The sequence below is a fragment of the Prionailurus bengalensis genome, chromosome C2, assembly GCF_016509475.1.
Source record: "Prionailurus bengalensis isolate Pbe53 chromosome C2, Fcat_Pben_1.1_paternal_pri, whole genome shotgun sequence".
Lineage (NCBI taxonomy): Eukaryota > Metazoa > Chordata > Mammalia > Carnivora > Felidae > Prionailurus > Prionailurus bengalensis.
The window spans coordinates 145,413,643-145,485,731 of record NC_057350.1 but is presented as its reverse complement, the minus strand read 5'-3'; the positions used below and the strand labels follow the sequence as shown (position 1 = coordinate 145,485,731).

Genomic DNA, 72,089 nt, shown 5'->3' with positions numbered 1-72,089 from the left:
GCTTCATCCTGAGCCAATTCCTTCCCAGCTGTGAACCTGTGAAATCAAACACGTTATGTGCTTCCAAAATACAATGATAGGACAACATAAGATAGACATTCCAAATTCCAAAAGGGAGAAAGAAGAAAGAAAGTAATGACAGGTCCTGATCAAGTCTAAAACCTAAGGCTGGAGCAGAATCTTCTTTGTGTTTGTCCAAGCTGTGGTCCTCCTTCCCAGACCCACTGGGGTCCCACTCCCACAGTTTTGCCAGATAGGGGCTGGGTCCCAAAGGCTATCGATGGCTTTCCCCCCATGCCTCTGGGCAGCCCCCAACCCTATGACTGCTTGGAACAGACCACACCGTAGCTCTGAAAGGTTAAAGTCACATACCTTTCCTGGGCTGGAATCGCCTGCAGGTGGTCATGAGGGCAACCCCAGCCCCACAGCTCCACTGGAGCCTCTGCAGAGATTCTCTGCCTGGGTCATGCATCAGGAAATCTAGGTGGAAATAGCCTTGATCTCATAGCTTGTGCACTCTGCCCTGGCAGAGATGGTGCCACGGGACAGCGCCACATGGATGCAGCAAAATCTGCTGCCTGTGCCTTCTGGTGGGGTAACTACTGGGGCCTCCCACCACAAAGATTCACCGGAAATGCACCTGGGGCAATCACGGGGCTTGGTACAAATGCAGGGAGTGGAAATTCTCGAGGCAAGGCTAAGCACAGTCCCACAAGTGCCCTCAGCCCCTCCTTTGAAATCATTCAGCCTCCCAGACCTTTATGCTCTGGCTCTGTAATGGGGGTGGCAGAGCAGGATGATCACTAAATTGCCTTCTTCCATTGTCTTGAACAATAGCTCCTAAATTCAGTTTTGATGGCTCATTTCCTTATCAGATGGTTGTTTGGCCACATTCTTTGTATTCTCTCCCAAACAGTTCACCCACTCTTTTTAATATGGACAGGCTTAGAATTTTCCAAATCTTTTAAGTTCCTCTTCCTTTTTGATGAACAAGTCTGTCTTTTCTTTCTTCTTGCATTTTACTATAATAAAGAAAAGCTAAGCTGCAATTTCAATACTTTGCTTAGATATTTCTTCAGCCAAATATCCAGCCAAACATTTTCTTTGTATTTCTCTTTTCTTTCTGGGTTATCAACAGAATCATTCTTAACAGGCTGTTCATTGTAAGGTAGGCTTTTGCTAGTACAAACCTCAAAATTCTTCCAGCCTCTCTAATCATCTAATCTAATCTAATCTAATCTTAGTTGCAAACCCACTTTCACATTTTTAGAGAAGCACCCCATCTGGGCTGCTATAACAAAAGTACCATAGATTAGGTGACGTATAGATAACATACATTTATTTCTCATAATTCTGAAGGCTGGAAGTCCAAGATCAAGGTGCTGGCAGATTCACTGGTGAAAGCCCTTTTCCTTGTTCATAGATGGCTGCTTTTTTGCATAACCTCATATGGCAAAAAGGACAAGGTATCTCTCAGGGTCTCTGTTAAAAGGGCATTGATTCCATTTATGAGGGCAGAGCCCTCATGACTTACTCACATCTCAAAGGCTCCACCTCCTAACACCATCACATTTTGGGGGGACACAAATATTCAGTCTATAGCAATAATCAAATATATGTTGGTTTTGGAAGTGGAAGTCCTAATGATAAGAAAGGGAGGATAGTGGCAGATCAATCTGCAATTTCTGTTTGGGGCAAATGAACAGTGGAGTTAATAACTGAATAGGTTTAATAACCAAATAGTTTAAAATTCAAATAGTTTTTAAAAAAGAGAACATAAATACGGAGCAAGCTTGAGCTTTGGGGGATAACAATAATACAATCTTTTTGATCTTGAGTTTAAGATGCCCATGGGTCTGCTAGATAGACAATTTAAAGTTATGGGTCTGTTCCTTAGAGAAAAGTTCTAGAGCCACACAACAGAAAGTCAGGGTATCAACTAGTTGCCAGAAATCCTAGGCATCTACTTCAATAACTGACCATCTGGTTTTTATTATGTTCTTTTAAAAGAGACAAGAGATTTTCTAATCACCTAGTCATAAGGCTTGTTCTTAAAGGCTCGTCTAACCACTACTGATTCGTTTACTAGTTCTTTCCCCTCATAGTCCCTAAATGTAGGCCTTTCTCAAAGTTCTGTCTTCAAACTTACCTTTCTATTCTCATCTTTGGGAATTCACTCAAATAGCTTTGACACTCTTTCCTATGCAAATAGCTGCCAAATCTCCACCTCAAGTCTCAACTTCACACCTACATTCCAAGTAATTTTCACACTGTCACCTGGATGCTGCTCAGGCACCCTGTAACTTGGGCCAAATTGAGTTTTCTTTTCCTTCAGAAGTTTCTCTTCCCCATTATTGCTATTTCACTCACGCAGGGTCATCTTTGAAACTGCCTACCTCCTCACCACCTCCATTTAAATAGTTGTCATTCTTTGGGGTGCCTGGGTGGCTCAGTCGGTTAAGCGTCCAACTCTTGATTTCAGCTTGGGTCACGATCTCATGGTTCCTGAGATCAAGCCCCATGTGGGGCTATTTGCCATGCATTGAGCCTACTTAGGATTCTCTCTCTTCTTCTTTTTGCCCCTCCCCTGTGCATGTATGCTCACTCTCTCTCTCTCTCAAAATAAATAAATAAGCTTTAAAAATGGCTGTCAATGGGGCGCCTGGGTGGCTCAGTCGGTTGAGCGTCCGACTTCAGCTCAGATCACGATCTCGCGATCTCGCGGTCCGTGAGTTCGAGCCCCACGTCGGGCTCTGGGCTGATGGCTCAGAGCCTGGAGCCTGCTTCCGATTCTGTGTCTCCCTCTCTCTCTGCTCCTCCCCCGTTCATGCTCTGTCTCTCTCTCTGTCTCAAAAATAAATAAACGTTAAAAAAAATTTTTAAATAAAAAAAAATGGCTGTCATTTTATTATAACTTAAAAAAAATTAAGTTTCTGTGTGTTCCCACCTTTTCAATGCTACTAACCCACAAACCCACTCAGTTCATTGGCACACTCAGCTAGTCTACTAACCAGCTAGTCTACTTTCTCTCCCCAAATTTGTTCTTTCAACTCATTGATAATAGGTTAATCTTAGAAACTCTTAAAATTGGTCCTTTTGCACACACACACACACACACACACACACACACACACACGGTGTTCTATTGATAACATTACTGGAAATAAGATCCCCATTTTATATTTGAAATCTCCACAATATAACTTTATATTTTAGTGATTAGGAATTTGGGTCAGTCAGGCCTAGATTAAGATCCAAGAACATCAACTTAATAGTTGTATAACTTTGGGCAAATCATTTAATATCTTCTCATTTAAAAAGTGGGAATGATACTAGTACCTACCTCATGGCATGTTCTTAAAGTTCAATAAAATAATGCATATCGAGTAGGTAGCAAAAAGCAGAGCTCACAGTACATGCTCATTAAATGAGGGCTAGTATTACTTTCTTCTGTAAGTCTTTCAAACTACATCCACTCTTACATTATCTGATATTTTCCAAACATACCCAGTGCGTCTGTCTCTATACTTTTGCTCATGTTATTCTCCTTACTCTATCTTAACTTGTAAATTGCTGACTTTCAAGATCCACTTCAAATACCAGCTCTTTCAAGAAGTCTTTCTGATATCCCCAACCAGCTGCAATTTCTCCGTTTGCTTTCATGTTCTTTTAACTTCTGATATTTACAGCATTCTAGTTCATATTACAGTGTTATTGCATATTTCCCATCATTAGACTGTGAGCTCTCTGAGGACAGACACATTATTTTTATATCTCCAGCAGTTGATGATGGAAACATTGTTTTCTGATCCCCAAATGCCTAAATAATAATTTACTTGCAGACATTTTTCATATCATTTCCCTAATTTTGCTCAATTTCTTCTATATTTCTGTGGGGCATCTAGCTAACAGAGGGAAAAGAGGTCAGTGAGTAATGTTTTATTTGTAACAATACATTATAATGCATTACTAGTTAAATTACATTTCTTAAAAGAGACCACTAAGATCTGTAAAACCCCACTGAACAGTTTTAAACAACTTTATGAAGTATAATTACTATTATGGATATTTGTGGCATTAAAGTAAAATTTATAAGCTAAAGAAAATTAGAAAACTGCACATGGATTTGACATACATTCTCCAAAGATTTCTGTATTCCATGAATGTTACTTTAGAATGTTGTAGAGTTGGAAAAAATTACAAAATAAGATCATCTGTTCCTGAATTGAAATATTACACAGTCCATTGTTCAACAAAACAAAGGTCTTTAAGATGGACTATAGCCAATATGAATCCTTGTGAAGCATCCATTTTTATTACGATGTATATGTATCTTGTGACTGATGAATCCCAGATGGTAAAATTACAACATATCCAAGGAGTTCCGAACAATATGAGAATTTAATGAGACAGTGTGAAAAAATACATACAGAATAGGAATGAAGATAAATGACTGCTTGTAATAGAAATTGTTTTTATTGTTTGTATGTGAATGAGAAAAATAATGATTGTTCTTCCAAACAACAAAAAAAAAAGAGTTGTCATTATCTTTTGTTCTCCGACACTGCTGTTATAGGAAGTGTTTCCATTTTTAACCACAGGCTATTCCAGATGATGCAACTCTTTTGGGTTTGAGAAAAGTAATAGTATCTGTATCAAGGTCTTTAGGCTTCAGGCATTTTAGCAGCATAACTTCAATTTTCATCATTTCTATTTTCTAGATAATATCTCACTGTAACCACTGATCATAAGACTGCAATAATGAACCTATTTCCAAAGAGAATTTGAATAATTTTAATATTATGGATTATAATCTCATCATATTCAAGAGACAACAGAAAAAGATCAGGACTTGGTGTAAAACTGTAGTTTATAATCTTGGTTTTGTAACTTTCTAGCTCTGTAATTTCCAGAGGGCCTCAGCGTTCTCATCTGTAATGTAAGGAAAATAAAGCTAGATGATCTCTAAAAAGTTCTGCATTAATGTTTCTTGATTTCTCCATTCTGGCTGCTCTTCCTCAAAAATCCTCTACTCCCCCTGCTGGATTATCAGCTCTTGTGCTTTGTCCTTTTTAGCCATGTATCAGAGTCCAAATTTCATTAGCCACCAGTTCATCGCATCTGTGCTATTAAGTCTCATCAGCTCTGAAAACTTGCTAAACCTTATTTGCTTTGTCTGTGCTGGTTTTCACTGTTTATTCTGTCTTCAGTTCATACATAATCTCCCTTTACCTGGCAAGCATATTACACTAAAAGGTACATGTCTTGCCAATCATTAACATCTAGCACTCTTCATCACCTTTGATCCCCATCCAGAGTCTTCAGTCTGATACCTTCTATCGTCTCTCATGAAAGATGCTTTTATCACTACCTTCAAGACAATTAAATGAAGCAGATATGAATTCCCTTGGGCAAATGTTGATAGAGTTTTTCACTGTCCTTTCCACCTAACCAGCTCAATATGATATCAGCTCTGAAGTCAGAAAGTCTAAGAGGAGTTCAGAATCTACCAATTACTGGTGATAGAACTTTGGGAAAATCATTTAACCTCTCACAATTTTATCTCCAAAATTATTATTGCATAAAGAGGTTGTAAAGATGAATTAAAAAAATAAATGTATGTAATAGAGAACAAATAGAGTAACAAATAAAACGCTTTTGTATTAGGAACGGTCAAGTTTGGAAGTTCCCCCACCAACATTCCCAGAGTTGGAATTTTGTTTTGTATTTTTTCCTAAGGAAGATTCCATGAAGAAAAAGAAAAACCAAAATACAGAAGAGGGAGATGAGGTCTATATTTAAAAAAAAAAAAGAAGAAGAAAAAAGAAATAGGGGCTCTATTAGAATGAATGCTAGGTGGCCTATCAATTCAGCAACATAAATCTACAATTTTAAAATGGTAAAGAGGGGCACCTGCATGGCTCAGTTGGTTAAGCGTCTGACTTCAGCTCAGGTCATGATCTCATGGTTCATGAGTTCGAGCCCTGCGTCAGACTCTGTGCTGACAGCTCAGAGCCTGAAGCCTGCTTCGGATTCTGTGTCTCCCTCTATCTCTGCCCCTCTCCCACTCGTACTCTTTCTTTCAGAAATACATACATTAAAAAAATTTTTTTAAATAAAATAAAAGAAAAATGGTAAAGAATCACTGGAAATTGTCATACACTACTGACAAAAGTATAAATTGGTAGAAACTTTGGGAGGTAGATTTTGCAATATGTACCAAGGGCCTTTAAAATGTACCCATATAGCTGGGCGCCATATAGTGGTTCAGTTGGTTGAACATAGGACTTCGGCTTAGGTCATGATCTTGCCATTTGTGAGTCTGAGCCCCATATCAGGCTCTGTGCCAACAGATCAGAACCTGGAGTCTGCTTTGGATTCTGTGTCTCCCCCTCTCTCTGCCCCTCCCCTGTTTGCGCTCTGTCTCTCCATCCCTCTCAAAGATAAACATTAAAAAAAATTTTAATGTTTTTTAATGTTTATTTATTTTTGAGAGACAGAGCATGAGCAGGGGAGGGGCAGAGAGAGAGAGGGAGACACAGAATCTGAAGCAGGCTCCAGGCTCCGAGCTGTCAGCACAGAGTCGGACGCGGGGCTCCAACTCACGAACTGTGAGATCATGACCTGAGCCGAAGTAGGGCGCTTAACCGACTGAGCCACCCAGGCACCCCAACATTAAAAATTTTTTTAAATGTACCCATATAGTAATAGTATTTCATCAAAGCTAAGTTGCTGACTTTGATAACTACATTATGGTCATGTAATAATAAAAATAATTTGTTTTTGGAAATGCACACTGAAATATCAAGTGATAGAGAGGGATCATGTTTGCAACTTACTCTTTGAAATGCTGTACGCTGTATTCTTTGCTGTGTGTGGTCAACCCCTCTGGCACCAGCAAGCTGCACCAAGAATGCAAGCTGCCATCCCTACTGCCATCTGTGAGCTGAGGAATGGGGGACAGCAGGTGGGTCTGATGATTAGCTTTATGTATCAACTTGTCTGGGTCAGGGTACCCAGCTGTTTGGTCAAATATTATTCTGGATGTTTCTATGAAGATGTTTTTTGGATGAGATGGTCGAATAAAGCTGATTACTCTCCATAATGCAGGTGGGCTTCATCTAATCAGTTGAAGGCCCTAGTAAAACAAAAACGAACTTCCCCTAAGCAAGAAGGACTTTTTCCAGCAGACTTTGGACTTGAAATGCAACTCTTCTCTAAGTCTCCAGCTTTCTGGCCTACCCCATCAGATTTTGGACTCACAAGAATCCACATCACATGAGCCAGCTCCTTAAAATAATGATTTCTCTCTATATAAATATATCCTGTTGGTTCCACTTCTCTAGAGAACCCTGATAATACAGTGGGTAATTAAAAATGTCACATAGTTCACTTATTGAAATTTAGTAGCTTCTTTCTTTATTAAGCACTCTTCTAGGTATTGTTCACTTTTTATTAGATTGCAAAATTAGATTCCAGATTTCCAAAGATGCTAATTCTAACAGTATTTGTCGGTTTAAACATTGCTTTAGTGGAGGGACATATTTTTTAGAGTTCCTTATTTTACCATTTTTAGGAATATCACTACAACTTACTCTTAAATAATCCAATATGTATTTTCAAGCATATATTTGATATATCTACCAAATATATATACATATATATATGTATATATATATGACATATTTGATATGGAAAAGCTGAATATAAAATAAACCAAAATTCTTTTTTCTTCATAAAACTTTTCTGTAAGTCTGAAATTATATCAAAATACAGCAATTTTTAGAATGTAGTAGCTACCTCGGACACTGGTTCAAGAAGGAAGACTGAATATATGCCAAGCCTTTTCATCCGATCCCAAGTGGCAAAAAATTACAGAAGAGTATACTGTGCCATATTTCTTAAAATATAATAATAAAGAAAAGCAGTATTTATCTTTAGTCTTCAGACAGTATGAGGAATCCTTTCATGAAAAAAAAAAAAAAAAACAAACGTAGAGAAGGAAGCCACAGCCCAAAACATGCACAGAAGAAAATGCCTATAAAGGTGGAAGTTGGTCCAGGGATGTGCTAAGCCTACAACTGTCAGATGATGACTACAGGAGGGATCTGGACAACCAAGAGTGACTGGTTGGAATACTTAAGTGGAGCATTACAGCATCATCTTTCTTTGGGCCAGGCAGCAAGCAACAGAGATGTCTGTTGTCACATAGAGCAGAAATAGCTGATGCTGGGGGGAAAGAGGTAAAATGGGAACTTAAGGAGGCTAGCAACCACAATAAGAATGGAGAACTGTTACTACCCAGAAGCAGCTACTGAACCACTCCATCCAGAGGTTTTGTCCCTTCACTCCTCTTTCCATATACGGAGAAAAGCTAAAGTAAACAGAGACTTCATAAACCACCTTAAATACATAGTTAGGCACCCAATCACAATAATCAAAAAGAAGAGCCAATAATGAAAGAGCAGAAACAAGCCCAACAAAAGGAAGAACTCATTACCCATAAAATATAAGCTTAATAAATGTAAAAAGGATAGTATTTTAAAATACCTAGTAACTTCACAAAGATATAAAAGGATATGCATTTTTAATAAAAATAACAGAGGGGTGCCTGGTTGGCTCAGTCAGTTGAGCATCTGACTTTTGATTTCAGCTCAGGTCATGATCTCATGGTTCGTGGGTTTGAGTCCCACATCAGGCTCCACACTGAGAGTGTGGAGCCTCCTTGGTATTCTCTCTCCCTGCCACTCCCCTGTGCACACATGTGTGTGCACTCTCCCTCCCTCTCTCTCTCAAAAGGAATAAACTTAAGAAGAAATAACAGAATATCACAGAAATTTAAAATTTGACCACTGAAATTTAAAAACATCAACCAATATGCTGACTGTCAAGACAGTTAAAAAAAAATCAGTGAGCTACAAGACTGAACTAAGGGTTTTTCACAGAATGCAACCCAAACTTAAAAAAAAATGATGTATAAGGAAACAAGCAAGAAAAAAACACAAATAATAAAGAACCAATAGAATTGATCAATATAAACTTCCACTAAAAAAAAAATACCATAGACTAAGGTGGCTTAAATAACAGTCTTAAACAACAGAGAACAAATTTATTTCTCACAGTTTTGCAGACCTGAAGTCTTTGGTTTGTAGATGGCTTCCTCTTACTATGTCCTTTCTCTTGGGTAGCCTTTCCTCAGTGTATGTGCAAAGAGAGAGAGAGAGGATGGGCTTTGTGGTGTCTTTTCTTACATGGATATTAATTCTATTAGATCAGGTCCCCATTTTTAGGAACTCACCTAATCCTTATGACTTCCTTAGAGGCCCCATCTTTAAATACAGCTACAATGGGAATTGGGGCTTGAACATATGAATTTGGGGGACAAACTTTAGCTGATATCAATAAAACAAAAGTTGGTTCCTTAAAAAGAGAAAATTCAGGGGCACCTGGGTGGCTCCGTTGGTTAAGCATCCAACTTCAGTTCAGGTCATGATCTCATGGTTCATGGGTTCGAGCCCTGCGTTGGGCTCTGTGCTGACAACTCAGAGCCTGGAGCCTACTTCGGATTCTGTGTTTCCCTCTCTCTCTGCCCCTCCCCTGCTCATGCTCTTTCTTTCTCAAAAATGAATAAACATTGAAAAAAAAAGAATAAAAAGAGAAAATTCAGAAATAAACTATATTATAAATATAAATAGAGCATTAGAAAAATTTAAAAGCTCCTAGAAGATACCTTGCATATTTTTAACTCAAAAGGAAATTTAAAAAGACAGATAAGGAGAACATAAGAAAAGAAAAAAAAAAAAACTATGGCAATTTCATTTAGGAAAGATCTTAAAAATCTGAGCTAAAGCAGATCAGATTTGTAAAGTAAAGTGTATCTATTAGAATATTAAGGGAAAAAAGTGATCTTGGCCAAATAGGCAATGAAAAGTAAAAGTTAATTAGTTATAAGACTGGTCCTCTGCAAGATGGCCTGCCAAAAATGTGGCATCTGACAAAGCTCCACAGAAACAGGCTATGGCCAGAGCCTGATGTAATCAATACTGGTCGACCATAATGTTTCGACCCCGCTGCCACCTCCAACCATTTCTCATGTCAGGGAAGGGGCTGATGTTAACCCAATTAATCATGTATACTGATATGGCCTACTAGCATGGCAAATCTTGCTAACTTGAAGCATCTTGTGTCTATAACCAAAGGTCTTAGATTTCAGCTGGGCTGGGACTTCTCATCAACCCTGAATGCCATGCTGTCAGGACAGTGCTGAAATCAAAGTTGTACCACATCATATTACTACTGTATTGTGGTCCTTGATCATGCCAAGGGAGGAGCTGGTGTTTCTCCAATTACTCACTGAAAGTTTCATAGTTCAGTGGTCAAGGTCTGTCCAATGGAATTTGTCACATGGCCCAAATAGACTGCTGCTATGCTCTATTTCAGAGTGGAATAAGGCAATGGTGACTCACCACTGAGGTACTGACACCTACCTCGAAGCTTTCCCTTGCAAATACTGCCCCAGCAGGTTTGATATGTATGCTGTTTGGCCACTTGCAATAGTTTGCAATGACACGTCACATTAGAGATTACAGAAGGAAAACCATATAATAATCGTGTATTTACATGTGAGAAATTCAACATTCATTCATAATTTTTACAACTACAGTTAAATCTCAACCTAGCACCATTTATAAAAATTAATTCCAGAATTACTAAACACTAATGTAAAAAAGTGTAAAATAACATATATAATGTAGAAGTACCAATGTGTTTGTATGTATGACATAAAAGTCATAAAAGACTAATAAACTTGAACACACTGAGATTAAATCTTCTGTGGAACTAAAACTCAAAAAAATAAAATAAAACCATAAAAAAGTTGAAAGGCAAAAAAGAGACAAGGAAGAAATATTTTCAAAATATAGACATATGGACTGATTCAGAATGCATATTGTAAGGAGGGAATATACTTAGTAGAAGAACTTTAGGAAAGCAGGAAAGCCTCAAGGTTACTTTTCTGTGTATACTCTTTTTTGAATTTTGTAAAATACTAAATTTATTAACTATCCTAGTACAAGCCTGTACTGAACAACTTAAAAAGTACAAAACAGATTTTTGATTTCTAATATATTAATTCAAAGTATATGACTACATATAGTACATTCTATGAGCAAAGAGAGGTAAAAGGGAAAAAAAGAAGACTGGTTGCGTCTAGTAATAAATATAGTAATAGAGATAATCTATATTATGGTATATCCTCTACCACCGGTACCAGCCAAAATGCACAAAATAAAATTCAGATATGACTCAGGAGAGATGATAACGGGTAAGACCTCATAATATATCTCAAAGGCTATGGGAGAATCCATCCAACTCACTATGTAGTTTGTGTCTAGGATGGGACGAACTGTGTAGGCTTGTCCAAAAGAAAGAAGAACAGAACTTTACTTTTAGATTAATAATTATAAAATTATAGGATACCCATAAAAGTGGCTCACTGCTACTGTTATTTGTACTATCCAATTTTTAAAATCCAATGTTAAGGAATGACACTGAATCACATTTTTACAAGGTAGGCAAAATGTTCTTCCCTCATTATAAAAAGTGTGAATTGGTGGGTCCCCCACCCCCCACCTGAACTTTTAGAAAAGCAGCAATGAGAGCACTTTGGCTTGGGCTCAACTAAGAAAAGCTTTTAATGGTGATTTCAGAATTAAAGAGCTCCACATTCAGGATTCATTAATCACATAACATCTCATTGTACAGAAAGCCTGACTAAAATAAGACACCCAAAAAACCAATCCATTCAGCATTAATACACACGTATTTTCTTCTAGAAATTTTCCTTAATATTAAACAAGAAATCCTAATACATTACCACAAGTCAAATGCCTACCTACATAGGTAAATACAAAGGTCAACTGAACCCACAGCTAAAACTGAATTGTGCAGGTTTTTAGTGAAATCATTTGTCACATAATAAAAACAAAAGTCAACTGTTTACATATATGGTAAGCCTTCTAAGAAATGAAGCCCAAGAAGTGTCAGCCTTTGTTCTGTGCCATCTTGGAGATCCACATTTTATTTTTCAGAGAGTGTAACAGAGTGATAGAGTATATTAGCTACTATATGCAGTGTTTTGGTACTATTCATACGTTTTCCCAAAGAGGTGATTTGGTTATGCATTAGAAGTCTCATATAAATGAAACACCTTATCAAATATTAACACAGAGGGAAGTGACACAAGATACAACATAGACAGTCAAGTTACCTCTTTGTATATTTAGGAATTATTTTCTCCTTCAAGGTATTTACACTAGGAAGCATAGTGTGTCCTGATTAATATTTCAGTAGTAAAGATTTGAGTGATCAGAACCTTGGCAAAACCTTAATTCAAAATTGTTAACAAATACTTCCAGTGACAAGACTACGTGATTGAGTATTTATTATTATGAGGGAAAACAAGTACAGCCAGTCATCTTTGAACAATGCCTCAACCACCGCTTCTCAATATAGAAGGCTACAATTACATGTGGTCTATCATACAATTAATACTATCTCAGTCCTCTGAAATTCCCTTACTTTCTTTCATTAGAAGGGGATATAAAGACTTTATAGTGGCATTCAGGATTCCTATGAAATAGTATCTTAAATATTATGAAAATATTTTTTTTCTATAGTACTGGCTTCAGAGTTTGTGGAAATGGAGAAAAGAAGAACCAACTCAAATCATTCTAGAAATTGTCTTTAAGCATAATAATAAGTATCAAAGAGCTGGAAAGCCACTATTAAGGGCTGAATTGTATCTCCCCTTCCCCCCCACCCCCAACAAATTTATATGTTGAAGACCTAAATCTCAGTGCTGCAGAATATAACTGTATTTGGAGACAGGGTATTTAAAGAGCTTAAGTAAATTAAAATTAGGGTGGGCCCTAATCCAATCTGACTGGTGCTCTTATCAGAAGAGGAAATTTGGACAGACACCTGCAGAGGAAAAACAATGTGAAAACACAGAGAGAAGGTGACCATCTACAAGCCAAGAAGAAAGGCCTGGAACAGATCCTTACCTCAAGGACTTCAGAAGGAACCACCCTGCTGACACCTAGATTTCAAACTTCCGGCCTTCAGAACAAGGAGAAAATGAATTTCTGCCATTTAAGCCACTCAGTCTGTAATACTTTGTTATGGCAGCCCCAGCAAATTAAATTTGGATTTTTTGGTCCCCATCTACATAAACCACTCCTCAGTGGAAATGGCAGAGGCTCTGGCACTCTGATCCTCCAGCTTCTCAGAAACCCTTCTTGTTGCCGCAGCAAGGCTTCAATAAATGGGTGGTAAGGACTTCCCCAAAGTGCCTTTTTTAGAGTTAAACTCACAACATAGTTTATGCCTTTTCCAACAAGTCAGATTAAAAAGGAAAAGGGAAGTGTGCTGTTAGAACCAGAAGCCATCTCTGTATCAGAGCCGTCATCTGACAGGTAAGTGCAACAGGGAGACTGAGGTGGCCAAATTACTTGAGGGGTATGGTGGGTATCAGGACTGTGAGGCTGAAATTCTTCCTGCAGTTTACGGATCTGGTTGCTTCTTTATCCTGTTTCCAAGATACTTTCCACGTTCTTTGGCTTCGATATAGAGTTTAGACTGAGTCCTGCCCTTGTACCTACCACATGATTCCGTTTTTTTGTGTTTTTTTATCCTGCTGGCAACTTTTTCTATCTTTTCATAAGTAGTACTCGGCTATTTGCAAAAGTCTTCTGAAGTGTCAGGTAGCTGCGAACTGCAGCTCTGGAAGTCCTTTCGTTATTTACTGTAACTAAACTGAGAACTGCAGAACCTAGCTCTGCCAATCTAGCAGCCCTCTGTACTTCAGCACATCTTTGGCTTGTAAAAGTAAACATTTTGTCTTCTAGAAATAGTTTTCTAAAGGCAGCTATTCCATACTCAGTAACATTCCTGAGGTGCGGAGTATACACCAGGCCATCTTCCTACCCCACATCCAGTCCCTCACTTAACTGCCTTACCTAGAAAGACCGTCTCCCGCAGTTCTCCAATAGATTTTTTTGGTTTTGTTTTTAACAAAGAAGCGTCAAGCAACAAAGCTTCAACAACCTAAGTAGGAGCAGTATGCAAGGTGATGGATGAGGTAAATGGGCATTACAAGGTGCTGAAGACTGCTTAACATCTAAATGCATTATGTATACTTGAAGGGACATATAAGGTAGAGACAGAAGAGGTTAAAAATGTAGCTTCATCTTCCCCTCTTCAGTTCATATCTCTAAGAAAGAATTTTTATGTACTCCCAGGGACTTAGTTGGCTGATAGGTAAAAATGCAGACATGGAGGGGCTGAGAATGCTCTTTATAGAAGAAAAAATATGAAGATATTGTAAGACAAGATTTGGGAGAGTATAGGAGGCAGGAGGGAATTAAGTAAGAAAGTGAAAGGTCATTTTTTAAATGAGTTTTAAGGAAAAGAGGCAAGTAATTCCTGCATAGTTTGTTAACTTTGAAGAGGATAGATGGGTAAAGACAAATTTTACTTTACTTAGTATCAAACGAAGGACTTCCTCCTCTTCCACTGCTTCAAGAAACTTCATAAAGACTTGATTTTCAATGCTTTTAAAAATAGACTTTTTTTTTTTAATGTGACACTGAGCTGGCCTTATTAGGATGGGAACAAGAAAGTCTTAGATTTGAGGTATATTTGAAGGACTACCAGATGGGATTTTGGACGGATGGTAAAATTGTCCAACTCCACGTCAGATTAAAAATCATTACCCTAAAACAAAGCCACAAATTAACTTTTACCATAACCATTCAGGGGGTTGGGCACCAAACTTTTACTAGTTAGGAATTACTTTAAGGCATAAAGAAAGTGAATTCTAGCTGGGAATTAAAAACCAGATTAAAAACCAGATTTAGGCAGCATTTCATCATTTCACTAAAAAGGCATTTTCTTAGAGTTACAGGCTAAAAATTTATTTTAATCCAGCCTTCAAAGATACTAATTGTTAGAGATGGTGTCTTTCTTGGTCCATAAGAAGAGTCCAGTGGTAGAAATAGACTGATTCAGGGTTCATCTCTCTTTTTATTGGCTGTGATTGAAACCACTGGAGACTGGAACACTATGCTACAGTTATCCAGCTGACTTTGGGACCACTAGTAGAGGGTATTTACTACTATAAACTGGAAACATTAAGAAGGGACACCGCCAGGAATGGGAGAAAGGGCATTTGATTTACGGTTGGAATAAACCAAGTGCTCTAATAGTACTAGACTCCAGAGATTGAAAATATTGAAGATTAAGTAAGGATCTAGAAAGTCTTGAATTTGGAGTTGGTAGTGAACTCAAAGTCACAAAGAACTACTTCTGTGGCAGTATTCAATCTATCTCTTCCTTCCACTCACCAAAAAAGCAACTCTACACTTCAGGGTGAAGATTTGCTGGCATTCTTAAGTCAGGTTAACATTCACATAATAAAGTAAAGGGAAAATAATCTACCTATATATTCAGACTTTGAGATTCTTTTTAAAACTATCTATTTATTTATTTTGAGAGAGAGAGAGAGAGAGAGAGAGAGTTTGTGTGTGTGTGTGCATGCACAAGCAGGGGTAGATAGAGGCAGAGGGAGAAAAGAGAGACTCTCAAGCAAGCTCTGTGCTATCAGCATAGAGCCCAGTGTGGGGCTCCATCCCACAAACCATCAGATAATGACCTGAGGCAAAATCAAGAGTCAGATGCTCAACTGACTGAGCCACCCAGGCACACCCAGACTTTGAGACTGTTTAAATGGGTCCTCCAGCAGGTATGAAAGAATTAAAATAAAGAACTAGAAATGACAAGATCAGATTAGTGTAGGAGACATTTATATATCATATAGGTAAGGATTACTAAACAGATTTACACTTTACTACTAATAAGGAACAAATCTTAAAAGAAGGCAGTGATGAGTGTCAGGAAGAAGCTTGGGCTAGAGGTGATTCAGTCTCCTAAAACATGACCCCTAACTAACCAATCCCTGAGCTTCCTTTTGACCTTCCTTTAGTGAACTTAGTGATCTTCCCCCCCCCTCCTGTACCTGAGCAACTGAATGTTCTTAAATGTCATATGGAATGAATTCAGTTATTATTTTCATTCAGGACCAATCGTAAGTATACGTGCACACATATACACATGTGCATGCAGGTCTATACAAAACTGATAGCTTGTTCCATAATCTAATAATCTCCCTTCCGGGTATATATCAAAAAGAAATAAAATTATCTCAAAGAAATATCTGCACTCCCATGATCTCTGTGGCATTGTTCACATTATTCATACCCTTCCCACACTGGAATTTCATTCAGCCTTAAAAAAGAAGGAAATCTGTCATTTGTGACAACATGGATGAACCTGGAGGGCATCATGCTAAATGAAATAATTCAGGCACAGAAAAAAAAAATACTGTATGATTATCACTTAATTTGAAAAAAAGTCAAAATCATAGAAGCAGAGAAAATGGTGGTTACCAGGGATGATGGGGAGGAGATGGCAATATTTGTGAAAGGGTACAAAGTTTCTGTTATATGAGTCAAGGTCTAGAGACCTAATTGATGGTACGCTGGTCATAGTTAATAATACTAGGTTGTATAGGTTGTATATTTGAAATTCACTAAAAGAAATCTTAAGTGTTCTTACCATACAAACACAAAAGCAACTATGTGAGGTGATGGGTATCATAATTAGCTTGATTGTAGTAATCATTTCAACTATATATATATATATATATATATATATATATGTTAAAATACTATATCATACATCTTAAATATATACAATTTTATAAAAATAAATTAATTCAAGACCAATTAAATTATTTCGTTAGGATTTGGTTTTCCTTAGTCTCTCCAGTCTGCCTCCTTCTGCATTAGGTTCACTCTTAGGTTCCACATGAAAGACAGTGGCAGCAAAATTCAAGTCCAGTATAAAAGAGCAAATGTCTCCTCCAGAAATCCAGCAAAAATCTTACGGCACCACACTGGCTCTAAGTGAACATATGTCTATCCCAGTATCAATGACCGTAGCTGGTGAATATCACAATTTTTAGGCATAGGTCACATACCCATCTCTGGAGCATGGGGTAAAGAAAACTCCATCAAATATACATCAACGGGGGCACCTGGAGAGCTCATTTGGTTAAGCGTCCAACTCTCGGTTTCAGCTTAGGTCATGATCTTGCGGTTTTTGTGTGTTCAAGCTCTGCACTGGGCTCCACGCTGACAGTGCGGAGCCTGCTTAGGATTCTTTCTCTCTCCCTCTCTCTCTGCACCTCCCTTGTTTGTGCTCTCTCTGTCTCTAAATAAATAAGCCAATAAAAAAAAAAAAAAATCAATGGAGGAGGAGGGTTTTCCAGAGGCACACTGAGGTGTAAGACAAAAAATGTAGCTGTGCATGCAATATTTGAAAATATATATACCAGAGGCAAAAATTGGAAAAAGATGTAAAAATCTTACGGTGGTAAGATTATAAATTGTTTTCTGCTCTATTTTCCAAAGTTTTTATATTAGAAAATTTTAAATTGTATTGTTTTATATAACTATACATCAATCCTCATTGTTTGCAAATTCCATATTTGTAATTTTTCCCACTCATTATAAATTATTTATAACCTCAAATATCAATATTTGCTGCGCCTTCATAGGAAATTCTCTGCCTTCTTGTTTCAGAAGAGACATGGTCTAGTTAGTGCCACATTTTCCCAATTACTGTACTTTTGTTGGTGAGTTTATTGTTTAAAATGTCCCCCACACATACAGCTAGCATTCTTAAGTTCAAGAAGGCTGTGATGTACCTTAAGGAGAAAATCTGTGCTAGATAAGCTTTATTTAGGCAAGAGTTATAGTGCTGTTGGCCATGAGCTCAATGTTAATGAATCAACAGTATAGATTAAATAAGGTGTCTTTAAACAGAAACACACATAAAACAAGCTTCTGTAGTGATGATTAATGAAAATGTGGTGACCAGAGGCTTGCAGGAATTTAATTCTGCATTTCCTCTAGGAGCAATGATTCAGAATTTGCTAATTCAGTGTTCACAATGATGTAATAATAAAACATAATGACCATGAATGAGAATAGACTGAAGTATATATGTGTTTTAAATAAATATAATAAAATTACATTTTCAATATTATGAGTTTTATAAATGAATACAGGAAATAAATTCAAAGGACTAATATAAATGTAAAAAGACAAAATTAACAATATATAAAAGTTATTTCTCAAAGATATTTTAGTAACATAACATAATCTATCCTTGAAGTAAACATTCTAAAAAAATTTGATATTGATCTACATATATCAAAGTGGTGACTAGCTACAGAAAATTTTGAATAATATTAATTCATCAGATTTAATATTTTTCTTTGCATGTTGTTCATAATTATAGCTTATATATCAGATCTTCAATTAAAATCAATTATTGAAAATTCTGAAGAAATATTTTAATATGAAAACAAGTTTCCAAATAAACCATCAAAGTACAAATTTTCAATAAATTTCAACCTGCACTGTCTCTGCTAATTAAGTAGCCTTAAACACTTGTGTATCCAAAGTACTTGATTTAATTTATTTTGCTAAATTGTAACTTCTTGTTGCAAAAGTTAAATTGAAAAATGTTTCATGGATTTGTAAATTTTATAATTGCAAAGGTGAACAAGCAATGTACCAATAATGGCTACTTTTAGAGTTACCTTGGAAAATGAAGATCATTAGGGGTTAAATAATCTTACCAGGAATGTAATTATGATGCACATAAGAAATAATAAGCAATGGTCCTAGTTCAAGAACATTGCTTTCTATCCACAAAAACATATAGTCTTTTAGGGGAAAAATGGTATGTACTCTTCTGTAAATATATCAAAACGAACAGTACCTCAAATTTGGCATTAATTTGTTCCCTGATTCACTCATTCATTGATTTTTTTCAACAGGTATTTTAACCTCTCACATGCCACACAATAGTTCCAACTGCTGGGAAACAGCAGTGAATAAAAATAGACATAGTAAGCAGGAGTTAACATTCCAGTAAGAAGGGAAGTAGATAGTATATGCAAACAAAAAAATAAGATAATTTCAGATGTTGATAGATGCTGAAGGGAAAAAAGGTTGGTATGATAAATGTATATGCTGAGGGAGATGAGGAGATGGTCAAGGAAGGTTTTACATGAAAAATGACATTTGAGCTGAAACTTGAAAACTGAAGACACTGCCCATAAAGAGCCATGACAAGAAGAAAATTTGGGCCTATGTGAAGGACAAATACGACGCCAGTATGACTATAAGTGCAGGAAGATTTCCGGTACAAATCTATCAATTAGAAAAAAGTCAGAAAACCCAATAGAAAAATAGCCAAAACACATAAACAGGTTCTTCACAAGAGTCAATCCATGTAACCAATAAATATGGCAAGGCCTCAAACTTGACAATCATAAAGGAAATACAAAGCAAAAGTACAATGAGAGGGGCACCTGGGTGGCTCAGTCAGTTAAACGTCTGACTCTTGGTTTCAGCTTGAGTCATGATCTCACGGTCCATAGGTTCAAGTCCTGTATCGGGCTCTGCCCTGAGTGTGCAGAACCTGCTCAGGATTCTCTCTCTTTCTCTCTCTGTCCCTCCCCCAATTGAGTGCATGCACACGTTCTCTCTCTCTCTCAAAATAAATAAAATAAAATTTAAAAAAAGTACGAGATACCACTATAAACTTATCAGCAAAGTCACTGTTAAAAGGACCGACGATGCCAAATGTTAGCAAGGATATAAACAAACTTGAACTCTCATACACAGCTGGTTGCATTGCCAACTGGTATGTCCACTGGCAACTTGCTTTTTACTATCTAGTAAATTTGAACATATGTACTTCTAGGTATTTATATGACACAAATATCTATAGCTAACACACACACACACACACACACACATATATATATATATATATATATATATATATATATATATATATATATCTCAATAGATATGTTCAAGAGTATTTGTAGCCAAAAACAATAAACAACTAAAATATCTATAGGGGCGCCAGGGTGGCTCAGTTGGTTAAGTGTCCCACTTCGGTTCAGGTCACGATCTCAGTCTGTGGATTTGAGCCTGGCATCAGGCTCTGTGCTGACAGCTCAGAGCCTAGAGCCTGCTTTGGATTCTCCCTCTCTCTCTTCCCCCTGTCCCCCCGCCCCCCTGCTCGCACTCTGTCTCTCTCAAAAATAAACATTAACAAATTTTAAAATATCTTATGAAGTGTAGAAGAGAAAAATGAAATACAGTAAATTCACATTGTAGAATAGCATATAGCAATAAAAATGAACAAACTCCTGCTACACAAACCTGAGTGAATACCAAAAGAAGCCAGATAAAAAGATACATGTTACATGATTCCATTTAAATAAAGTTTTAAAACAAGCAGAACTAATGTGCAGTGTTAAAAGTTAAGATAGTAGTCAGCTTTGGATCAAAGGGATCTAGTGACTAAGAGTAGCCATTTGGTAGCTTCTTGGGGGCAAGCAATGTTCTTCAAGGGTCCTAACAACTGTGATAGATAATGAATGAGAGGAAGAGATTTCATCATTACCCAGAATATGGTTACTCAGGTGTACTTACTTTGTGAGCTATAGTTTTCACACTTTTTTGTATATATGGAACAATTCAACAAAGTATGTATTTTAAAAATACATATTACAGTATGAATGATTTGAGGATAGAAATAATGTTTTAGCCTTGTGTAGAAATATGGCTCTAAGAAGTAGACTTCTTCTAAAAGTAGACTGATTGCATATGTTTTAGAGGTGAACCAGGTAGAACTCACAGATATATTTTGTGTAGGGAATAAGGGAAAGGTAGTGATCAAGACTGACTACCAAGTTTTCAGCCTAAGTAACGGAATCAAAGTTGGTGACCCTCATTTTCCAGAAAGACAGAACACATGACTGTGTTAGATGTTGCTTAGGATTTCAGTAAGAAGAACAGAGATATATATACATTGGATTTAAACATGGAAGTCATCGATGATCTATAAACAACATTAGGTTAGTGGTAGACATGAAACCCTCATTGGAGCATGCTAAACTGTAATTATGAAGTGAGAAAATGGAGAAAACAATTTTAGCCAACTTTAAGTAGGTTTCTGTTTTATTTTTAATATTTATTTATTTATTTTGAGAGAGAAACAGAAAGAAGCACAACACAGTCTCTGGCTGTCAGCACAGAGCCCGACATAGGTCTCAATCTCACGAACCATGAGATCATAACCTGACCCAAAACCAAGAGTCAGACTCTTAATTGACTGAGACACCCAGGTGCCCCTGTTCTTGTATTTTGGTCTTTTTTTTTTTTCCTTCTGTGAATCAGGAGAACAGAAATGCAAAGAAAGAAACGAGCAAGCTGGGAAGCGTTGTGAGATTAGAGCAAGTTATGACATATATATTATACAAATGGTTGAGAAAAGAGAGTCTGGTATAAAAATATAAGCTTGACTTATTTAATAATTTTGGTAGATTAGGCCTCATCTACAATGATTCACCTTTCCCCACCACCCCAAAACCAGAAGCCACTTTTTAAGAAAGCTCTTGATACATTACTTGTACAACAAAGAGTTAATTTTTCTATTAAGTTTTGCTACATGTAGGGGAGGAAGTTCCCATTTTTTCTCTTCATTTCTTTAGCTTTAACAGCTTTACTGAGATATTACTCACATACCAAAAAATTCACCCATTTAAAATGTACAATCATTTCTTCTTATGTCCTGGGTTCCTTAATGATGCTCAAGTGTTATCTGGTACTAATAACATTCAGCATAAACTAAAAAATGTTTTGGAAACAAAACAGAGATACTTTCCTTCTAAACCTTTATTTCAATGATCAATTTTAATGTGAAACGTATTTATTGTACAAAACAGGAATTCAGAAAAAAAAACAGAAGAAAAGCCATTTCCAATTGATATGCAGGGAAGAATGCATGGTAACATTCTGAGAAGTAAAATTTTTTGTTCTTAACTTTAGGAATCTTACTGTCATTCTATATCTGTGTGTTCTTCTGGATACGTGAGAAAACCCCCCCTACATGTTTAAACTATTTATCTGTCCAACTACTTGAGGCCAAGAACATTCTTACCAAATATAGGCTTGATCCCTGATTTCTTGCACAGGAGCTGCTGATTCTTAGAGGAAATTATGTACTCATGTCTATTGGTACCACTCTAAATGAAAAGATTCCAGCTCAGAGGAGCTGTTAGCACACCTTCAAGGCTACCCTTTTTATGTATTCTTTCTCTTTCCTCCTGTATCCTCACTGCGATTATTCTAAACCTTTATAAATCTCACACCATCTTCCTCATTCTCGAAAAATAAACTTGTCTCCTACTTTACAAGGAAATCTCCATTACTTCTCAATACCTAAAATCTTATCTAAAACTCCTTACTTATTTGCTACAGTTTTAGATCCTGATTCTATTGTTGTTTGTTTTTGGTTCTGATACTTCTTGAGGGTTTGCTAAAGCCAGACTTAATGCTTAGGGAACGACAAAAATCCCTCTCCTCAAGTAATGTTAAGTATCAAGTATTATAAGACAAACACAGGATGCTATGGAAGCAGATGTGGCACACTAACACTTTCAGGTACAGGGTGTCAGGCCACTTAAGAGAGATGATACCTAAACCAATCCGAAAAATGGTAAGTAGGGGTCAATGCTCTTTCCATGTGCCCCTAGCAGTCTTACTTCCTTCACATACCACTTAACACACCGTATTATAATTTATTTGATAAAGTCCTCTACAAGCAAGTGAAAATCCACTTCGGGCAAGGTTCCTATCTATCTTGTTAACCACTGTATCCTGGCATCTAAAAAAGTTCCTGTCAAAGAAAAGCACTGAATATTTGTATCATAAAATATTGGAAATGACAGTAACTTCAGAGTTAGAGTGCCCCGCCAGTGTTGATACTCAAAATATTTAAAAACCAGGATGGCTGTATCACCTGGATATCTTCTGTAGCTCTAGATTTAAATTCTGGCTGCATTTCTCGACATTTTAAAATTAAGGCAAGTCAGTTAAATGATCTGAACATCACTTTATCATCTGTATGTGTTGAGGATAATAATGCTTAAGTCATAGGATGGTTTTAATGACAAAATGAAACGGCATATAAAAAAACCCATTTCAGTGCCTGGTACACTAAAAACAATATAATAAATGTTTGATTTCCTTTCTACACTGCTTTTAAGCGAGTTAAATGTGTAGTTAGATAAGAAAATTAAAATATACAGAAACCAATGCAAAATGAGTATACTTATTTCATCTTTCCTTAATGATTTTTGTCAAGTGCTCAATCAATTTAACAAATAATTATTTAGTTTGCCTCTAAACTCTAAAATGCATTTATCCTTAATTTTCTCTGTGATGTAAATTTAACATTCACTGTTCACTCATTTACCTAATTAATAAAGTTGTGCCTATATGTCAACCTTAGATTACACTTAATGACTCAACAGAAACTTATTAAGAGCCTATTATCTGTGCAAATTTGTAATTTAGCTTTACTGTTCATGAACTAGTTTATGCATATACTTCTGGATAGGTTATAGCTTAATAAATGCTCCTAGATGGGGTGCCTGAGTGGCTCAGTTAAGTGACCAAATCTTGATTTTGGCTCAGGTCACGATCTCATGGTTCATGAGACCAAGCCCCAAGTCAGGCTCTGTGCTGACAGTGTGGAGCCTGTTTGGGATGCTACCCCTCTGCCCCTCCCCAACTCATGCTATCCCTCTGCCCCTCCCCAACTCATGTGTGGTGTGTGTGTGGTGTGTGTGTGCATGTGTGTTCTGTCTCAAAATAAATACACTTAAAAAAAAATGCTCCAAGATGCTCAAAAGATATTTTCTTTACTTTTTCTTTCACTTTAATAGTGAAGATAACTGATGAATTTCATCTGAAATCAGAAATCAAAGTTGAATGGAAAGAAACAGCTTATTGGTATAATCAAAAATTGGTATCTTTTGCAGCAACTATAGTCTTCAGCTTTAAAATTTTTAAGGGAATAGTTCACAAATAGTAGAAATCTGATAAACTGTTCTAAATGTTAATTTCAAATGTTAGTAATCAATCTGTATACTTTAGATCTATATTGGTTACAAATACCGCAGTTTATTCAGTATATGGAGACTTAAAAATAAAACAACAGACCCAACAAGGATAATTAAAATTAAGTTCTTCAGACAATCTGTCAAATACAATAATGTTATAAATGGATTAGAATTATATCAGTAGATTGAACAAAGAGAGCATGAATTTCAGATTGGGAGCTATTTCTCCCTACATGTGCCCATTCTCAACTGACTTTTATCTAATCTATTTGCCATGGAAGTCACATAGTTGATTTGCTTAAAGGTAAAATTTTGTTCCACTAATGTTGTGGAATAACGATCTTCAATTAAGTTCGCCATTTCCTTTAAATCACAAGACACAAGAATAGAATCTCAAGATAGTCTAATTAGAGAATTTCAACTTGTCATTCGAAATGATTTATACACTGTCATTGATGTTTCTCATTTTAGAAATAAGTGTCATAATTCTAATAAAGAGTGATGACTTTCTTATCTTGGGTGCTAGTAACTACATAATTATTGTTTCAAGAATCACTACACAAATATTGAGAAAATGAATCACCAAAGAGTTTTAAAATGAGAATGTGAAAATGGAAGTAATTTTAAATTACATAATGTAAAACTGAGAGCATGCTTCTTCAACATATCACACCAAAATCTGCAAAGTAAACATGACACACTAGGAATAGGAATAAGTTGGAATTCTTACCCTGAAAGGGAACAAACTAAAGGTTTTTCTCTGTCCAATTCTCAATTTCTTTAGAGTGGGTGGGTCTTTTCTTCTTTTGGCCTCAGAGAAAACTTTGGGACACCTTTCTGCATGATGAAATGGAGAAGACAAGGAGGCACATTAGTTTCATAAAAGACTTGCAAAATTCCCATATTCATCCTCCACCTTACATTTAGGGCCCTCATAGCCTCGCCATTATCTTTCTGGGAAGATTAATTCCCATTTCCACTGTGGACTCTTCTCCAATATATTCTGTACTGAAGCTTCTTGGTGTTCATTCCTTTGGTAACATGTTCATACCTCATTTCTTTCAGAATATTTGTTGAAATCTTTTATCCATTGATGACTCCCCAACCCTTTCTTTTTCTGTTATGTGTATATTCTTATTTTTTTATTGTAATCTTAATGGAAGGAAAAGACGTAAATAAATCAGCCTGTAATCCTGAACAGAACTTGGCAATTTGCTTTCTTACCAATACATTTTGAACATTTCCCATGTCATTTACTGCCTACATTATTTAAGCATAGGTGTGATTTTAGTTTTGAAGCCAAAGTTACATTTTTTACTCCTCAGTTATGTATTTACACAGTTCTAATGAAATTCAAAGTAAATATCACAGTATTTTTCCAATATTGGAATCACTAGATGATTTTTTTGTGTTTTGTTAGTGATTTAGAGACCTTCACTATCTATTTTTTCTTTTGTTGCCTGTGCTTTTTGTGGTCATATAAAAAACTCATTGCCAAATCCAATGCCATGAAGGTTTCTCCTGTTTTTCTCTAAGACTGTATAGTGTTAGCTCTTGCATTTAAGTTTTCGATCCATTTTTACTTAATTTTTGTATATGGTGTGAGGTAAGGGTCCAACTTCATTGTTTTCAACACCAATGGCTGAAAAAACTGCCATTTCCACATTGAATGGTCTTGGCATCTTTCTTGAAAATCATCTGACCATTTATATGAGGGTTTTGGGGGGCTCTCTATTCCATTGATTTATATGTATGTCTTTAGGTCAGTGATATACTGTTTTGATTCTGTAGCTCTGTAACATGTTTTGAAACCAGCAATGTGAAACCTCTAGTTTGTTACACTTTCTCAAGATTGATTTGGCTATTCAAGGATTCCCTTGAATCCCTTGGATTCCATATTAATTTTAAGATGAATATTTTCCATTTGCTTGATAATAGTCATCCTAGTGGGTATGACAGTAATAATTTTAATTCCAATCATCTATTTCCTTAATATATATATTTTTTGATTCTATCAGTTAGTGAAGGAGTTAAGTTAAAACTCTTCCAGTATTGTGTGTTTATCTCTTAGTTCTGTCTAGCTATGCTTCATATATTGTGAAGGTGTTTTATTAGATACACACAAACCATTTATCTTCTGGTGGAAATAATACTTTTTTTTTTCCTGAAAGTCTGCTTTGTCTCACATTAATATATCAAGCTACTTTCTACTTCAGCTTACTCAAGATCAATATTTTTTCATCCTTTGCTATTTTCCACAGATCACTTATAATCAGCATTTTTCTTAATCCAATATGACAGTCTTTGTTCTGAGTACTCTACATACATTTAATATAATACTGATATATTTGGTTTTAAATATATCATCTTTCAGTGTGTAAAGCAGTAAAATGAATGTCGCCTAAGTCTATTTTTCCTAAATCTTTTCATTAAAATATCACTAGAAGTAATCAAAATTATTAACATTATGTATTACCAATATTTAAAATTTTTATTATTTTCTCAGCAAAAAATTTGAGACGGATATAATTTAGGTCATGTGGGGAAAAAGCATACTTTCTCTAACTCTTAACTAAAGGACCATTTCATAAACATAGTATGTATGCACATATGTGTGTGTGTGTGTGTGCATAGCATATACACATATACACACAGACACAAAAACATATCTGCCTTGATATTTTATAGTTGATCATTTCTTTATTGCTCTACATTTCTCTTCTGAAAAAAATGAATAAACCTGCCTCACAGTTTTGTAAAGATGAAAGATGGGGCGCCTAGGTGGATCCATTGGTTAAGCGTCCAACTTTAGCTCAGGTCATGATCTCACAGCTTGTGAGTTTGAGCTCCAAGTCGGGCTCTGTGGTGACAGCTCGCAGCCTGAAGCCTGATTCGGATTCTAGGTCTCCCCCTCTCTCTCTGCCCCTCCCCCACTCATGCTCTCTCTGTCTCTTTCAAAAATAAAACATTACAATAATTTTTTTAAAAGATGCAAGATAATTATGATCTTATAAAGATTTTTGTTGACTTTTAGAAACGATGGATCATGGAATATTCTGCTAATTCACTTAATATCAAGATACAAAGATTTTTTCCCTAGGCTTCTTCCTCTTTTCCTCAATCTAGGACATTATTTTCACCCTAAATCAAAGATATCCATACGCATATTTTTTAAAGTAAGTCTGCTCTATCTGGAAAGCTGTAGCTGTCTTCTGCCTAGCTGCATAGACAAAAAAAAAAACTTTTTTATTCTCTTAAGACTGTTTAGACTATGTTTGATAACTTAAAAAAATATATTGACAAAAATATTAAATATTCCAACTTAGTGAATGATATATTCAATGTCAAGAAATAATTACATTTTTCATGAATATAAATGTTACTGGTAATTTAAATCGTATTTCTGTTGCTAATAAATTCCCAAGTTAAAACACAAGATTTGGAGTAAATGTAGTCATTTCATTTCCATTTTCATCTAAACAGTATTAAAAATCAAAATCGAAAAATAGTAAAAGGATCATCTGGCTTCTAAAACTCTTCATTTTGAGCAATCACCTCAGTCACTAAGCTCAACATATCAATGATTTTCTCAACATATTTTCTCAATAAGTTATTTCCAGGTAGTTCTAGTACTGCCTTATCTCTGATCTTTAAACTTTTATATTAGCTAACAAAGGTATTTGAAACATATCAGTTCATTTGAAATAATAAATACATCAAACTGTCTTGTCAGAGAAAAAACAACCAAAAACTTCTTTAAGTTGAAAATTTGGATTATTCCAGAAAAAGTACTGGTAGGATGGGATAAGGCAAGAACTTTTCTTATCATGTCTGGAAATAATGTACAGCAATGCAATTCATTATAATTTAGAAGAATAATTAAGAATTTTGATATTAGTTTAGGATGATCTTTGGAGAAAAAAGTTTTTCGTTTTTTTTTTTTTTATTTCAGGCACAAAGAGCTTTGATTACTACTAAGGAACACTCGGTATCAAAATAATATCTTTCTGTCACATACTCTAAAAAAAATTACGATGCAATAATATAAAAAAAATTGTGACTCACTATGATGATATCCATTATCTGGACATACAGGATCCTCTTCTAAATGTGATTTCATTTTAAGACAAAATAATGTAAGAAGAGTCATAATTCTCAAACTGATGGAGAATCTTTCCAGGGTTCCCCAATTAAGTGAGAATTTTTAAATTAAAAAATATATCAATGATAAAATACAGAAGTATATATATAAGATCACAGTCAGGTGAACTCAATGAAAACTGTATATAAATGAACAAAGATACCAAATTTCATTGCCTGAGTTGGCAATGTTTATAGGAGCTGGTGGAAAAACAGGCTGGGCTAGTTTTAGAATGGCTTTTTAAAACATGCTAAGGAGTCATTTCAGGAGTTTGAGAAGAGAACTGTAATGGCAACATTTACATTTTTAAAAGATCATTTTAGATATCAATATAAAGAATAAGTTGGAAGCCGAAAGACAAAAACTAATTAGAAGAAACTATAATAGTTATATTAGTATAACTATTATAGTCATACTATATAGTATATTATATACTATAGTATAATATATATAGTATATTATATAACATACGATATAATACATAATAAATATTATATAGTAGAACAAATTATGTTATAAAGTATATATTATACATAAACTATGTAATATATATAGTACATATTACATATATTATATAATAGTTCTATTATAATAGAAAACTGTAGCACAGCAAGGATTATGAATTAGGATTTGAAAGATAGCTAAGAAGTAGGATCCATAAAACCAGGTGAACAGGTTGGCTATGGGATGAGAGGGAGGAGTTTTTTAAAGCCAGAGGGGATTATTATAAAATGACTGCAGAGGGGCGCCCAGGTGGCTCACTTGGCTGAGTGTCCAACTCTTGATTTTGGCTCGGGTCATAATTGCCTGATTCGTGGGATAGAGCTCAGCATCAGGCTCCAAGTGCAGAGCCTGCTTGGAATCCTCTCTCTCTGCCCCTTCTCTGTGTGTTCATGTGCTCTCTTGCTCTCTCTCTTGCTCTTGCTCTCTCTCTCCCTCTCAAAATAAATAAATAAACTTAAAAAAATATAGGGGCGCCTGGGTGGCTCAGTCAGTTGAGTGTCTGACTCTTGATTTCTGCTCAGGTCATGATCCCAGGATTGTGGGATTGAGCTCCACATCGAGCTCTGCACTGAGTGTGGATCCTGCTTGAGATTCTCTCTTTCTCCCTTGGCCCCTCCCCTGTTCACACTCTCTTTCTAAAATAAAAATTGTAAAAATAGAAAAAAAGTTAAAGACTGTAGAGAAAATGATTAATATTAGTAAATTAAAATCACATCTTTTTTTGTACTTTTAAGAATCAACTATACATAGGCAATTTAAAAATCTACACTAGGAAATTATGTCTTTAACTTTGCAACTACTATAAATTCAACAATTTTACTATATAATCTGAGTTGTGCAATGAGTTTGGAAAATTTTCCTCTCCTTTGCTATATAATCTTTTTAAACAATCTACCTTAATTTCTTTCTCCAGATCCTACAGAAGCTTAAAGTCATTCTTTCATTGTTGTTTATTTGGGAGCTTTATAAAATGTCTTTTCTCTGACAAACTGACTTTGTCTTCTTGGTTTTAACAGTGCAGATGTCAAAGTCTCAGAATTATTTCTTCTCTCCTCATTCTAAATAGGAAAAAAAGTTTTCATAGACACATATAGAAACTGTCACAAAAAATTAATGGGACTGAATTGCTGGTCTTAATCCACATGACTGATAGCCCTGTGATAGCTTTTACATCCTTACACATTTAAATAGTCATTTTGGGGGTGCCTGGGTGGCTCAGTAGGTTCAGCGTCTCACTCTTGATCTCATCTCAGGTCTTGATCTCAGGGTCATGAATTCAAGCCTTGCGTTGGGCTCTGTGCTAGGAAAAGGCATTTTGCCTGTTTGATCTCAGTATCTAAAACAATGGCTGGCACATGGTAGGTGCTAAATAAATATTTGTTAATTATGGAATTAATGAATTCATATCTCAAATAGCAAGAGTATAACTGTCAAGCCTCAGAGGAGAGTTGCTCTTACTTCATTTGATAAGAGTATAGGATTCCCTCTATTGGATGTTTTTTCTTTCTCTGCGCAATCCTACCACATTCTGGATTCTCTGTTGATGTCCTCATATTTATTCTCCCTACTTTAGGGCTGTTCGGGTTTATCAAATTTTTCTTCACCTACATGTTTCCAAAAGAAAATCACTGCACTTAGTTACTGTGCATATAATTATGACACTCACATTTTTATTTTTTTAAAAAACGAAAGCTCTGTCAGAAGCTAATTCCGATTGAATACAAAGCATTTCAAGTCAAAAAATTATGAAGCACAGATTGTATGTCCAGAGCAAGGTTAGCTGCTAGAGACAGTAGTATCTCTTTTATAAATGGAATGTAAATGGCATAGTTATCTGAAATCCACTAACATTCATCCCATTGAAAAGGACACAAACAAGCTCTCCTTTCACAGATGGGAACTTGATTATCATTCTTTCTCTCCTTGAATTCATATTTTTATCTCACTTCTCCCACATAACTTTATCCTAACATTTTAGTGTTTGAAAATATTTTAAACTGACCATCCTATTACATTTTCCTGTAACAACAGCAATATATATATATATATATATATATATATATATATATATATATATTTTTTTTTTTTTTAATCCTCAGAACATAAGTTCCAAAAATTTTCTTTAGTATTGTGTTATCATTAAATTATTAGACTACTAATGATCAAATAACATATTACAAATTATGATCATTATAAAATATCAAGTCAGTTCTTACTGGAAATGCATCTCATAAGGAAATAGATAGGGCCTTCTCTCTGATTAGATCATGTATCCAGGATTGATACTATTTATTGCTAAGAAAGTAATACTTTCTTCAATACTATTCATTGAAAGAAACAGTTTGCGTTAATTCTGTTCATCTATTTTGTATTCTTCTATACTAAGTATTTGGGAGTAGAAGGATTTCTGGTGATAACAACCATTCTTTTGAACCACTAAGCCACGTATCAAAAATCACATAGAGGTATCTCATCAAAAATTATTTCTAATAAGCCGACAATTCAATTGAGTCCTGCAATACTTTCCAAGGCCTCTGGAAATTGCCACTCTTGTAAAAGAATTAGTTACCCAGTCATTAGAATCACTCACTTTCTTAACAGATTTAGGTCAGATTAAAGGTATTGCTTTATTTGCAGAGTGGGAGAGGGACATGACCAAAGAAGAAGGGGGAAAGGTGTCAGATTTAGGCACACTCTAAGGCAAATCAATTTTAGAGAAGAAAACATACAAGTGGACAACCTGAGAATTAGTACCCTTGAACTATACTTTATGTGAAGGGTATGTATGGAAACCCTCCATGTACCTTGCAAAGTGAAAGGTTAGGGCTCTGAAGAGCTTGCTTCAGGATACACACACGTTTGGGTACAGTGTAACAAGTCATGACTTTAAGTAGTTCACATCCTTTTGTGTATGTTACCTGTTTTCCCCCCACCTTGGGTGTGTGTGTGATGATGTATGGGAGGAAATCATTTTAATATAAAAATAACTTTGTTAACAACAACCCATCTTTTTCATAATTATAGTAACAAGGTATGTATTTTAAATACAAATTGGCTCTCATCAAATTAACTTTAAAATAATTAACTAAGTCATTTTCTCTTTACTCAGAAAGGATAAAAATGCATTTCCTTTTTCAACAAGCCTCAAATTAGTCTAAATTGTGAATGAAAGTTGAAAAATAGAGATCATTGCCATATCTACAAATTAGAAACCAGATAATCACTTTATTTCTGATGATTTGGGGTGCCTCAGCCAATTTTATTAACATTCCTCAAAACTCTGCTATCCAAAACAAACTGTTTGGTGGTCTTTTAAGTTTGTAAAGACATTACCGAGGCAATCAAAAACTGAACGACTCATGTTCAAAATATTAAAAACACTGCTCTCTTCCAGACCGATAAATTGAAGCCAGTGGACTTTTTTTAAAATTACATTTAGATTTTAACCTATTTTAAAAATAGGATGTAATTTTAAGCTGCGTGTGGTGTTTATTCACAACAGCTGTTAATTTTCACTTAAATCAAAAAGAGAAGGTTATCAACAAAAACATATTTTAAAGCTAACCCTTGAGGGGCGCCTGGGTGGCTCAGTCGGTTGGGCTTCCGACTTAGGCTCGGGTCATGATCCCACGCTTCGTGGGTTCGAGCCCTGGGTTGGGCTCTGTGCTGACAACTCAGAGCCTGGAGCCTGCCTCGGATTCTGTGTCCTCCCTCTCTCTCTCTGCCCCTCTCCTGCATGTACTCTCTCTCTCTCTCTGTCTCCCCCCCCCAAAAAAAAACAAAGTTAACCCTTGAGTCGAACCCATCCTTTGATCAGAGATGACAGGCGGGGTGATGAATCAAAACGGTATGTAAAAAATATCTTCTAACCTTAACCAATATTTAAGCCTTCAGTTGACAAAATACTAAGTAAGAGGGTGGCGAAGGGAGTCATTGTTGATAATTGGCGGTTAATGAGGATAAATTGCCTACATTTACCGTTTTCTCCTTTATTTTTTTTTTTTAGGCAGAAATAGCCGCAGAGCTTGAGGGGATCCACCTGACTGCGACCTCCAAGGACAGTAACGAATTCAACAACTCGCGACTCCGCAGCTCAGGGATTATCATCTAGAAACGACCAAAGGCCGTAGCAACTCTAGGGCAGCCGGGTACAATTCCCAAATCCCAAAGCTTGGCACTAAACTCAAAAAATTATTATTTTTTTTTTAAGAGCCGTGTTCTGAATAACTATGGGACCATGAGTAATTCGCCGAGCTTGTGTTTCAAACGATAGCCTGAAAATTCGCAGCAGCGCCCAGGAAACGGAGATGGGGAGCTCTGCACAGCTTCCTGCCGCCCCCCTCCTCCCGAAAGCATCGTTACAGGTTTCTCAACTCCCAGCCACAGCGAGGCGAGAGCTTTATAAACCCTTAACGGCGCTGAGAGGAGCCAACACGCACCACAAACGCTCGGGGACCCCCAAGCGGTCGCTGAGTGAAAAGAAGTCGCTGGAGGACTGCTGAAAAACAAGCCACCGACTCGACCGCCACAGCGGCGGGTAACGGCCCTTACCCAACTCCGGCTCCGCCTTCACCTCCGCCTCCGCCTCCGCCTCCGCCTCCTAGCGCCGCCGCGGCCCCGCCCCGCCGCGGAGGCTCACGGGACACGTAGTACGCCGCGCCCACATCCTCCTTCCCCCACCCCTCAAAGCTGTGTCTTCTGGAATGCCCTGTCAGCTCCCTTCGGCCTGACTTCCGGTTTGCTCGCGCGGCCCCGGCGTCTAGCCTGGGAACAGCTGGGGCCCTACTTCCGGCGGTGCGCTGCTTCCAGCCCCCTATACAGCGCTTCCCCTTCGCGGAACGCGAGGCGGCTGTCGGTCGGCGGACGCTGACGAGGCGGGTGCCGGAGGGCCTGGGTCTCGCGCGCGTGTTGCTGGGTAACGGGCCTTCTGCCGGGCCGGCTCGGCCTCTTCTGCCTAGCGTTGGCCCTCCTTCCAGAACCTCCCCGGGCCCCAGCCGACGGGCCGGGCTGCGCCCACTGCGGGGCAGCCGAGGCTAAAGAAATGGGAATCCTTCCGCGGCGTTCCCGGAGCGGCTGCCTTCTCTGGGGAAGCGGCGGTGTCTTCGAGGAAACCGGAAGCCCGCGGTGACCTCTGGCGACCCGGTTTGTTTTCGGTCCGTTTCCAAACACTGGGGAATCGAAACTCGGCGGCCCTGGGGGCGGCCCTACGGAGCCTGTCTTCGGGGTGAGTGACTCGATTCGACCGGGCTAAGGGTGCGGGCCGTGTCGGGATCCACCTCCGCTGCTGTCGGTGCTCGGAAGAGACACGTCATTTTCTTCACAAACCCTTGCCCTCTCCTTTGACTAGGGAGCGGCCCGCCCCTGGGCATCCCTAACTCCTGTTTGATTTGCACGCTAGCTCTTCCAAGCCTTCCGTCCTCCTTCACTTTATTTCCCCCTTTGGCTTATTTTCTTTTCGTATTCTGAATTAGTGGAGCGCCTTTAGTTTCATTTCATTCATTGAAATTGCATTTCTGTCGGAAACGGAAGAAGGCTGTGTAGCTAGGACGCTACTGCCTGGGGCAACCAAGCAGTGGACTTCACGTCAACGAGGCTAACAGTAGGTAATTCGTCGTTTCTCCAGTGTCTGACCTGTGTGTTTGGCATGATTTTTCGATCATTTGTTGAGTTACTACTACATGCACGGTAGGTGGACTGTCGTTTGCTACAAACAAGGAACTTAGATACTCAAAAGCGAGGTGAAGTGTTAACTAAAACTGTAATACGAGTGTGTTGTTGGAGATACGCTAAGATGATCAAAGGTAGTGACGTTTTAGCGTGGAAATAGACCCGTGCCTCTCAAACACAGGAAACATTTTCTTTTTTACTATGGAGTTTTGAATTGGGTTGCTCGAGATCTCAGTATATAATTTAAATTCTAGTTTTCTAAACGTGCCATATCTAATTTCCCAACCTCTTGTGGTCGCTCCCTCCTTCATCTGTAAGTTAGGAATGATAATCCCTCACGGGGCCATTAGAAAATTTTAATGCGATATTATTTATTGAATGGGAAGTTGTTTACACATGTAAGGTTTTAGTATTAAAGAGAGAGTGTGGTGTAATGGGAAATGCACTGGATTAAGTCAGAACAGTAATTGAGGATCTGAGTGCTGAATTTCCCACGTAATCGCTTGACGCTGGTTGGGGGACCAAGTCTCTTCTTCATTTTTCCTGCCTCCCAAATGAGAGTTATGTGTACTTTTCACCGCACCGACGCACAGTTTCTGAGAGTTTTGCTGGCTCTGGAATCAGCTAGCCGGTTTTCATTCCTTGGCTTCCCCACTTTCTAACATTTGCCTCTTAGTCAGTCCACCTGTGATCACAGGAAATTCTTGCCCACATCAGAGGTCTTCCGCAGATTTAACGAATCGTCATGAAGAACAGAAAAGTAGTTCCCCTAAAAGCTGCCTGACCTACCGTAAACCATCGGTAACTATTGTCAACACAACATTTTCATGATTGTATGAAATGTGATGAGGTTTTTCTTAATCCATGAAGTAATAAAGCCAATGTAATTTACTTTTTTCTCTTGTGGTATTTATATTCTGGATTATAGTTCTGTTATCACTATTGGAGAGTAATTACTGCTATACTAATAACACTTGATGTATAGAAGTGCTCAATTCCATTGAGATGTGTTACTTTACGAAAAGAATAAAAAGTCGATTGCTTTTTGTACTTATGCTAACCCTGAGGAAGTCTTATGATTCCCTAGTCGTAAGTGTTACTTCTGGACTGTTGCAGTTTAGTGACACTCAGTGAGGGTTATAGAAACGAAAACGGAGCTGTTCATATTGTATATCCGATGCTGAGTATATTTGGGGCACTTACTGAGTTGTAGGACATTTGAGTGCTGAGACCCATAGAGTGACAGTCTCTTGAAAAGAGGCACTTGATTATCTCTTCTTTGTAAACTAGGTAGGCCATTCCTGCCCCTCATTATTTGATTAAAAATGGGGAACGAGGAGTAAGTGTTGGTCCGTTTGCCTCCATCAGACTTAATCTTTGCCCCATAGTGTCTTGACTGATCCTATGAAGCGGCTTAGGGATAACTTAGCTTTTCAGAAGTAGACGGATGGTGGAAATCTGAGGCTCAGTTCAGGAGGCAATATAGAAGAGAGGAAAAGAGGTGAACAGTTCTCGATTCCAACCCTAGCTTTGTCGCATACCACCAGTACGACTACGGGGAGATGAGCCTCACCTCTTTGGAGCTTAAGTTTCTTCATCTGTGGTGGTGATAACAACTTTCTAGCCAAGATTGGCGTGGATCTGAGGGAAGGTTTGTACTATACCTTTTAGTCAGTTTCTGGAAAAAATGTGAATTCTTTCGGTCTGTTGTTTAGGTTGCCGTTTTGTATCTGCATTAAATTTTGCCTTCACGATTTCGGAAGGTGGGATCTTAGTGATGTAGTTCAACCCTGTCATTTTATTGGTGGGAAAATTTAGATCGAGAGAGGTAAACCTGTCGGTAATCAAGGTGACAGACTGTAGACTAGAGTCTGGGTTTCTGAATCTCTGCTCAGTGTTCTTTCTACCACTGAGCTCTGCCTTTTCCAGATTCTTATTAGAAAAAATCCGAATCCATGTTGTATTGTCTCTCAGAATGTTGTATTAAGAGCACAGATTTAGCAGAAAGCTTATATGGGTTCACATCCCAGCTTTGCCACTGATTACTTATGTAGCTGTAGGTAAGGTATTTAATTTTTTTAAGACCTTGGCTATAAATTAGGATAAGAGTTCCTTCCTAAGAAGCTGGAAAATGCCTGTGGAAGCACTAGCGCCTGGCATATGGTAAGCGATGGATATGGTAAATACCATGATGATGAAATATGACAGGATAATCCTATGTTTTCCTAGTTTAAAAAAAAAAAAAAAAAAAGACCTGCCTGGTGTCAGAAGATACTTCTGTGTTTTCTAACATCTCACAACCCCGTATGTATAGCATGTCTCACCTTGGGCTCTTAATGTTGACTGTAGTGAAGATTGCAATTTAGGATTTTCTAGAATAATTCTTACAGTGTTTGAATGTTTTTTTCTTGGTCTCTCCCTTAGCCTCAGGAAGTACTCTTGCTACTTTTTACCCACCTTATGTGGCAAATACGTTGCTCTTTCTCCATTATCATTGCAATATTGTGATTTATAAGAAATGTATATTTGATCATTTAGATAGCCAAAATATGTTTCTCGTATGTATTTGGCTTTTGTCCACAGTTCTTGGCCCACAGCTCCCCAAACCCTTGGAATTTTCTGAGGGTAAGAGGTATGGGATCATCTTTTGTCCTATTTGGTCACTTAACAACCTCTTTTACTGAAGTTGCTTCAGAGCCATGAAGGTGAAATGGGTGTCTTCTCATTCATAACCAGTCCCTGTTTACTGAAACTATGTTTTATGGTAATGAGATGACTTTGGACAGCAACTAAGGATGGGGCTGATTGCCAAGGAAACCAACCATGTAATTAGAGGGTTGGAGCTTTCAGTCCCACCAAGGTTGGTAGAGGGAAGGAGCTGAAAGTTGGATCGATTGCCAATGGCTTAATCATTTCTGTGTAAGGAAGCCTTTGTGAAAACCTAAAGAGGAGAGGGTTCAGAGAGCTCCCAGAACTTTTTCACATGCCACTGTGCCTGCCTCAAACTCCAGGAGGACAGAGCTGCTTTGTTCAGGACCTATGTATCTGTGTGGTCGGAAGCACAGGTAACAACCTAGGCTTACAATTAGCGTCCAGAGTAGAGGGCAGTCTTGTGGGACCAAGCCCTTTACCTGTGGAATATGTTGCTGTCTCTGGGTAGATCATTTCAAAATGGAGTTGAATTGTAGAGAGCTTTGCTTATTGATAGTGTAGAATCATCTGCCCCTCATGTTGGGATTGGCTGACCAGAACACGTTTTAATCATTCTTGGGAATTTCATTGTTCTCAGCAATAACTGTCAACATCTTTCACCGTAACCCTTTTTAATTCTCTTTTAATTTGTACTTTTCTTATGTAAACATCTAAGAAGAGTCAGTTTAATTCCAAATATATAAGATATTTGCATTATATATTTCCTATAGGTAAATCTATCTGATTCTCCTATACTATTGTGACGAGAGAGATAATGAAGTTGCTTTCTATAATTTTAAAAACAAAATCTCCATGCAAAAGTTAGGTGTTGTTTACCAATTGATAATATAAAACTAACCATGCCCACCATTGTTTAATAATACTAGTTACAGTTGGAATTCTATAAATCGCATAATAGCCACTTTGTAGAGTAATGACTCTCAAATTGGATAGGGACTTAAAATCATATGGGATGATTATTGAAAGTTCAGTTTGACATTTTCATCCCAGATATATATCTATATCTATATGTAGATATACATATAGATATGTCTATAGATGTATATATATCTATATCTATATATACTGACTTGCATAGATCTGCAGTGCAGTCTAGCAGTCACTATTTTTGTTTATTGTTTGTTTTCCATTATCATTTTATTTATTTACTGAAATATAGTTAACATATAATGTTATATTAGTTTCAGGTGTAAAATATACTGATTTAACAACCATATGCATTATGCTATGCTCATCCCTACCCCTCTGGCAACCATTAGTTCTCTGTATTTATGGGTCCATTTCTGCTTTTGTTCTTTTGTTTTTTAGATTGTACATCTAAGTAAAATCATATAAGATTTGTCTTTGACTTAATTTCATTAGCATGATGCCCTGTAGGTCTATCCCTGTTGTCACAAATGGCAAGATCTCATTCTTTCTTATAGCTGAGTAATATTCCATTGTGTGTGTATGTGTGTACCGTATCTTCATTATCCATTTGTCTATCAATGGACACTTAGGTTGTCTCCATATCTTGGCTGTTGTAAATTCTACAGTAAACATAGGGGTGCATATATCATTTCAAATTAGTGTTTCCATTTTTGGGGGGAATTACGGAGTGATACGGTTTTTCTATTTATAAATGTTTTTTTTCTATTCCATTCTATTCCAGAATATGTGTTTTTCTATTCCATCATGTTTTCCACAGTGACTATACCAATTTACATTTCCACTAGGGAATGCACTAGGGCCTCTTTTTCTGTGCATCTTTGCCAACACTTAATATTTTTTGTGTTTTTGATAGTAGCTATTCTGACAGTTGTAAGGTTCTATATCCTTGTGGTTTTGATTTGCATTTCCCTGATGGTTAGTGATATTGAGCATCTTTTAATGTATCTGTTGGCCGTCTGTATGTCTTCTTTGAGTAGATGTCTATTCAGGTCCTCTCCCCATTTTTTGTTCATATTATTTGGGATTTTTTTAGTGTTATATAAGTTTTCATATTATCACTATTAACCCCTTATCAATACGCCATATGCAAATCTCTTCTCCCATTTGGTAGATTGCCCTTGTGTTTTGTTGATGGTTTCCTTTGCCATGTGAGTTTGTTTATTTTGGTGTAGCCCCAATAGTTTATTTTTGATTTTGTTTCCCTTTCCTGAGGAGACATGTCTAGAAAAATGTTGCTAAGTCTAATGACAAAGAGATTACTGCCTAGATTTTCGTCTAATTTTATGGTTTCAGGTCTCACATTTAGGTCTTTAATGCATTTTGAGTGTATTTTTGTATATGGTGTAAGAGTGTGGTGCAGTTTCATTCTTTTGCATATAGCTGTCTAATTTTCTCAATACCAGTTGTTGAGGAGACTTTTTCCCCGTTGCCTAGTCTTGTCTCCATTGTCATAGATTAATTGACCATGTCAGCATGGGTTTATTTCTGAGCTCTCTATTCTGTGTCTGTTTGTGTGCCACTACCATACTCTTTTGATTACTGTAGCTTTGTAGTATATCTTGAAATCTGGAATTGTAGTATGTCCAGCTTTGTTCTTCTTTCTCAAGACTGCTTTGGATATCCAGGGTCTTTTATGATTCCATACAAATTTTAGTATCATTTGTTCTAGTTCTGTGAAAAATGCTGTTGGTATTTTGACTGGGATTGTATTAAATCTGTAGATTGCTTTGTGTATAGGATGTACATTTTAACAGTACTCTTCTAACCCAAAAGTATGGGATATGTTTCATTTGTGTTGTCTTCAATTTCTTTCATTGTTTTATAGTTTTCACTGTACAGATCTTTCACTTCCTTGGTTAAGTTTATTGTTAGGTATTTTGTTCTTTTTGGTTCAATTGTAAATGGAACTGTTTTAATTTCTCTTTCTGCTACTTTTTTATTAGTGTATAAAAACAACAGATTTCTGTATATTAATTTTGTAAACTACAACTTTACTGAACTTGTTTATTCTAATTTTTGGTGGAGTCTTCAGGGTTTTTTTTTTTTTTTATGTCTAGTGCCATGTCATCTGTAAATAATGACAGTTTTACTTCTTACCAGTTTGGATGCCCTTTATTTCTTTTTCTTGTTTGTTTACTAGAACTTCCTAGGCTAGGACCTTCCAGTACTATGTTGATTAAAAGTGGTGAGAACAGACACTCTTGTCTTGTTCCTGATCTTGGAAGAAAAGCTCTCAGGTTTTCACTATTATGATGTTAGCTGTGGGGTTTTCATATATGACCTTAATTATCCTGAGGTATGTTCTCTCTAAACCCACTTTGTTGAGAGAGTTTTTATTATGAACAGCTGTTGAATTTTGTCCAGTGCTTTTTCTGGATCTATTGAGATGATCATCTTACTTTTATCCTTCATTTTGCTAATGTGGTAGGTCACATTAAGTTGATTTGTGGATATTGAACCATCCTTCATACCCAGAAGAAATCCCATATGATTGTGGTGAATGATCCTTTTCATATATTTTTGAATGCAGTTTGGTAAAATTTTGTTTGAGGATTTTTGCTAGTATTTGTTTGACTTCATCAGGGATATTGACCTGTAGTTTTCTTTTTTTTTTTTTTTTTTTTTTTTTTTGTAGTGTCTTTGGTTTTAGTATCAGGATACTGCTGGCTTCATAGAATGAATTTGGAAGTTTTCCTTCCTCTTCTGTTTTTGGAACGGTTTGAGAATAAGTATTAATTCTTTAAATCTTTGGTAGAATTCACCTGGTGAATCCATCTGGTCCAGGATTTTGTTTGTTCAGAGTGTTTTAAGTTAATGATTCAATTTTATTACTAGTAATTGCTTGTTCAGATTTTCTATTTTTCCTGACTCAGTGTTGGAAGATTGTGTTTCCAGTAGTTTATCCATTTCTTTTCAGTTGTTTGTCCAGTTTGTTGATAGATAGTTTTTCATAGTAGTCTCTTAAAATCTTTTTTGCCTTTGAGTGATATCAGTTGTTATTTCTCCTCTTTGATTTCTGACTTTTTTGGGGGCCTCTCTCCTTTTTTTCTCTTTATGAGTCTGGCCAGAGGTGTATCAATTTTGTTTGTCCCTTCAGACAACCAGTTCTTTACTTCATTAATCTTTTCTATTGTTATTTGGTCTCTATTTCGTTTATTTTGGTCTATTTCGTTTATTTCTGCTCTGATCTTTATTACTTTCTGCCTTCTAGTAACTGTGGACATTGTTCTTCTTCTGGTTCCTGTAGGTATATTGTTAGATTGTTTATTTGAAATTTTTCTTGGGGCTCCTGGGTGGCTCAGTTGGTTAAGCCTCCGACTTGAGTTCAGGTCATCATCTTGCAGTCTGTGAGTTCAAGCCCTGTGTCCAGCTCTGTGCTGACAGCTCAGAGCCTGAAGCCTGCTTCTGATTCTGTGTCTCCCTCACTCTCTACCTCTCCCTGCTTGTGCTTTCTCTCTGTCAAAAATAAACATTAAAAAAAATTTTTTTTAATTAAAGTTTTTTTCTTGATATAGGCCTGTATTGCATTAAATTTCCCTCTTAAAACTACTTTTGCTGTGTCCCAAAGATTTTGGACCATTGTGTGTTCATTTTCATTTTCTCAGTGTATTTTTTTTTAAGTTTCTCTTTGATGTCTTCATTGACCCATTGGTTGTTTAGTGCATGTTGTTGAGCCTTCACATGTTTGTGTTTTTCCAGTTTTTCTCTTGGGATTGATTTTTAGTTTCATATTGTGGTCAGAAAAGATACTTGGTATGATTATAATCTTAAATTTATTGAGACTTGTTTTGTGGCCTAACATGTGATCTATTCTGGAGAATGTTCTACGTGCACTTGAAAAGAATGTGTATTCTGTTGTTTTGGGTGGAATGTTCTATATATGTCTGTGTTAAGTCCATCTGGTCTAATGTGTCTTTCAGAAACACCATTTCCTTATTGATTCTCTGCCTGGATGACCTATCCATTGATGTAAGTAGGGTGTTAAAGTTTCTGACTGTTATTGTATTACTGTCAGTTTCTCCCTTCTTGTCTGCTAACTAATGTTTGCTTTATTTATTTAGGTGCTCCAATGTCAGATGCATAGATATTTATAATTGTTACCTTCTCTTGTTGGGTTGATCCCTTTATAGTTACATAATGCTCTTCTTTGTCTCTTATTACAGTCTGTGTTAACGTCTGTTTCATCTGATAAGTATTGGTGCTCCCAGGTTTTTTTTTTTTTTTTTTTTTTCCGTAATTGAGTTTTTATTGTTTGTTCTGGGGATCAGAACAGACATTTCAATTTGTACACACTTCTAGACATATGTACTGAACAATTTGAAAAATCATGTAGTTGTGATTTCTTTTTCTAAAGGTTATTTCAGTGACCTTTCAGCTTAAAATTTGGAGGCAAATTTTTCTTAACAGCAATATATTCAAATGTTGATATGCTGTTACCTTGTTAAGTCCCATTATTTCACAATTTAATATTATATACATTACATACTCAAATTTTCAGTCTGGCACAGCACATTAGCAAAGTTACTAGTAAAACCGGACCAAATCCAAGATGTTACAGAGGGCACAAAATTCTGACAGGGAGAGGCAAGATCAAGGAGTGGTCTTCTTTAGGAATCAATTCTGTCAAAAACAACATTGGAATAGAAGTAATTTAAGATGTTCAAGACCTAGTAAACTCATGACTGACTCCAAATTGCCATTTAGTATGCTTGGCATTATAGGATATAAAAACTACCCCATCTATGGAATGTTAAACTAACACCCAAGATAACCAAAGCATCCCATATTCAATATCCCACTATTTTCTGGTTGTACCAAAAAATAAAAATTAACAACTAGCAAATGATTTCACCTTTTTAAAAAAGCATTTACACTTAAATAATGGTATGAGGTGGGATTCCCTCCTTCCTAAAAATGTTTGTGGAGCTACTAAAGAACTTGGGTTCACAAAATAGTTAATAAAAATATTCCTCTGGATTGTATACGTAGGGAGACAGGGACCACTACTAATAAGACATGGTATATGATATTAATCAGACTTGGCTTCTTTCTCTCCTGCTTCATCAGAGGCTAGACTCCCCTCATTTTCAGTTTTTCCATTTTCTGTAGGTAAGTTTCCTTTTGTTTCTTGGTTAGCCATTTTAGCCTGTTTTCCCTTTGCTTTCCTTTTCCCCTTTACTTTTTTTTTGTCTGAAGATTTATCCTTTTCTTCCTCCTTTTTTGGCTTCTTTTCCACTTTTGTGGGTGCAGGTTTGGCTGACAGCCTCACCAGTTTCCTCTTGGGCTACTCCTTTACCACCCCCTCAGTGGAGCTGACCTTCCTCTTGGGCATTGTGGCAGTAGGGTAGGTGCATGCTGGGTGCCTGCACGTCACAGAGTGCTGAGAGCCTTTACAAAGTCGGGCTGCCTGGTTGCAGCCACTCCTCCCACACCCAAGCTGCTCCGACATACCCCAGATTTTTTTGCTTTAGTTTGCATGGAATATCGTTTTTCAGTCCTTCACTTCAATCTGAAGTGAGTCTCTTATAGGCAGCATATAGGTAGGTCTTGTTTTTTTAATCTATTCTTCACCCTATGTCGTTAGATTGGAACATTTAGACCACTCACGTTTAAAGTAATCCTCGATAGGGGTACCTGGGTGGCTCAGTTAGTTGCGCTTCTTCTGACTCTTGATTTCTGCTCAGGTCATGATCTTGAACCCCTTGTTGGGCCCTGCCCTGAGCATGGAGCCTGCTTGAGATTTTCTCTCTCCCTCTTTCTCTCTGCCCCTCTTGTGCATGCATGCGCTCTTTTGTTCACTGTCTCTGTCTCTCTCTCCAAATAAACATTAAAAAAAAAAATTGTTGCTAGGTATGTGCTTAGTGCCATTTTTTGTTAATTGTCTTCTGGTTATTTTGTAGTTTTTCTCAGTTCCTTTCTTGATCTCTTTCCCTGTGATTGAGAACTTTCTTTAGTGTTATGCTTGGCTTTCTTTCTCTTTTTTTGTGTATCTTTAAAGGTTTTTGGTTTGTGGCTACCATGAGTTTCATATTTGACATCCTAAGTGTAACAGTCTGTAGTAAGTTGATGGTCACTTAAGTTCAAACACATTTTGAGAGAACCTCATTTTTACTCCCACATTTTATGTATACGTTGCCATATTTTACATCTTTTTTATTTTGTTACTACTCTTAAGTAATTTTTTTAGGACATAATAGATTTTACTACTTGTGTTTTTTAACGTTCATACTAGCTTTATAAATGATTGCTGTACTAACTTTACTGTATGTTTGCTTCTATTTTTACTCTTGAAATTTTTTCCTTTTCTAATTATGGTCATTTCTTTTCCACTTAAAGTCCCTTCAACGTTTATTATAATACCAGTTTAGTGGTGGTGAACTCCTTTAACTTTTGCTTGTCTGGAAAACTATTATCTCTCCTTCAATTCTGAATGATAATGTTGTTGGGTAGAATATTCCTGGATGTAGGTTATTTACGTTTCAGCACTTTGTATATATCATGCCAGTCCCTTCTGGCCTGCAAAGTTGCTGCTTTTAAAATTCTTTATCTTTGATCTTTGATGATACTTTAATGTATGTCATGTTGTGGACCTCCTTTGGTCCATCTTGTTTGGGACTCTGGTTGCTTTCTGTACCTGGATGTCTGTTTCCTTCCCCAGGTTAGGGAAGTTTTCAGCTATTATTTTTGTCAAATAAGTTTTCTGCCCCTTTCTCTCCTTTCTTTCTGGGACCTCTGAAATGTGAATGTATGTTTGCTTGATATTGTTCAAGAGATCCCTTAGCCTACCCTCATTTTGTAAAATTCTTCCTCTTCCTTTTCTTCTTCCTCCTCCTCGTCCTCCTTTTTTATTGCTGTTCAGTTTAGGTCCTTTCTATTATCTTGTCTTCTAGTTTGCTGATTCATTCTTTTGCATCTTCTAATCTGTTGATTCCCTCTAGTGTATTTTTTATTTCAGTTGTTGTATTCTTTTTTTTAAGTTTACTTATTTATTTAGAAAGAGAAAGAGAAGAGAGAATCCCAACCCGGGTACATGCTGTCAGCACAGAGCCCCATGCAGGGCTGGATCCCATGAACCGTGAGATCATGACCTGAGCTGAAATCAAGAGTCAGATGCTTAACCCCAGTTTTTAAGTAATCTCAACACTCAACATGGGGCTCAAGCTTACAACCCCGAGGTCAAGAGTTGCATGCTCTACCAACTGAACTGGCCAGGCACCCCTTGGGTGTGTTTTAATCTATGGCTATTTCTCATATAATTTTTAGGACAATTAGATAAGCAATTTTCATGCTGCTTTCCAGTGCTTTCCAAGTCATGTTTATAGTACAATAAGTAAATATTTGGAATAATAGTATGAAACCTGAAAGAAGCATATAAATGCAAATAATACTTTCTCATATTTGGAGAGGACACCAAATGCACCTTTTTGGTGATTTAAAACCAAAATAGGAAATAAGATTTAAATATATAAAATAAGCCAATCGCATTACTGATTTTGTCCTAAAAAGGACCACTTATCATATTATACATGTGACATTGTTATATCATTATATCTCCTTCCATCTAAGATACTTAAAAGTCGTTCCATAAGATTCCTAGTTTTGTAGTTCTTAACAAATCTGAGTATGTGGAAAATTCGTTGGGTGTAAAATACTGATAGTTCAGGCTCTGAAATCCAAGTGCTTGTACTGTATGTCATCTCATCTTGGTTAAGCTTTGTAACCTTCCCAGGCCCCAGTTTTCTCATCCGTGAAATGAATACAGTAAAATTTTCTACCTCAGAGTGTAGTCATGAGAATTAAATGGGATAATGTTTTTAAAATACTTAGCACAATACTGAGTAGTTCATTTGGTTACAGATACATTTTATAAATATTGTGTAAGTATTCTTCACATTCTTGAATCCTATCCATTCTTGAATTCCATAGAATAAGGACCAAATTCTGTAGTCTCTGTTATAAAGAGAGTTTGTTTCTGTTAGGTTTTTTTATTTCACATTTTGCTGTTTATCTTTTCATACCTTCTCCCCACACTTTCAGGTCTTTGAACTTGTTTCTCCTTCCTAGAAGTTTTAAGTACAATGAAAATAACCATCCTCTTCACTTAAGAGTATGGGACTAAGAGTCATTTTTTGTGTGTGTGATACTTCTTTCAAAACCACTCTTCCTTCCCAACCCTCAATTTCCATAGCATTCTCTCTTGTTTCAAATATATTACTTATCTTTATGGTGTGGTAATTATTTTACTGCACAGCTGTTTTCCACACTGGGTTTTCCTTGCTGAATAAATGATTGTTTCGTGATAAAAATGAATAGGAAATCACACAGCTGAGCTAGCTAGAACTTTGTGTAAAGTAAAAGCATATATGCTCTGATCCTTAAAGTGCACAGTCTGTAGGACATCTGTGTTGATTGTGTAGAGCAGTTTATGCTTACTTCTTGTTTTTCAACTTTCTTTGGAGAAAAAATTATCCCAGTTGAATAACTCCTCATTTGGATATTAAGATATGAGAAATTATGTCTAAGATGGGCACAATTTTATCTCTCCTTAAACTATACTGCATGCTGCCACTTAACCAGCGAACTATTCTTGTTCTGCTTAGCAAGCTTTTCAGATATAACATGTAGCAGAAAGAATCTCATGTGGATATACATATGCATATTTGCAGTTTGCAATGTGGGAATAACCCATACTTTCCTTTTGGAGAGGAAATACCAACATTTCAGCTATCAGCAGCATGACTGGTATGATGTTTGCTGTTATTTTGGAAAAGGGTTGAATTCAGAGAGGAAAAAGTAAACCCCATTAAAGGAAGAAAACTTTTTCTTCATTACGAGAAGAAAGTATATCTTCCACCAGAAGCAGCAGAAATTAAGTATGGTTCTAAGGACCTGCCACCTTTTTGGGATATGTAGGTAGCATAGTCCTTTCTTATTTTTGGACTCTATTGACAGGCTGGGAAAGATTCTAACTTAAGAGTAGGAGTTGTCCTATATGGTTAGAAAAAAATTTTAAATATTTTTAATGTTTATTATTTTTGAGAGGAAGAGAGACAGAGCGTGATCAGGGGGAGGGGCAGAGAGAAAGGAAGACACAGAATCCAAAGCAGACTTGAGGCTTATGGGTGTCAGCACAGAGCCCGACGTGGGGCTCGAACTCATGAACTGTGAGATCATGACCTGAGCTGAAGTCGGATGCTTAACTGGCTGAGCCACCCAGGGGCCCTGCTTAGAAATTTTTAAGTTGGTATTGGTGAAAATTGTCTGATAGCTTTCACCTACTCAGATTGTAGTACACACATTCATTTTTGCCTACCTCTCCTATAATCCTAGATATAAAAAAATTGCTAGGCATACCAAATTCTAACATTAGTTGAGAACAATTGGAAGCTTTTCATTGTAAAACCAGTAAAGCAGAAATACAGTGATAGAAGACCAGAACCAGAAAAACACACACTTTTCCTTAATATTCATGTTGTCTGAAATACAGCAAAATGGACTTTATAGGCATTGATTGATACAGGGAGGGAGGCTAGAAGTTTTGGAGAAAAGCAGGCATAGTAAAACATGGATTCTGTGGTTTAATCACCTATGTTTACATCTCAATTCATTATTTACTATGTTACTTGGGAAAATTACTTAAATTCCTTCTACTTCAATTCCTCACCTATAATATTCTTGGAACAGTGACTGACACAGCAATAAAATATTATTCCAAGCAAGGAATAGTAAATAAAATTTTTTTCAGTAGTCCTTAATTATGTAAGATACATGAAATTCCATTACAGTCTTTATTTAGAATGCTGTATTTGGTGTTTTATTTCAAACTTAAAAATGTTTAAAAGGATTTTTTAGGTTCTCTTATGATATGCAGCCCCTCTTACCCCGTTTTTCCCATGAGGTCTTAAAAGGTTTCAGCCACAATTTCTCCTTCCACAGTGTTTTTCAGGAACATAACTCTCAGATGGGGAAGTAATGATGAACCTAACAGCAAAAGTAGATGTACAGAGCAAGTAAGTTCCCTAACTAATGGAGTAACTGGCTGCTTCTCTTAGGTGTTAGAGTTGGGGACACAATGATGAACAAAACAAACATAACTTGCACCCTCACAGAGCTAACTAACATCTACTAGCTTTTACTTGGACTGAGTACTTAACCTTTTTGATCCTATAAAATGTAGATGATACCTACCTCACAGAATTGTTTGGAGGGGTTTAAATGAGATAGTATTAAGAGAATGTAGTACAAGGTACTGGGACACGGTAAGTACTGAAATGTTAATTCCGGGGCCCCTGGGGTGCTCAGTCAGTTAAGCATCTAACTTTGGCTCAGGTTATGATCTCGCAGTTCATGTGTTCGGGCCCCGGGTTGGGCTCTCTGCTGACAGCTCAGAGCCTGGAGCCTGGTTCAGATTCTGTGTCTCCCTGTCTCTCTGCCTCTCCCTCACATGCTCTCTCTCTCTCAAAAATAAAAAAAAAAAAAAAAAAACATTTTAAAAAGTTTTTTTAATGGGTACTATTGCAGTTGCACAACAAACAACTACTGGTATGGGAAGAATATAGTGGAGCATGCCTTAAAACTTCTGTAATAGTCTTGTAATGAATTGTACTTGGGGTTTTTGATAATTTGGGAAGCTATAAAACTTGCTATTTATATATGTAAGTGGAAGTGCTGATAAGAAAAAAATAATGGGTATTACGTATTTAAAAATGTTTATCCTTTCCATAAAAATGGTTTCACAACTTTTTCTAAAACTTAATAGCTTCGGTTGGTTTCAAATGCTTTATAGATATCAACTCATTTAATATTCTTATGAATTCTGTGAAATAGTCGCTACGATTTTTTATACTTTATAAATAAGGAAACTGAGGCAGAGAGATTAAGCATCTTGCCCAAAGCCACACTGGCTCTAAGTAGTAGTACTTGGATGCAGCTCCTAGAATCTGGTTTCAGAGTCCATGCCCTTTACCAGTATTTTATGCTGCCTCTAAAAGAAAAGAGTTTTTAAACATTGTCCCAGTATGCTCATTCTAAATACATCTCTCTTGCTCATTTATTCAATGGGACATTTGTATTTTATATTCTTTTAAAAAGCTGTCATGGATGCACTGGTAGAAGATGATATCTGCATTCTGAATCATGAAAAAGCACATAGGAGAGATACGGTGACTCCAATCTCAATATATTCAGGAGATGAGTCTGTTGCTTCACATTTTGCCCTTGTCACTGCATATGAAGACATCAAAAAACGACTTAAGGATTCAGAGAAAGAGAACTCTTTCTTAAAGAAAAGAATAAGATTTTTGGAAGAAAAGGTAATTATTATCTTTATTATATTTTATGACTTAAAGAATAATTTAAAATACCTGACGTTTTAAATAGTTTTCTATCCTGTCTTCCATGGTTTACTAAATTTCCAAGAATAACTCACTTCTAATCTTAAAACCCTGGGCATACTGCACTTATCATACTTTACATATAATGTACATGATGAGTATTTGTAGAATATTCAACTTGGAATAGCAATAACAACTTCCAATAACAACTTGGAATAGATTTTTCTTTTTTCAGATTGCCGTACCTTCATAAACTGTGTTTTATTCAGCATGTTAATATGTGTGCAAAAAATTATATGCCAACAAAGGAAATTAAGTGTCAAAGGAGGAAGCTCCTGTAACATTATTCTAATATGTTTAAAAATGTCTTCACCAGAATTGACATACATCTTCTTTACCTGAACATTCTCTTTTGTTTTTCAACACACAGAATAATGCTTTCAACTGATAAATTAATGTCATCTGTTTACCTTTTTCATGCAGAAACCTGACACTCCTAAATGTTATAGAATATTTAAGCTTGATAGCTGATCCCATTATAAATCATCACATCTACTCGACTTTGGATAGTGGAACTCTTCAAAGTTCCACTATAAGTTCCATATAAGTGGAACACTTATATTTTTGTTTTTGAGTTTTAAAGTTTTAACTTAGTTTTATGTTTCTTTGGATTAGATAATTTTATTTGTATTTTATGAACAGCAGCTTCGCCAAAGGGAAAGGAAATGGATTCTTAGCTGCCAAGGAAATGAATTATCTTGTTACAAAAACTGTAGGATGGGGCTTGGTAGAGTTTGATTCATCTAGGGGAAGTACGAGAAAGGAAGTCAGTTGTAAAAATCATGATTTCTTTGAATTCCTATGCATTTTCTTTAATGATAATCAAATAAATTTGTGATATACTGGGATAGAGTGAGAAAAGGTAACATTTTGGAGTTCATAGTTATGTTTATTTTTAAATTAAGTAGAAAAATGTGATTTGGTATAGTTAACATTGGAGATAGTTCTGTACTTTGTGACCAATAATCCTATTAATTTCTATTCTGGAATAATCTAGTACTAAATGAACTAACACGTTTATTCTCTAAAAAGCCAAGTATACCTTCATTTCTCACTTTTTCTGATGATGGAAATGAAATACTACTGGCTTGGAAAACATCTTTGTACTATAAAAGAATGATGTAGTATTTTAGTATGATGAATTAATATATGCTATAAGACAGAAAACACTGATTAAAAGCATAAAGTAGAGCACTTTAAAAATACTTACCTGGGGGCGCCTGGGTGGCGCAGTCGGTTAAGCGTCCGACTTCAGCCAGGTCACGATCTCGCGGTCCGTGAGTTCGAGCCCCGCATCAGGCTCTGGGCTGATGGCTCAGAGCCTGGAGCCTGTTTCCAATTCTGTGTCTCCCTCTCTCTCTGCCCCTCCCCCGTTCATGCTCTGTCTCTCTCTGTCCCAAAAATAAATAAACGTTAAAAAAAAAAAAAAATACTTACCTGTATTTTTTTTCTTTCTTAATCAATAAAGCTTAATTGTTGGAAGTGAAATGTTTTATTTAATTATAGTCCAGGCTTTATCCCTGCATTACAAAAAAAGTAAGGTGTAGAGTCATCAGAAGACTGGCTTCTGTGTGTGTGTGTGTGTGTGTGTGTGTGTGTGTGTGTGTAGAATTCCTTCTTAAGCTTTCTCTTCTAATTTCATTCTCTTAGCTTATAGGAGCTCGATTAGATGAAGAAACAAGTTCTGTGGGACGTGAACAAGTAAATAAGGCCTATCATGCATATCGAGAGGTTTGCATTGATAGAGATAATTTGAAAAGCAAATTGGATAAAATGGTAAGTTGGTTTAAAAAGAATATCTATATATTGGGAATGAGTTTCTTCTTCAGGAAGCTTAAAATTAGAAATAAATATTTATATTTATTAAATTAAAAATTGAAAATATACATGCTCAGGGCAAAAATAGCAATTTTTAATAGTAATATTTGTAACTTATTTCTGTGCAAAATAAATACTTTGTATGTAATGATGTTTAGGACTTAAATATGTCTAACGCCACTAACTTATTTTTAAAAAATCATGACCTAGTAGGATTTGTCAATGTTTTAAAAATGAAAAGAAAAAAGAAAAAAAGCCAGTGAATAATATCCTAAGTTTGAAAGACAGAGAGATTAGCGAAAAACTGGGTTCATTTTCCCACCTCACTTTTTAAAAGGCCTGAATCGGTTTTTTTCATCTACCTGAAAATTAATATATATCAAGCTACAGATTATACCAAATGTAATTTGGCATTTTCCCTACTTAACTAGAATAAAGACAACTCTGAATCTTTGAAAGTATTGAATGAACAGCTACAATCTAAAGAAGTAGAACTTCTCCAGCTAAGGACAGAGGTGGAAACTCAGCAGGGTATGCCACTTATTTGTTACAAATGTTATAATGGAATCAGTACAGTTTTCCATTTATGTGTTATATCCATTACCAGTTTTCTTTATCTGTATGCTAAGGCCTTAACTTATTTTATAATTTTAGGCTTACGTTAATTTCTCTGATATGCTTTCACAAAATATCAACCCCTTTTAACTTTTCCTTAGATATAAATTGCACTTTTCCTAGAGAAAATTTGATGGTTTTTATTCAGGGCTAGTTTGTGATGAAGTAGATGAAGAAAGGAGTAGAACCCCATCCTTGTCAAAACGTCTTACCTGCTGGTATGTCCTGGCTTTTCCTTTCTAATGAACTTTTGCCTGCTATTAGACGCCTGTCATGGAGTAGTTACAATTCCTTCAATTCCTTTTTTTTTTTTTTTTTTTTTTTAAATTTCTGAAGGCTGTTAAAATGTGCAGATGCAATGCTGGAGTGAAAAATTAGTTATGGAACAATATGGGTATTGGCCTGTTCCCATAAACATTCTGATGAGCCAAACTGAAGAGTAGGCCTCTGAGGGAGACCTTTTGATAGGAGATTGAGATGAACTCTCTTATAATAGCTGGTTGGGGATTTTTCTAGGTAGGGAGTCTAAAGCATTTAGTCAAGAGTAAGTCAGTATACAGTTGTATTGAGTTTCTGCAGTGGAATGTTCATCAGTAAATCATTTTGACATCATGTTCTAGGCCTTATGGTCAAACTCTCTAGGGGGACTAGATGGAGTGATTAGCTACGTGAGCTTCAGTTTCCTCACTTCATTTACTTTTATCACTGTCTTAACCTTGACTTACATAGGTAGATTATTGACTTGTCTACAATTTGATTAGTGTCGTATATTTTAAAGTTCCAGACTTACAAACTTGTACTTTAATGTAAATAGAAAATCAGGGACAGGGATGATTAATACATTTTAAAACAAGATTGGCAGGTTTTATATTCTCATTAGCATAGATCTTTGAACGTAATTATTGTTTTTTAAAAACTTACTTGTGCATGTTTTATATTAGTTTTTGTATTATGTACATTTTACTATGGAATTGCAACAAATGTAGAAGGCAGAAATAACAATTTTAACGTCTATCCTTTTTTTAGTGATAAGGAATTTAAATCCACCTTCATCAAACTGGGAGGTGGAAAAGTTGAGCTGTGACCTGAAGATCCATGGTTTGGAACAAGAGCTGGAACTGATGAGGAAAGAATGTAGTGATCTCAAAATACAGCTACAGAAAGCCAAACAAATGGTACTACAGAATTATTAAATTGAGAAGTTCAGTATTCAGTACTGTGTACTATTCAGTACTATTTGTAGGATTTGTAACTAAGGATTAAATTGTAGAGTTAACTTACATTGTTGCTACTTAGAGAATTACAGTCTCTGAAAAATTCACCTTTATCTTCCATTTTAGCCATTTTGTGTAAAATTTGATATACTGTATACTTCTAGCATAATCCCAGAATTTATAATTTTGTTTTAAAAAGCTCACTTAAAAAAACCTTAGTTTATTAATTTATTAAAGCTATTCTTTTAAACTCCTTTCCTTCAGTTTCCTTAAGTCATTTTTTTCTGTAAAGCTTAAAGAGAACTCAAGTTTTAAGTTTATCGTTTTGTTTAATAATTTGATTAATGTAGACACTACAAGATACAACTTAATTTTTAGGATTCTTTTTTAAGAAGGAAAAACTTGTCTACTAATTTTTAGAAGTTTAATACTTTTGGGACAACTTTAATTTTTAGCAAATAGCTGAGGTTGTAAGAATTGGGAAAAAGCAAAAACGAAAAGCCCCGCTGAGCTGCTAAAGTACAGTTAGCCTCAAGTCATCCACTAAAACACAAGTTGCCTCTCAGGTCCTCACCTAATCTGTTTACCAGAACTTTACATTGGGTTCTAACAAACTTGATTACAAGGTTAGATGTCATGACAGATAGTACTGAATAGAAAAAGAAGAAATAATCAGAGTGTGAGAGCACATGCACCATATGCAAAATAGTTGTTACAAATAATAGCCAAACTATGGAGAGAGCCCAAATGTCCATCAACTGATGAATGATAAAGAAGAGGTGGTATATATACACAATGGAATATTACTCAGCCATCAAAAAGAATGAAATCTTGCCATTTGCAATGACATGAATGGAGATAGAGTGTATTATGCTAAGCCAAGTCAGAGAAAGACAAATACAGTATCATATGATTTCACTTGTATGGAATTTAAGAAATAAAAGATGAACGTGGCGGTGGGGTGGGGAAGAGAGGGAAACAAACCATAAGAGACTTTTAAGTATAGAGGACAGGTTGAGGGTTGATGGAGGGTGACAGGTCAGCTAGATGGATTATAGTTATTAAGGAGGGCACTTTTATGAAGGGCACTGAGTGTTGTATGTAAGTGGTGAATTACTAAATTCTGCTTCTGAAACCAATATTGCACTGTGTGTTAACAATTTAAATAAAAATTTGGGAAAAAAATCTTAAGAAAATTACTGTTACAGAAATTGTAAAGGTTAGTAGTCTAGAGTCAAACAACCATTATATACATTTATGTATTTTAAATAAGTTAACCAGTTAGATAATTATTTCTCATCTTAACCATTTTGCCCATCAGAGCATTCTAACTCCATTGAGGAGCTGTGTCACCTACCCCTGGTTCCTCTTGGGATGCCAGTAACTGATAAGGGAACTACTTCCCATACTTCCTGACTGCCAGCCAGCATGCTTCCCCTGAATCCCAGCTGTCCTTAAATGGAACTGATAGTTCTCTCTTCTGTAATGTAGTCTTTATTGAATGTGACCACCACTTGAGGATGAGCCAGGCATTAAGAATAATACAGCATTCCACCTTGGCCTTGGCCAAATGAATTCCTCTGAACTGGACAATGAGAACTTGCTTTCAAGCCCCCAGGCCTGAGAAAGGGGAAATACCACAGAAATTAATGTCAGTTCCTGTTGAGCAAAATGCTTTTTTTCCTACTTGACATCTGAAGTTAACCACTGCCATACCTTTGAACCTGTGATTACATACCGTAATTTCTTCAAAGGCTTCAAGCATCCTGTCCTACAAGCTTAGGTGCCATAGCCCCTGAAAAGCTAGCTAGATGGCTGCTGACTGCTATGGTTGCTTGTTTATTTATATATGTTTTTTAATTTTATGTTTTAAAAATTTTTAATTTCAGTATAGTTAAGATACAATGTTATATTAGTTTTAGGTGTACAATACAGTGATTCAGCAATGCTATACCTTACTAAGTACTCATCATGATAAATGTACTCCTAATTCTCTTCACATATTTAACTCATCCCTACCCCTTTTGATAATCGTCTATTTGTTCTCTATGGTTAAGAGTCTGTTTTTGGTTTGTCTCTTTTTTTCTTTGTTTATTGGTTTTTAAATTCTACCGTGAGTGAAATCATATGATGTTTGTCTTTCTCTGACTGGGTTATTTCGCTCTGCATCATACTCTCTAGATCCATCTATGTTGTTGCAGAAGGCAAGATTCTCTTTTATGACTGAGTGATAGTCCATTTTATGCATGCACGCGCACACACACACACACACACACACATCCTCTATCCATATATTGATGTACACTGGGGCAGCTTCCATATCTTGGTTATTGTAAATAATGCTGCAATAGACATAGGGGTGCATACATCCCTTCCAATTAGTGTTTTCATATTCTTTGGGTAAATACCTAATAGTGGAATTACAGAATCATATGGCAATTCTATTTTTAATTTTTTGAGGAACCTCCATAGTGTTTTCAAAGTGGCTACACCAGTTTTCATCCCACCAGCACATATGAGGGTTCCTTTTTCTCCACATCCTTGTTGACACTTGTTTTTTATTTTAGCCATTCTGACAGGTGTGAGGTGATACCTTATTATGGTTTTGATTTGCATTTCCAGATGATGAGTGATGTTGAGTATCTTTTCATGTCTGTTGGTCATCTGGATGTCTTTGGAGAAATGTCTGTTAATACCTTTTGCCCGTTTTTAATTGGATTATTCCTTCTCATGTTCATGTGATGTATCATGTTGATTGGAGAATATTGAACCACACTGCATCCTAGGAATAAAATCTAGTTGGTCATGGTGAATGATTTTTTTAATGTATAGTAGGATTCCTTTTGCTAGTGTTTTGTTAAGGATTTTTGCAGTTGTGTTCATCAGCAGTATTGGCCTGTACTTCCCTTTTTTGTGTAATGTCTATCTGGTTTTGGTATCAGGGTAATGTTGGCCTCATAGAATGAATTTGGAAGCTTTCTTACTTTTATTTTTTGGATTAGTTTGAGAGAAATAGGTATTAATTCTTCTTTAAACGTATAATAGAATTCGCCTCTGAAGCCATCCGGTCCTGGACTTGTGTTTGCTGGGAACTTTTTGATTAATTATTCAATTGCATGGCTGGTAATTGGTCTGTTCAAATTTTCTTTTTCTCCTGATTTCAATTTTGGGAAGTTGTATGTTTCTAGTAATTTCTCCCATTTTTTCTAGGTTTTCTAGTTTGTTGGCGTATTATTTTTCATAATCTCTTACAATCCTGTGTATTTCTGTGGTGTCAGTTATTTCTCCTGTTTTATGTCTGATTTTGAGTCTTTTTTGTTTTTTGGTTTTTTTGGTGAATCTTGCTGAAGGTTTATCAATTTTATTGGTCTTTTCGAAGTACCAACTCCTGGTTTTCTTGATCTGCTCCGTTGGTTTTAGTTTTTAGTTTCTAATTAATTTGTTTCTGCTCTAATCTTTATTATTTCCTTCCATCTACTGGTTTGGGGTTTTGTTCTCCTTTTCAACTCTTTCAGGTATCAGGTTAGGTTGTTTGAGATTTTTCTTGCATTATCAGGTAGACCTGTATTGCTATAAATTTCCTGATTAATACAATAGCTTTTGCTGAATCCAAAAGATTTTGGGCTGTTGTATTTTCATTTCCATTTGTCTTCATGTATTTTTGGCTGCTTCTTTGATTTCTTAGTTGACCCACTGATTGCTTAGTAGCATGTTATTTAACCTCCATGTATTTTGGTTTTTGCAGATTTTCTCTTGTGGTTGATTTGTAGTTTCATAGTACTGTGGTTGGAAAAGATGCATGCTGTGTCTTCAGTCTTTTTGAATTTGTTGCACTTATTTTGTTGCCTGATACGAGATCTATTCTGGAGAATGTTCCATGTGTATTTGACAGGAATTGTGTATTTTGCCGTTTTAGGGTGGAATGTTGTGAATATATCGGCTAGATCCATCTGATCCATTGTGTCATTCAAAGCCACTGTTTCCTTGCTGATTTGCTGTTTGGATGTTCTATCCATTGATATAAGTGGAATGTTAAAGTTCCCTACTATTGTATTACTATTGATTACTTCCTTTATGTTTGTTGTTATTTGCTATATGTATTTGGGTGCTTCCATGTTGAGTGCATAAATATTTACAATTCTTACTGTAATTGTTCCATTTATGATTATATAGTGTTCTTTTCCTGTTCTTTTTTAAAAAAAATTTTTATGTCTATTTATTTTGAGAGAGATCCAGACAGTGTGAACAGGAGAGAGGAGGAGAGAGAGAGAAAGAGAGAAAATTCCAAGCAGGCTCTGCACCATGAGTGCAGAGCCCAACACGGGCTCGAACCCATGAAACAGTGAGATAGTGACCTGAGCTGAAACTGGGAGTCAGATGCTTAACCGACTGAGCCACCTTGGCACCCCATGTCTTTGTTTAAAGGTCTATTTTATCCCATAAAAGTATTGCCAACCTGGCTTTTTTTTTTCCCTGCCACCATTTGCATGACAAATGCTTTTCCATCCCTTTACTTTCAATCTGCATTTGTCCTTAGTTCTGTAATGAGTCTCTTGTAGGCAGCATATAGATGGATCTTCTCCTTTTTTATCCATTCCATCACCTAATGTCTTTTGACTGTACCATTCAGTCCATTTATATTCAAAGTAATTATTGATAGGTATGTACTTATTGCCATTTTATTACTTGTTTACGGTTGTTTTTATAGTTCTACTCTGTTACTTTCTTCTCTTGCACTCTCCTGGTTTGCTGACTTTCTGTAGTCATATACTTGGATTCCTTTCTCTTTACATTTTGCATATCTATTAGTGGATTTTGAGATTTGTGGCACTATTAGGTTTGCATGTAACATAACATTTTATGCAGATAGCAGTCTATATTAAGTTAGTGGTCACTTAGGTTTCAATCCAGTGTTTATTTCTCTCCACCTCATGTTTCAGGTAAATGGTGTCATACTTTACATCATTCTATTTTGTGAATCCCTTGGCTGAGTTTTATAGATATAAATTTTACTGTTTTTGTGCTCCTTTTATTATTCCTCCTAATGGTCTTTCCTTTCCAAAGTGTCCCCTTTAACGTTTCTTGTAGGGTTGGCTTAGTGGTGATGCATTCCTTTAACCTTTTTTGGGAAACCATTTATCTCTTCTATTCTGAATGATATCTTTGCTCTGTAGCGTATTCTTGGCTGCAGGGTTTTTTCTTTCAGCACTTTTAATGTATCATGCTACTCCCTTCTGGCCTGCACACTTTCTGGTGAAAAATCAGCTGGTAGCCACATGGGGTTTCCCATGTATGTGCTTTCTTTTGCTGCATTTAAAATTCTCTATCACTGCCTTTTGCCATTGTCATTATAATGTGTCTTGCTTTGCACCTCTTGGCTAGATTTTATTGGGGGCTTTATGTGCCTCCTGTATCTGGATTTTGGTTTCTTCCCTCAGATGCAGGAAGTTTTCAGCTTCCCAAATTTATTTCTTCAAATAAACTTTCTGTCCCCTTTTCATTCTCTTCTTGTAGCATCCCTGTGATTCAAATGCTATTACACTTGATGGCATCACTGAATTCCCTAAATCTGTTTTCATTTATTATTATAATTTTATCTTTCTTCTCTTCAGCTTGATTGCTTTCCATTACTCTGGCCTTCAGTTCGCTCATCCTTTCTTATTTTCTGGTGCACTGTTTCGTCTAGTACATTTCTAATTTCAGTTACTGAGTTCTTCATCTCTTAAGGTTTATATTTTTATGGTTTCTATCTCTTTTGTAAGGGTCTCACTGAGGTCTTCCACTCTTCTCAAGTCTAGTGAGTATCTTTAGGACCATTATTGTAAATACTCTACCATGCATATTAATCTCTGTTTTGTTTAGGTCTCTTGCTATAATCTAGGCCTTTTCTTTCTTTTGGGGCATAATCCTCTGTCTCTTAATTTTGTTTGTTTCTATGTCTTAGAAACAGCTAAGTGAGCTGTCTCCAGCTCTTGAAATAGTGGTGTTATAAAGAAGAGGTCCTGTGGTGCCAAGAAGTACAATGTCCCGTGTTCACAAGAACCTCACATTTCAGGCGCATCTCTTGTGTGTGCTCCTTATTGTTTGGGCCAAGCCACTTTTGCCTTCAGTCATCTGCAGTTGCCTTCTTTGCCTCTTGTGGGAAGGGTCTGGTACCTCTGTTAGTGGGCCAGTCTAGGGCCACCTTGGGCTTTGGTCAAGGCAGACCAGGCTTTTCCCAGAGATGCAGTAGCACTGAACTTCAGGGTACTTTCCTTGTATTGTGTCTTAAGAAGCTTTTGTTGGTGGGTAGGCCCTGTAGTTACACCAGATGTCTACCCCCCACTCACTGCTCCAGCTGCAGCCAGTCTGGTGTCTGTGTGGTTATTTTCCCGTGTCCCCAGGGCAGGAGTCACTTTTGGAGTGGTGCTGGCCCCTCCCAGGGCTGCCTGCACAGTGCCAGGGTTTTACCACTTTGGATGGGTTCTGGCCAAGGGCAATATTGAAAGGAGCAGATCCATAGGAGAATGTTGGGGCACGGCATATGGTGTTAGCACAGTTTTAGCGGGAGAGGTCTACAGTGGGAGGGGAGCTGGAGCTGCTTTTGAAAACTGCTTTATGGCTGGTGGGGGTGAGTCCCCAAGAGAGTGTGGGGGGCAGTATATTTAGTGCCAGCAAGGTCTGTGCTGGACGGTTGTGAGAAGGTACCTGCTGCTGCCCAAAACTATGGAAGCTGGTTGGGTTGGAGAGGGCAGAACTACAGAAGCGTGGGGCATGCTGTTAGCCAGCCAGGTGGAGAGGGTGCTGCACTGGTCCTGCACGTGTCTGTGTAAATAGGGTGGGGGGCCAGGGAGAGAAGCACCCACCAGCTCCTTTCTTCTTTGAGAAGTCTCCCAGCGATCCCTGCTACTCTAGCACATGCTCTAACATGAGTCAGCTAATCTCTCTCCCATATACCTGAAGCATTTTTCACAGTGCTGCTTCAATACTGTGTCTTCTCGGGGTTCATTATGCTGTCCCTTCAAGGGTGGGGATTCTGTTTCCTCTGCCCTCCCCTCCCTCCCAGAGCTGAGCTCATTGATTTGTCAAGTCCCAGGTGTTAAGCCCCACTGATTGTAAGAACTTGGGAAATTAGGCCTCTCTGGTTTTCAAAGCCAAATGTTACAGGGATTCTTTGGGGATTTGTCTTCCCTATGTGTGTTCCCCATGCCTGGGGTGCCTAGTGTGAGAGTGAGTCTTTTTCTTTCTCCATGCCTGCAATGTTCCTCCCTCCTTCAGATAGACCCATGGGTCCATTTAGCTCCAGATGGCCTCTCTGCTCTTCCTACCTCTTCAGTATGGTCTCTTCTTTACCTTTTGCTGTGGAGAGTCTGTTCTGTCATCCCTCAGGTCATTTTGTGGGTTATTTACACTGATGTGGATGTTATCTGCTTGTATCTGTGGAACAAGGTGAGCTTACGATCCTCCTACTCTACCATCTTTTTTAGAGGTTTCTTTTAAAAAGATATGCTTGCGGGGCGCCTGGGTGGCGCAGTCGGTTAAGCGTCCAACTTCAGCCAGGTCACGATCTCGCGGTCCGGGAGTTCGAGCCCCGCGTCAGGCTCTGGGCTGATGGCTCGGAGCCTGGAGCCTGTTTCCGATTCTGTGTCTCCCTCTCTCTCTGCCCCTCCCCCGTTCATGCTCTGTCTCTCTCTGTCCCAAAAATAAATAAACGTTGAAAAAAAAAAAAAAAAAAAAGATATGCTTGCAAGAAAGGATCTGTACTTTGTAGCTCTGAATTATAATTGTCAGTAAATGGATTTGCCTTGAAAGGAAATTGATAGATTTTTACATAATGGATATTTCCTTACTGAGTAGAAAACAGTACCATGTCATTATAAAAACGTGGCTCATAATTACGGTGTTGCTAATTATTATGTAAAATTAGGAACATCATGTAATTCTTCTGAACTTGTTTTTTGTAAAGTAGACTTATAAATACTGTTTTTTTCATGAAGGTTAGATAATATGTAACATGTTTTGCATAGTGCTTAGTATATAGTGTATTTAATAAGTGAATGTATTTCAAAAAAACTTAAGGTAATCCAGAAAAGCAATACTCTAATGGGTGTGTGTGTGTGTATGAGATAGATCAATTCTTATTAGTTACTCTTTTCCACTAGATGGTGCTAGGGGATAAATTTAGTTTAATTCATCATAAATCATAGAAACATTTAAAAGTAGAAGAAACTTTAGAAATCACTTTTCGCTTACTGCTGAAATGGTATCTGAAGGACTGAGAAACTTATGACTTTAAGATGAATTAAAAGGATTTTTTTTTTTCTAATTTAAGACTTGGTCCTTGACCTTCATAAGAATTTATTTGGCAGGGGGAGGGGAGATTTAAAACTAAAAAAAAAAAAAATGGTCACAACTAAGGTAAAGATATCAACCAGGAATAGGAATGGTGGAATGCTTAATGCAAATTTATCAGAGGTTCCAAGTTGAAATCAAAAGTGTGAAATAGCATCCCTATGTTGACATAATGGTGAGGGGTTTTTGTTTTTGTTTTTTCTCAGTTGACTACTGTTTGGTATTAATGAGGTCAAGGTTCCAGGGTGAGTTCCACTATGGCCCTTTTAGACTTTTCTATATCCCCCAATATTCCAGTCATTTATATTTAGAAAAGTTGATCCTTTGGGACCAGGTGAAGACACTAGAGCCAAAGAAGTTTAGAAAACACTGGATATGTAAAATGGAGTTGGTATAGAGGACTAAAGTACCTAATAAGAACCCATTTAGCTATTCATTATGTGCTATTGTATACCAAAGGTTTTGAGAAGTTCTATAGCATAGGAATTTGTTTAACTTGAACAGTGTTTCCCAATGTTTTGTAGCCATGGGCCCCTGTATATGTGAAACTCCCACATCATAAAGAACTAGTTTGGGAAACAGATCTATACTTCTTAACAATTATAACTTTAAAACTTTATTTTTAAACAAATGACAGGATCCATCTCAGGAAGACAATCTGAATAGCAGTGATCTCCAAAGACTGAGCATTTCAAGGTATGAACATTCTTCAAAATTCAAAAATAACACATTGTATAGGTTACCTAGATTTCTGTTGTGATTTAACTTTAAAAAAGAATGGATACTATTTGGGTACTGCATGTAATCTCTGATCACAGTGGATTTATAAAAAACATTTAACTGTTCATCAGCAGTAGGTTTGAACTTAAGTAGTAGAAAAGTGCATATTGTGATGCTTTAAACAAAATTTTGAACACTTAGATTTTTAGGGAGTTGTGTAGAAAGTATTCTGTAATAAATCCTGGTTTTTACCTGAAGAATTATACATTTCCATATACGGTAACTCCGCCTTAAGGGCAAATTTGGACCACCTTAGTCTTTCGCATAACATGAATTTTAAAAGAACTATCCATTTGGGGTAAAAACAAAAGTAGCTATCAGAGTTCATATGTTACTTTAACCCTTTTTTCTTAAATATATGTCATTTTTACTTGAGTAACAAGTACTGTGTTTTAAATTATCTGATTTTAGCATCTCTTCTCTAGAAGGATACTTTCATCCAATGAAAAATAGTGAGTTGACTTCATTGCTTGATCATTTGGCTTTCAAAGTTTACTGAGCAAAAGCCAGTAATGTGAAATGGCTCATACCTATTCCTATCAAAACCTAATTGAAAGAAATGATCAAGTAGGGCAGAATTTGAGGATTGCAGCCAATCTTCTAGATTCAGGGGTAGGCAAACTTTTTCTTTATAGGGCCAGGGTATTTTAGGCCTTATGGGTTATAACAATTACCATAACAATTGGAATTAATAAACTCTGCCATTTGAACAGTTATTCAGTTATGCCTTGAAGTTTCATCTAGCTTTATAGCAAGAAGTTTTTCCTTTTTAAACAGTGTGTCTAGTTCAGTATCCATGTAAATTTTCTCAAAGTTGTCTTTTTTTTTTTTTAATCAAAGTTACCTTTTCTCCTGCCAACCTAGGTTTCCCTTTGTTATATTTATCATTTTTTATAAGCCTCTTCAAACCATTTTTGGAAAGAATCAGGGAACAAAAAATATGTTAGAATCGGAGTAGGTCAAAGGGGCTGTGTATAGTGTATTAGAAGTACATGACATAGAAGGAGACTTCTTCCATTCATGGGAGATTTTACATAAATTTGGATCACATCTACTGAGAATAACTTGAAAACTGGTCCCCAGAAATGTCTTTGAAGACCTCATATACCTAACAACATAGTAAAGAATATACCAGGATTTAGAGGAGGATGAAGGTCCAAAGAGGTGAGTCAACCTTTTGAGGCTACCAGGTTATATATATATAACTGGCTTCAAAGTACACTTTTGAATTCTCTAAACTTCAGTATTAATTCAGAGTATCAACTGAGCGAAACAGTTTTTATAAAGAATTACCTTAGCTCTAAAAGTTCTTAGCTCTAAAAGTTACTTGTATGCTAAAAGAACTGTATGATTAAAGCATGTTCTAATGGCTCCCTAATGCTGAAATTGTATGTACAGCTTTTTACAAGTTGGTTTGCATTTATTTTATGTAAGCAATATGGATTGCCAAACTGATCAGGTTTCCCTCTTCTGGTTTGTTTACCCTTGGTAAACTCTGTATCATTCAATTATATGTTAGCCTCATTCCTAGCTGCATTTTATCTTGTTTTTCCTTTGCCTTACCATGTACATGATATAAACCTATTTCTAGTTTATAGTCAGTCCTATGTTTTATTAATATTTGTAAGTTACCTCATCACTTTTAAGTAGAACAATTCAGATGTAAGTTTATTACATTAGCAAAAAAGTACATACGAATGTTTCCATAAAACCTTTAAGTACAATTTTACATATTTTTAGGGATGATTTTCAGTTATTTATAAAGCCCCCTTTGTGGGAACACTCTTTTTTCATATTTCCTCCATCATACTGCTAGGCAAATGAGGTACTGTACTATTTCCCTAACGTAATTACTGGAGGCCTTTACTGTATACAGCATCTTTTAATAATTACAGTCCTATCAGAAATTTGGCCAGTTTCTTACCAGTGTTCATCTGGTGTTAGCTTTAGGTTGTTGCACTCAGTTCTTAAACAGATCTAGGTATGGGGTAAACTTGAATTGTGAAGTTCTTAAGAAATTGAAAATATAGAAAATACAGATTAATGTTTTTCAAATTGTGCCGTGTTCCCTTAGTAATTGTGAAATTTTGTGAGTTAAGTATTTATACAAACACTGAATAAAACAGAACATACCAGAGTGTGTTACACATAATAAGGGCAATAAGTATGGTTTGTTATAACTTGGTTGTTTGGGTTGCGTAGTAAATTGATTCCTTGCTGTGCTTCACAATCAAAAATGTCTGAAAGACAGTTGATTTTGGCGAATCATAGTTGTCAAAATGTAAATTTCTAAGTCTTTAGCTCTTGGGTAAGATGCTCATACTTTGATTTTAGTTCTTCTGGGTGATATAAAAGTAAATTTTCAGAAGCTAAAGAAAAATATGTATGGGTGACGTAAAAAAGTTGATTTTTCTTATACGAGGAATATTCCTTTTGTATTGAAGAGTTGAATGTGTATTGTCAACTAAGAAAACTGGGCTTTTACACAGTTTGTAAGCAGGGCATGTATCTCCTTGCAATGTGGCTAAGCAGGTTTACTTACATTTAAAATTTAGAGGGTTGAGATTTTATACTGGTGCTAAGAAGATTGTGTTGGTAGTGAGTATATTGGAGGTGCTTGGTAAATGTCTAATGAAGATGATGGTGATTATGATATTAAAAAATGTTACTCAAAATGGCAGCAGGCAGTCATTAGACTAGATGATTAAAAGATGACTTTGATCAGCAACATGTTAGAGTATGGAGTAAGTTCTCCTGAACCTGTTTCCTCACATGGAAAATGTGGTTACCCAGTTTGCCAAGTTGGTGTGATAACATGGGAGAAATGCTCAACCATCATTATTTTGTTTCACCTATTTTATTTTTTTAGGGTTCTCATTTGGGATGCTTTAGTGTTGTACCTCAGTGTTCAAATAGTTTTATAATTTCTTTATATGTGAAAAAAAAAATATGTGTGTGTGTGTGTGTGTGTGTGTCTATGTCATTTAAAGCAAAACTTAACTAACTTCACACTCCTGGTTGGGGGTGTGGGAGGCGAAGTCTGACTATATAATCTCAAAAATAATCTAGATAAATGACGGTTAGTTGGAACTCTGCTAAAGACTTGTTGATGACAACTTGCCTCTTCCAGTCTCACTTAAGTGATGATTTAAATAATTCTGTACAAGTAGAATTAAAAATAAATTTTTAACACACTTTGAAGACTATAGCACTTTAATATTTACTGTAAAGTGACTGTCATTGCTTTGTTATCCACAAGAGGGAGAGCTTACACTTAGTAATTTAGACTTTTTTTTTTTTTTAATCTGTTTTTAATTCATATGACTTTAAGGGCAAAAAGACTTAGATGTATGTTAAAGTTGGCAACCTAGTTTTTAGTTTAACCTAGTTTATAAGCAGTCTTCATTGAATTGGAAAATGTATATTAGACACTGCTTTAACACTTGTTATAATTATCTATCTTTTATTTTACATGCTTAGCTAGTTTGAATGATTAAATGTGAACGTTATTCTAGGATCCAAACACAGTCTTGGGTATTTGCTTTGCTTTTCTCCAAGTCAGGTACTGATTTACCATCTCATGACAATAATTAAACACTATTTTTAAACTGTATATTCATATCATGACTGTCTGCATGAATTAGCACATGTAGCACTTACACTTACTGCTATGTAATGTGAGTAACTCTTTGGAAAGCATACTGAATGCCCAGAATTGCAACAAGGAACCAACAACCCTTCACACTTAAGACAGGTTCCTATGTGAAACATTCACTGTAGCATACATCTCAGATGTTTACTGGTGAAGTAAAGTGGTTAACTAATTTTTGTGAAGCAATTATTTCACACTTACCAAAAACCTGCAAAAAGCCTGTGATTTTTAATAGACTGCTGTTTGACAAATCACGTTTACAATAGATTAAAACATGCAGATTTTTTCCAAAAGCAGTATAAAGTGTATTCTGCTTCTGTTGAAAGAATTGTGGTTGGTTGGAGTGGAATAGAAAGAAATATCTTGACAAAAAAGGTATGTAACCTTACATTCCATATAATTGTTTTTTAGTAGATCTGTTCCTTCGTAATTAGAATAGGAGGTTAGATGTAGATACCAAGATATTATCCCTCGGTTTAAAGGTTTTTGTTTACAGCTAGATAAAAATTGAAGCATAAAATAACATTTTCTAATTTGGTACTTGTTATTAAACTTACAACAATATCTTTAAAAGGCAATAATGGTCATTTGAATACTTTGAGATCAGTTCTTATACTTAATATTTTACATATTCTTGTATAGCATAGTAAGAATATGTATTGAAGATTTCAGTTTAGTTGGCAATTAAAAACCTAAGAAAGAAAATCATGAATATCCACATAATGTTTAATGGAAGAATGAAACTTTTACAGATTAGGTTTAAAATAGCTAATTTGTAACTGCTCAGATAATTGACATAAAATACTTTTAATTATGAAAATGAGAGGCATTTGTGAAGTCTTTAAATTCTGGTTCATATAATCCTCTCTCTCTCTAGCTTCTTTTCCCTTACCAGGAAATCATCTGGCTCTTCCTGTCTTGTGCTGTCATGTCACATTGGTTTAGAACCAACAATATGAGACAGCCCAGTCAAACATAAAAGAATGGAATGCATGAAACCTAAATTTTATTTTAATGTGGGTTTGGGGATACACATTTCAATTCCCAACGTCAAAACCGAATAATCAAGAGATAAATACAAATTAAAACTCTATACATGAATAAATGTCACTATTTTTCTGTATCAGATTTGCAAATGAAGAAAATACTCCTTACTCTAAAAGTATGATAATAACACCACTGCACATTATGGGCTATAATAAAAACCTCAATTCTGAGAACTATAAGAAACTTGGTGATAATACTTCTTTTTTGGTAAATACCCTTCTGTTTAATACAGTTCAGTTAATGGCTAGAAACTAGGTCAATATTATTATTGAATAAGATCTTTTCACTTGTTCTAATGCCCTAATTGTATTTCAATTATTTAATGAGGAAGTTTTGTTTAATTTATATCATCTCAAAACTAGAGCAGGAATGCTCATCTCTATTTTAAAGTCACAACTTTCTGTCCGTAAGGAACATAACCATTAACTTTTTTTTTTTTAAACTTGCATTTCAGCGACAATATGCAAAATGCATACTGGGAACTGAAGAGAGAGATGTCTAATTTACATTTGGTGACTCAAGTACAAGCTGAACTACTAAGAAAACTGAAAACCCCAACTACAGTCAAGAAAGGCAAGTTAATGTTTGCTGGAAACCACTGATTCCAGCCAAACAGCTTGAAGAGCAACTGGCTATCGTTTCTTATCGAAATCTCATCAGATGATTTTGATAAGCCAGAGTATATATAGTATGTTCACAGCCTACCTATTCTCTGCTTTGGCTTCATTCTCATACTGGTCAACTTCACACATAAAGGTGTTGCTGATGTGTTTTTTCTTCCGTACTGTATTCTTTTCCCCTTGTGGCTTTTTTTCTCAGCCAAGTGTTGCTTATGTGTATAAGGCTGAGGTGTTAAGTTTGCTCTAGTTGACCTTTTACCACAACTCCTCCTTATATTTAAAAAAAAGACATCAAGACATCAAAAGCTATTTTTCATTCCAGTGCCACAGAATATATCAAAGACCTAGCCCTTTAAATTAGTTTTGAAAAAAAATAACTTTGATGCATAATTTGTTTTCATTTGGTAAACTTAATTTTTCTTCCCATAAAGGATAGACCGTTTAGAATGGAAACTGTTTGTGATCCCACTATCTCTTTCAATGAAACAAAAAATTTTCATTGATTTGCTTTTCATATTAACTGTTTGGCTGACTAAACTTGAGTTTTGGGCCTAACCTAGTAGTTAGTGGCTACTTTACAAAAGCTCTTTGCATATCTCAGAGAAAAATCAGTGCATGTGTGCCTTTTATTACATAATAGTTTTATTTCTGAAAAGCTGTATAATGTAAATTTGCCCAAAAGTTTATTTTGAAGGAATTGAGATGTGACTTTTCGTAAAAAAAAATAATCACCAGCACCTAAAGTTATATGCACCTTGGACTGGCCCTAAAGAGGGGACAAGAGAAATGTATTTTATAAATCTGCTCAGGAGTGTTAACTAGTAGGGAAAAAGGAAAACTAAAGTCAAAATCCCTTTTAGTTTCTAGAGAGTTATTTACGAATCAGGCAAATTAATATCGTGCTCTGCCAGGCTCCAACTTAGTTTATGGTTCAATTTACCCTGGAGTTTTCCAATGGCCAGGGTTACCTATGAGGCAACTGTGTGTTGATTGGTAGAGGTAAAATTTCTCTTAAAAGGAACACAGAATAATTTTACAGGGAGTTTTCAGTGAGGCTGTTTATATAACAAATATAGTCTCCAAAGGATAAGAAAGGAAAAATGCTCTTTCCACATTTGGAAATGGCTCATTCTTGCGTCCCTTCTGAGCCGGTGAAGGATAATCTTGTGGTGTATCGAACTGAAAGTTCTCTGGCAGGCTCAAGGCCACAGCTCGTCACTGCAGAACTCCGTGCTTTGATGAGTAGAGACAGACTAGATCATCTTTTTTCCTGACCTCCATATCACCCTTGTCCAGAAGTTGAGCACTGTTACTTCTAGGTCTTCTCCACTCCTTCCCCTCTTCCCAAGAAAAAAGGCAATGAGCTCATTTTATAATATGGTTCAGTTTCTTCTAAAATGATAGATTCAAGCCCGAGTTATAATTCTTAGCATTTTGCCCTAGTAGGTTGAATTGGAAGGGGAGGAAAACCTTAGACTACCGTTATGTTGGCTAAGACTAGCTAAATAATCGCTTCAGTTTATTTTCTAAGCCATTACGTGTGTACTAAACTCACTTTTTCTCTTGACTTATTACTGTGACCACGGCAGAAATGTGTGTTTATAAGAAACAGAATTATTTTATAAATTCTATTCAAACTGTTTTATCCTTAAGAGCCTTTGAATGTATATTAAATAACTTACTTTGGGCCTCACCAATTCAAAATATAATCATTGCAGAAGAAATTTATTTTGAAGCACCTATGGAAAAATTTGAATAAGCAAAGGAATATTATATTTAAGAACAGCTTTCTTGGTTTCCATGGACACTTAAACAGTAGGCAGGCTTTCTCTAGTCACAATACAATTCTTCACCTTTATTAATGGTCCTATGATATAGGCAGGACAGGAATACCATGTCCATTTTGCAGACGAGAGAAGTGACACTTGGAAGCACAAAAAGTGGCTGAACCTAAAGTCACAATGTCAGTAAATAAGTGATCCAGGATTAGAACTCGATCATTTGTCATCTGTCTCAAATCATAGTGCCCCAGTGATCATATTAACTTGGAAATATTATTTCCAGTTCTAGATTCAGCCAAATTAGGATCACAAATGCCTTGACAACTGACCTTTAGCCTGTGCTTTCTTTTTAGCCTGTGCCCCAATAGGATGCATGGAAGACCTTGGGAAAGACAGCACAAAACTGCACTTGGCGAATTTTACTGCAACATACAAAAGACATTCCCCCCTGTCACCAAATGGCAAAACTCTTTGCCACACCACATCTTCCCCTTTATCAGGAGATATGAAGGTTTTATCAGAGAAAGCCATTCTCCAATCATGGACAGATAATGAGCGATCCATTCTTCATGATGGTACTAACTTTCAGGAACACAACTCTTACGGCAGAAATTCTCTGGAAGATAATTCTTGGGTATTCCCAAGCCCTCCTAAATCAAGTGAGACAGCATTTGGGGAAACTAAAAATAAAACTTTGCCTTTATCCAACCTGCCACCACTGCATTACTTGGATCAACATAATCAAAACTGCCTTTATAAGAATTAATTCTGAAGAGATTTCAGGATTTGGTCATGAGGTTACTGTTATCTCCTTCAGTGGCTCTCAAGAAATTACCTAACTGAAAGCAGATTTTGAATAAACTTGCAGAGTTATTCAGTATATACATTTGCACATACTGTTCTCCACATCATGTATCAATTTTCCAGTATGAAAGAGCACCCTCCAGCTCCATGTTCTAAGAATCAGATGTAAGCTACTAATTAATAAACTTAAGGTGTTTCAAAGAAACGATTCTACCTTTGATAGTAATTGTAAATAACTGCCTCTCATGTAAAGGATGGAATTAAAATTTTTTAGGACATGGTTTTATATAGCATGTGAAATGCCTAAATATCTGTTCATAAAAATAAGAGGCCATGAATATGTGAGAAAAATTGTAAGTTGCTTTAATTTGCATAAAAGACAAATGGCAAAGTGAATAGGTTCTATTTGTAGTGACCTTAAAGATGAAAATTATAGTTGAATAATATAGGTTATTCCATCTGCATATGCTATTGTGTTTCAAAGTTTAAGACTCAGTAACATTGTGATTAAAAAATGGTTTCAAGACTTGAAATAACCTGCTCATTGAAACCAACTTTGTCCCATACGTCCTTCAAATCCTAACTGAAAAAAGTGATGAAATAGTTGAAAACCTATGTGGTGTGTGAACTATTTTAATACCTCATTATCCAATTAGAAGTAGAAAGAGCATCACACAGGTTGCAGTCTAATCTGTGCCTTCAGTGGTCCATAATAAAAAGCTAAATATGTAACCGGATAAAGTCATTTTCTTCAAAGGGTCTATACCTGCTTGTTATGTACAGCGACTTATAAATTGTTAGACTTTGTTTTGAAATGTAAGAGTGACTTTTGATTAACCACATTAAGAATTTTAGTTCTGTAAACCAAATTCTGTGCTGTATTGATATAGTCTGATCACTGAATGTCCCCAAACTTTTTGATTCTAAGTGGCCTATCATTTATCAACAAAGATATAACAAGGATGGCTTCACATGGAAATCTGTCTAAATTCTTTCAGGGTGGTGGTATTAACATTGTAATATAATGTATTAGTTGGCTTATACATCTTTTGCCTCAGATAAACTGTTTCATGTAGGAGACCTTTATCCTTTTTGATAGACAGTTTCAAATATCTTGAACTCAAAAGAATATCTCAGATGTCTTCTATATTAACTGAATAGCATACATACATAAACAGTGTTCACTGGTCACAGATATTTTTGTCTTTCTATTATCTTACTCACTTATTCAGGCTTGTCTGTGATTAATGGAATTGGTGTCAGATGCTGGAATTTATTCTGACCAATGAACACAGCTGACTCCAGGGAGTACAATCTCCTGCCAAGTAATAGAACAAAACCCAATATGCATAAAACAAATACAAGACTCCAGGCTTTAGCTAAAGGAAGCAACTACCTGTGTAATAACAAAGCAGCAGAAACTATTTCTCATGTGGCTGCATAGGCTGTATATTATATCTCATCTCTAACGTAGCTTACTGGTTTGCCTTTTGTAAAACCAAGGTTGGAAACTTTCCTTTGTAAAGAAGTCGTATGAGATAATGGCTTGATTAATGTTTTGAATAATGCCAAGAAATTGTTTAATTAAAATAAATTATTTTTGTTTGAAATTGAAGTGAACGTGAAATATTGTCCTTGCCTATATATTCCAGGGTCAGGTACTAATTATCAGTTGTTAATTTGATTCACGTTACAGGCATTTATCTTGTTAAACCGACTTCTTTTGAGTGGAAAAAAATGTTCTTCCATCTGAACAACAGGGTAGCTGTCAAACAGGTATGCCAGAAATCCGAGGTTGATGTTCTTTACAGTTTAAAGTGCTAAATAAATGATGGGTAAGACTTGAACCAAAAAATTTACCCAGCCATAAATTTTAAAACATACACTTTATGATCATCTCCGTTCTATGGAAGATTCAAAGAGAAATGAGAAGGGCCCATCTGTAGTTTATTATCTACTTAA

General features: G+C 36.2%; 1 protein-coding gene and 1 pseudogene across 3 annotated transcripts; one reads left to right on the top strand and one right to left on the bottom strand.

Moving 5' to 3' along the window:
* Positions 1-33,425: 33,425 nt before the first annotated feature.
* Positions 33,426-71,742, top strand: AZI2 (5-azacytidine induced 2). 3 transcript variants are annotated; one of them, XM_043595579.1, is made up of 9 exons: positions 33,426-33,987; positions 41,993-42,041; positions 49,164-49,384; positions 51,116-51,241; positions 51,715-51,814; positions 52,925-53,073; positions 62,081-62,139; positions 67,377-67,495; positions 69,677-71,742. In XM_043595579.1, exons 3-9 carry the CDS (start codon positions 49,169-49,171, stop codon positions 70,087-70,089), a joined length of 1,182 nt encoding a protein of 393 aa, XP_043451514.1. In that variant the 5' UTR covers positions 33,426-33,987; positions 41,993-42,041; positions 49,164-49,168; the 3' UTR covers positions 70,090-71,742. The 3 variants fall into 3 exon arrangements, with proteins under 3 accessions (XP_043451514.1, XP_043451515.1, XP_043451513.1); XM_043595580.1 differs by lacking the exon at positions 41,993-42,041 and having other exon boundaries at positions 33,803-33,987; XM_043595578.1 differs by lacking the exons at positions 33,426-33,987; positions 41,993-42,041 and adding an exon at positions 48,008-48,082.
* LOC122492077 lies at positions 43,088-43,404 on the bottom strand (annotated as a pseudogene).
* Positions 71,743-72,089: the final 347 nt, after the last annotated feature.

Bases quoted from the DNA above. Each gene is read 5' to 3' on its own strand.
- AZI2 (XM_043595578.1), top strand. The intron at 51,815-52,924 runs GTATGCCACTTA...TCCTTTTTTTAG, and splicing joins AGAGGTGGAAACTCAGCAGG to TGATAAGGAATTTAAATCCA. The intron at 62,140-67,376 runs GTATGAACATTC...CTTGCATTTCAG, and splicing joins CAAAGACTGAGCATTTCAAG to CGACAATATGCAAAATGCAT.